Source organism: Equus caballus, chromosome 27, assembly GCF_041296265.1.
Source record: "Equus caballus isolate H_3958 breed thoroughbred chromosome 27, TB-T2T, whole genome shotgun sequence".
NCBI lineage: Eukaryota > Metazoa > Chordata > Mammalia > Perissodactyla > Equidae > Equus > Equus caballus.
In genome coordinates this window covers 14,684,173-14,751,175 of record NC_091710.1, presented here as the reverse complement: position 1 = coordinate 14,751,175, position 67,003 = coordinate 14,684,173, and the positions used below count along the sequence as shown (strand labels likewise).

The following is a 67,003-nucleotide window of genomic DNA, read 5'->3' as shown; positions in this document are numbered from 1 at the left end:
ATGTGGTTCTGGTACGTTTGGAAGATGGTTCTGATGTGTCCGTTAGGTGCTTCTGGCATGTGTGGGAGTTGGTTCTGGTGTGTCAGAGTCATGTTTCCGGTGTGTCCGGCAGGTGTTTCCAGGTGTGTCTGGTGGGTGCTTCTGGTGTGTCTGGCAGGTCGTTCTGGCATGTCTGTGGGGTGGTTAAAGAGTGTGCAGAGGCTGGTTCCAGCATGGCTGTTGGGTTTTTCCAGCGTCTAAGGGGCCTGGTTCTAGTGTATCTGGCAGGTGATTTTGGCATGTCTCGCAGGTGGCTCTGGTGAGTCAAGCAGGTGGTTCTGGTGTGTTCGGCAGGTGGTTCAGGTCTGTCCAGAAAGTGGTTCCATCATGTCTGGCACGTGTTTCTGGCATATCTGAGAGGTGGTTCTGGCATGCCCTGCATGTGATTCCCAAGTGTCCGTCAAGAGGTTCTGGCATATTCGGCAGGTGATTTCGGCGTGTGATCAGGTGGTTCTGGCCTCTCCTGCAGGTGCTTCCGGCGCGTTCTGGACCTGATTCTCACGACTGTGGTGAGTGGTTACAGAGTGTCCAGATGATGGTTCCAACATGTCCAACAGTTGGTTACAGCATGTCAGGCACATGGGTCACACTTGTGCGGCGGGTGGTTCAGGCTTGCACACAGATTGTTCCAGCGCACCCAGAAGGTGGTTTCGGCATGTCCGGCAGATGGTTGAGTCTTGTCCGGGAGGTGAATCAGTCGTGTGGGGCACCTGGTTCCGGCATGTACTGCACCTGTTTCTGGTGTATCTGGCAGGTGGTTCCGTTATGTCTAGCACATGGTTCCAGGGTATCATGCAGGTGATTTTGACGTGTCCTGTGGGTTGTCCAGGCGTGTCTGACACCTGGTTCTGGTGTGTCTGGCAGGTACTTTCAGTGAATCAGGCACCTGGTTCCAGCATATCCAAGAGGTGGTCCTGGCATGTCTGGTAGATGATTCCGACGTTTGTGTCACAAGGTTCTGTCATATCCAGCAGGGGATTTTGAGGTGTCTGGCAGGTGGTTCCAGTGTGTCTGGCACCTGGTTCTGGCATGTCTTGCAGGTGGTCAGTCATGTCCATCACCAGGTTTCGGTGTGTGCGACACCTGTATCTGCTGTATCCGGCAGGTGGTTCTCACAAGCCTTGTAGGTGGTTCAGACGTGTCCAGAAGGTGGTTCTGGCGTGTGGGGCACCTGGTTCCGGTGTGCCTGGCATGTGGTTCAGGATTCTCCATCTAGTGGTTCAGGCTGGTCTAACAGCTGGTTCAGGTGTGTCCGGCAGCTGTTTCAGGTGTTTCTGGAACCTGGTTCTGGCCTGTGCTGGACCTGTTTCTGGTGTATCCATCATATGGATCTGGTATGTCCAGCACAGCTTTTGGGCGTGTTCAGCAGGTGGCTTCAGCGTACTGGGTGCCTGGTTCCATCCTATCTGACCATTGGTTCTGTGGTGTCTGGCAGGTAGTTCCTGTGTGTCTGGCATATGGTTCCAGTATGTTCTGAAGGTGGTTCTGGCATGTCCGGCTGGTGGCTACCGTGTGTCCGGACCCTGAATCCTTCGTGTGCGGTTGGTGCGTTCAGTGTGTCCAGGTGTTGGTTCCGGCGTGTTTGACAGTTGGTTCCCGCATGCCTGGCAGGGGATTCCAGGCTGCCTGGCAGGTTGTTCTGGCCTTTCCTGGAAATTAGTTCTGGCATATCCAGGACCTGGTTCCAGTTTATCTGGCAGGTGATTTTGGCATGTCCGGCAGGTTGTGCTGGCGTGTTAGGCTGGTGGTTCTGGCTTGTCTGGCAGGTGTTTGTGGCATGGCCAGCACCTGGTTCTGGTGTATTCGGGAGGTGGTTTCAGTGTATCTGGTACCTTGTCTCGGCATATCCAACAGGTGGTTGCAAAGTGTCTGGCAGGTGGTTCCTGTGTGTCTAGCATGTGGTTCTGGTATGTTCGGAAGATGGTTCCAGCATGTCCTTTGGGTGCTTCTGGCATGTCTGCAAGGTTGTTCTGGCATGTCAGTGTCATGGTTACAGTGTGTCCGGTGGGTGGTTCCAGGTGGTTCTGGCGTGTCTGGTGGGTGCTTCTGGTGTGTATGGTGGGTCATTCAGGCATGTCTGTATCGTGGTTTCAGAGTGTGCGGCAGGTGCTTCTGGCATGTCTGTTGGCTTTTTCCGGCTTCTAAGGGGCCTGGTTCCAGTGTATCCAGCAGGTGATTTTGGCTTGTCCAGAAGGTGGTTCTGGTGAGTGAAGCAGATGGTTCAGGCGTGTCCAGCAGGTGGTTCATGTCTGTCAGTGATGTGGTTCCGGCGTTTCCAGCACATGGTTCTGGCACTCCGAGAGATGGTTCTTTCATGCGCGTCATGTGATTCTGGAGTGTCCATCAAGTGGTTCTTGTGTATCTGGCAGGTGATTTTGGCGTTTGAGTCAGGTGGTTCTGGTGTGTCCTGCAGGTGCTCTGGCACATTTTGGACCTGATTCTCACATCTGCGGTGGGTGGTTCCACTGTTTCCAGATGATGCTTCTGAAGTGTCCAGCAGTTGGTTCCAGCATTTAAGGCAGGTGGGTCACACGAGACCTACCCAAATCATTCGGCTGAGGCATGAATGATTGTCCTTCCACATGCTTAGGAGGAGAGAGACGATAGTATTTTAACCAACCACTCTTTGGAAGTTAAGAAAAACTCGCTTTCCACAGTGCTCTTACAGCATACCGGCAACCTCTCATGCCGCCCTTGTGCATGGGTGGAGAGAGTGTTCAGAAATCAGCTATGGAAGAAAGGCCAAGTTTGCTCAGCAGAGTCCTACATTGCCCTAAAACTGCAAGGCACAAAACACTGCCTCCAACCCTCAAGGGGAGATGAGCAATAATCCATCTTGCTTCCAGCTCTTTAGGAAGCTGAGAAAGAACTCACTTTCCACACTGTTCTTATAGTGTACCTTGAACATCTCATACAAAGGCACCTGAAATGCTGTTTATTTGGAGCCCTTAACTCATTGCTTTAGAACTTCTGCTTTTGGGGCATTTCAATCTTGCCAACCCGGCTCAGACAAAATGCCTACATCTTCTCCTTAAGCAAAGAGGCTGAGTCCCGAATGATTGTGCTTCCACATGCTTAGGAGGAGAGAGACAATAGGCTTTTAACCAACCGCCCTTGTGCACTGGAGGAGAGAGTTTCAGAAAGCACCTATGGAAGAAAAACCCCTTTGCTCTCAGCCGTGCCCTACATTGCTCTAGAGGTGGAATGCACAAAGCACTGCCTCCATCCCTCAAGGGGAGACAAGACACGAACCATCTTGCTTCCAGCTCTTTAGGAAGCTGAGAAAGAAGTCGCTTTCCACAGTGCTCTTACAGCATACTGGGAACCTCTCATACACAGGCAGTTGAACGCCATTTCCTCCCAGCCCTTAACTCGCTACTTTAGAACTTCTGCTTCTGCCACATTTCCCTCTTGCCAACCCGGCTCAGGGGTAATGGCTACATCTTCCCCTTAAGCAATGGGGCCAAGGCCCATATGATTGTGATTCCACAAGCTTAGGAGGATAGAGACAAGAGACTTTTAACCAACCGCCCTTGTGCACTCGTGGAGAGAGTGTCAGAAAGACCCTATGTCAGAAAGGCCCATTTGCTCTCAACCATGCCCTATATTGCTTGAGAGGTGGACTGCAAAAAGCACTGCCTCCATCCCTCAAGGGGAGACAAGCCACAAACTGTCTTGCTTCCAGCTCCTTAGGAAGCTGAGAAAGAACTCACCTGCTGGATATGCTCGAACCAGGCACCTTAGATGCTGGAAAAACCCGTCAGGCATGCCAAAAGCACCCGCCGAACACTCTGGAACCACCACACAGACATCCCATAATGACCCACCAGACTCACCGTAAGCACCCACCGGACACACTGGAAACATGAGTCTGACACGCCAGAACCAACTTCCAGACATGCTGGAAGCACCTAACGGACAGGCTGGAACCATCTTCCGAACCTACCAGAACCACATGCCAGACACACAGGAACCACCTGCCACACACTTTGGAACCACCTGTTGGATATCCCAGAACCAAGTACCAGATACACTGAAACCACCTCCCAAATATGCCAGAACCAGGTGCTGGACATGCCACAAACACCTGCCACACAAGCTGGAACCACCATCCTAACACGCCAGAACAACCTGCCGGACGCACCAAAATCACCTGCCGGATACACCGGAACCAGGTCCTGGATACGCCAGTACCAATTTCTGGAAAAGGCTGGAAAATCTGCCAGACACGCCAGAATCACCCACTGGACATGCAGGAACTAATTGCAAGACATGCCGGAAACAAAGCCAGGACACTCTGAAAGCATCAACCGGACAGGATGGAATCAGGTCCCAGACACACTGTTGCAACCTGCTGGACATGCCAGAACCACCTTTCGAATGTACCAGAACCATATGCCAGACACACAGGAACCACCTGCCAGACACCATGGAACCAACTGTCAGATACACCGGAACCGGGCTCCAGTTTCCTGCATTTATCAGTTCTAATAGGTGTGTAGAAGTATCTCATTGAGGTTTTATATGAAATTCCCGAATGACCTGTGGCGGTGGTCATCTGTCCTCAGGCTCGTTTGCCATCTGTATGTCTTCTTTGGTGAGGGATATATTCAGGTCTTTTGCCCATTTTTCAATAAGGTTGTTTATTTTTTTGTTATGGTTGACTTTTAAGAATTCTTTACATATATCTTGGACATAGTTTCTTTATCATATATCTGTTTTGCGAATATCGTCTGCCAGTCTGTAATTTGTCTTTTGACTCATCGATTTTGCCTTCCACAAAGCAGGAGTTTTTAATTTAATAAAGTCTAACTTGGGGCCGGCCCACTGGCACAGTGGTGAAGTTCACGCACTCCACTTCGGCAGCCTGGGGTTCACAGGTTCGGATCCTGGGTGTAGACCTACACACAGCTTGTCAAGCCATGCCGTGACAGCATCCCACAGGCCAAATAGAGGAAAATCGGCACAGATGTTAGATCAGGGTCGACCTTCCTTACCAAAATAATAAATAAAGTCTAACATCAGTTTTTTTTCATAGATTATATTTTCAGTTTGTATCTTAATAACATAATTCCAGATTCGAGTCCACTTAGAGTTTGTTGCATAATCTTTTTAGAAGTTGCATTGTTTTGCATTACATTTAGGTCTCTGTTCCATTTACTAAAAGTTTGTGAAAGTGTAAATTCTATATCTAGGTTCATTTTTGTAAGAGCTTTAATGAGGTGCAATTGATAGAGAAAGAACCTGACATATCTAATATGTACTATCTGATGACTTCCCCCACATACCAACTGACATATATGTATAAATTTCTCCTTTAGCCTATGACAGGGTGGATCACATTGATTTAATTTTGGAATGCTGATACAACCTTGCATACCTGAAAAAATTTCCTCTTTGTCCTGGTGTATGATTGTTTTACATTGTTGGCTTCAGTTTTCTAATATTTCGTAGAAAACGGTAACTGCTCATTTCTGAGACTTGTTGTTCTCAAGTTTTCCCTACTTTTAAACTCTAGTTTTGCTTTTAGGGTACTGCTGGCCTCATAAGATGAGTTGGAAAGTGTTGTCTCTGGTGATATTTTCTGGAACAGATTGTTGGGAGCACTAGGTTTCTGGAGGGAGACCTGGCTGAGGCCCTAAAAGCTGCATCCCACAGCTTTCCCCTTGGATAGACAACAAGCAGGAAATGGTATTCGGCGTCAGGGACCAGAAGCCCAGGGGGATCCAGTCTAGGTCAGAGGTGACCAGGGAGCCCCTAGTGGGCCCGAGAAGGCAGAGTCCTGCCTGCCCATGGTCCATGTCCACAGGACCTTCCTCTGGCCTCGTCCTCTCTATGTGCACGTTTTGAGCTTTTGATGGTATTTTCCCCACTTAGAGCTGAAGCCATTCTGGAGACTGAATCAGAAAACAAGGTCCTAATCTGTGTGCAAGAGAAACCGGGAAAATGTTCCCTCTTCCGGCAGGGTGTCGAAAGGCAGCCACTGTCCTGGGCAGGACGTGTGCTAGGGACAGGCACGTGCTAGTTTGACAGACACGCCCAGCTTAGTGCTTGTGGCTCTGGCTGAGAAAATGCCTCCAACCGCTTAGTCCCAAGAGGTCGGAGGGGCCATCTCTGCTCCTGGACAGGGTGAACCACACTGCAATGATCCTGTCCTCGGCGGGAGGGGGACTTGGGCATGTCCTTCAGTAGCCAGGGAGGGGACTGGCACTTCTCCCTTCTCCACATAAACTGAGCTGCTCACTCTGGGAGATTTCTAAATTCGAGGAGGAATGTGAGTTTCTGGATCTGGTTTCCATGAGTGCTGCGAGCGAAAGACTCACACCTCCACTCCCAGGATTAGAAAGAAGCAACAATTTAATATAATACTCAAACGGAGCATTTACCATTGACAACAAAATATGGCCCCGCCAAATAGGGAAATAGGTGCTGGGCAAAAGGGGGGAGGGAGAAGAGGGGTTGGTGCCTTCCCTCGTGGCCAACAGGGGACCCCAAGAAATGGATCACAAAGTTCTCCTCATCAGAATCAGGGGAGGTGGCCCTGTGCACCCTGAGTGTCAATGCTGTGTCCCCGCTGTAGCTCAGCTGGTCTCAGGAGGGTCATCGACCACCACCACTGGGCCCTTGGTTGGGGGTCTGGTGTCTGGAGAAAGAGAGGCATTTCCTGAGTGGCCTGCCCTGGAACCACAGTGCACACCCCATCCCGGCCCCCACTGCTCTCTGTGCTCCAGCCCTGTGCTCAGTGCTCAGTCAGCCAACAGCACCCCATCTGTCCCTGACACAGGGGCTGATATTTAGCGTCACCCATTTCACAGAGGAGGAAACCAATCCCAGGAACGTGAGTGCAACCGCCCAGGACAGGACTGCTCAGCAGTGGAGCTGGAACCCAGGGCCAGCTGTCTGCCTCCCCAGGCCCACACTCAGCCTGAATGTTTCCTGAGCCCGTGGATTCAGCCACTGCCGGTCTAGACACTCACTCTGCCCTGAGCGGTTCTTCTTGTGTTTGAAGAAGAGTCGAATCTTTCTGACCCAGTGGTATCGGGGCTCCAGCTGGCAGGACAGGCTGTAGCTACGGGACAGAGCAGAGCTGGGAGCTCTCAGGAGCCACACATCACATGTGCATCCTGGAGCCTGCCAGCAGCTGGAGTCGAAGGGCCCCAGGGGTCGCCATGCAACCAGATCTGAGGCTGACCATGGAGCCATGGCCATGGGTTCTGGAGCTGGTCAGCAGAGAGAGTCTGCCCTGCCCTCCCCCAACTCCTGACCCGACTCACCTCTCCTCCTTGCTCAGGGGCTCCACGGCCTGGAACCAGGCCCCAAAGTGCTCGTCGGGCTGCACGGTGTACAGATTTGCAGCCTCCTGGAGCAGCTCGATCTCCTCCATCAGTTTGAATTGCTAGGACAGAGCAAGCACAGGATGCCTACAGGGCCTGAGTGGGGGACCCTGAAGGGCTCGTGGAGGGGTGAGGAAGGGGGCAAGGGGCCAGTCTGGGGCCTTTGCCCACTTGGGAACCCTCCCTCCCTGCGATTCCAGTCAGGACTTGCCTGCTCTCACACTTGGCTCAAAATAGCTCCTCCTCCAGGAAGGAGTCTTTGATGCCAGCCCTTCCCCCACCCACCAATGCCATAGGATCCCTAGCTCTGTATATCGAACTGTGCAAATAAATGTTCCACCCTGGGGATTGGGCCAGAGGGGGTCCTGCCCACTGTGGGGTGTCTCTGATTTCCAACCCCCACCCTCCCCACCGGGAGGCCACAGCCGCTTACTTCATTCCATTTCCGACAGTTGAGCACATTGCCCTGGAAAGCAGACAGCCGCAGTCCATCAGAAACAGCCCCCTTGGCCAGCACTAGCCCCCGTCCACACCTCTTGCAATGCTGCACTACTGCCAGTGGGCAGGCCCATCCAGAGCCCAGACTTGGACCTGGGCCAGTCTCTGGGCTCCAGAGCAGGGGGCACAGAGCAACTGAGGCAAGAGACCTTGTAACCCAAACCTCTCTGATGACACGTGGGGAGACTCAGGCCTCAGGCAGGAAGGGACAGCTCAGCCACTGATGTGCTTCCTGACTGGGAGGGGCCCGACTTCTCTTCCCTCACTGGCAGGGCCAGAGGGAGAGGCTGAGTCCAGCTCAGACACCACCTCCTGCGGCCACACAGTCAGGCAGCTCTGAGCCTCAGCAGCCCAGGGAACCTGGATGGTGGCTTATGCAGAGCCTGCATCACCCACTGGGGAGATGGGCCTGACACCCCAACTCCCACAGGAGGCTGGAGGCCCTGCTGAGAGGACCTTTGCCAAATGCAGAGAGCTCAGGGCTCAGGACAGGACTCTCTCCTCCCCACCCTCAGGAGCCTGAGCCCCTGGACCCACCTCCGGGCTCACTCACCTCCACATAATCCTCCATCGTACCGTCCAGCAGCTCCAGGGAACGGAAGAACGTCACCAGGGAGGGGACGACACCCTGTGCCGCCATCAGGATGGGCATGGTGATGAGCTCCCGCTCTCAGGTGCCCCCATGAACCTTCCCCTGAAACCCTTCAGCCCAGCCTCCTGCCCACCCCATGCCCCCACACAGAGCAGCCTAGGATCCTCGGGACACCCCAACACACACAATTCCCTCCCCCGCTCCCCTCTAGGAACACCAAACTCCATCAGTCAAGTCCCAGGGATGGCTGTTGGTGCCTCCCAGGGGCAGTGGCCCCTGCCCTTCCCCACCCCAAATCTGCCCTGCTGCCAGCCCTTCCAGGCCCCCTCCTGCTCACTGCCACTGCAGGCCCGTCATGCTTGGCAGCCACAGCAGATTCGCCTGAGGAGGAAGGCCCCTCTCCCGAGGGAGGCCTCCAGCTGGGAGGAGGCGCCCCCTCTCCTCTGACTCCTACGCCCCTCCCCCACAGTCACCCTCACCTGCTGCCGCTGCCTCTCCTGGGCTCCCTGGCGGGCCCTCTCTGCAGTCTTTAACACGGAGGTCGCCTCCTGTTGGGGCCAAAGACAGGGTCCGTGTGCCCACACTCCCCTCCACATGTCCCCCCAAGGCCCCTGATCTCAGACCCTGGCCATCGGATCCAGTCGCCTGCTGCCTCTGCTGCTGCAAACTGCAGGGTGCTCTGATTCTAGACCAGTCCCAGCTCCAGGACTCAGTCCTGTGTGACCTTGGGCCTGCCCAGGCCTCCCTGGCCCTCTTTCCTCAGCTGAAAAGTGTGAGGAGAATGTCACCTGCTTCCAGGAGTCTCCTGAGGACTCAGAGTCATCTGCGTGTCATCACTGCTCTCCCCTCACCTCTCGAGGAGGAGCCGGCACAAATCTCCTCCCGTTCCTGTCCTCCCTTGGATGGTAGCAGCCCCCTGGGAGGCCTGCACCGCTGATCATTTCCCTCCACTTCCCAGAGGAGGAGACGGAGGCCCCCAGAGGGGCAGTGACTGGCTCAGGGACCCACTGGGAGAGGCTGCTCCCCATGCCAGCTACAGGCCCTGTCCCCGCTACCTTCACCCCACCCCTGGCTCCAAATCTGACCAAGGCCCCGACCTCTGGACTCCAGGGGTGCGTCCAGACCCCAGCTGAACAGACAGGGAGGGGGAGGGCAGGGTGTCTTGGGGGACCTGGCCGAATGGCCCCAGCCTGCCCCACCCTCACAGGGCTCTCTGACCCCCAGCCTGGGCCGAGACTTGCCATAGCCTCACCTCCTAGGATACCCTCAGGATGTTCCCCTCCCCTCTCCTTCTGGCCTCCTTCCAGATCTCCAGCCTCCAGGTTACCTGCACTAGCAGCTCCCTGCTCATGCGTTTCTCTCTCCTGACCCACTTCTTCCAGGTTCGAGAACTCTCCCTGCGGGGTGGGGAAAGAGAGAAAGAAAGAAAGAAAGAAAGAAAGAAAGAAAGAAAGAAAGAAAGAAAGAAAGAAAGAAAGAAAGAAAGAAAGAAAGAAAGAAAGAAGAGAGAGAGAGAGAGAGAGAGAGAGAGAGAGAGAGAGAGAGAGAGAGAGAAAAGAAAGAAAGAAAGAAAGAAAGAAAGAAAGAAAAACTGTGGGATGCTTGAAGGCAAGTCCCATTTGTTTGAGAACCCAGCAGATCCAAACTGCCTGGGGCCTGGATGAGGGATTTCGCTGGGGTGCTCTGAGCTCTAAGGTCCCCATGGGACTGTGGAGGGGCCTCTCCTCTTGTCCCTTGGGACCTCCATTCCCAGATGTCCCAAACAGATCTCCTTGGAACAGTGTTGGTTTCAGCTGCATAGAGGCTTCTGTTGCTGCAAAGGAAACACCTGACAATCTCCACCTGGGCTCAAGCCAGGATCTTGTCTGGAAGGAAATGGATCCCTGGGATGGAACTGCTGGCCTAAGGGCACTGAGAGACTCAGAGACCCAGCACCCAGGTCAGTCCCTGTGCCTGGTGTTCTCTGTCTCCCAGGTGGTCTCAGCTGACTTTGGGGGACATGCCGGCCCAAATGAGGTTGCCTGGGCCACCTCACCCTCATGGTGCTTGGCTGGAGAGCAGACTACCCACTACCCACCTGGAAACTTGTCCCCAGGTGTCTTGGAGACAGGCAATGGCAGGGCTCTGCAGGGCAGAAAGGATTGTGTGGAGGGAACAGAAGTTCCCGAGGCCTCGGCACTCCTGGGGAAGCAAAGAGATGGAGCCGTGAGGTGGAGCTGAAGCTCTGCTGCCTCTGGTTTCTGTCCCCTCACGGACTTCTCCTGTCCTGGAGGAGACACATGCCCAGGGAAGCCAGGGAGGGCACACCTGCCACACGATGAGTAACACTGCTCACAAGGAATTGAGCTTGTCCCCACTGGGACCTCAAGTCAAGGTCAACGTGGCCCTGGCATGAGGGTCAAGGGACAGTCCAGGGACTAAGACCCCAGACTTCAACCCTGAGAGCTGAGAAACAAGAGGCAATTCCCATGCATCCAGACAGGGCGTGCCAATGCTTACCTCAGCCACCCTGATCCACAGCTCAACCACCCTGGCCCTGTCCTGTGCTGTCATGCTCGCATCCCCAAGGCAGGTGACGAGGATGCAATTGGCCACGGTGTTGTAGTGCATCACAGTGTCACGGACGGTGGGTGCCAGGGACTCGCGTTCCCTGTTGTCGCACTCAGACCAGATGGAGCCGAGGCAGTGGGCGGGCACCAACGTCTTGAACAGCTCCTGCAGAAGATGCGGAGTGTCACCCGGTCCTGCCACACCCCAGCTCAGCGTCCACAGTCCCCCATAGGCCCAGGCAGGGTGAGATCAGAACTGGAGCTCAGGAAGCAGAGCATCTGGCCTGAGGCTTATGGGAGTCCCAGGGTTTTGTCTGTGTCCACTGAATGCACCCAGTCCAGGATGACCCCGGACTCAGGACTGTGGGGAAGGGAGGGGACATTTGCTCCCAGCCCTGTCTCACTTCCTCCAAGCTCCAGAAGGCAGCCCACACATGCCCACCAGAAGGGCCATCATCCACCCATCCCAGTGACCCTCGGGTCCCACTCCCCATTCCCATGCACATTCCCCCTGAGGCAGGGACAACCCCCAGCTTTGTTTGACTGTCTCCACTAGACTCAATACACATCACCTTCCTGATAAGTGCTGAGGCTGTCCGGGACACCTGCGCAGATGGGGGATCCCCCCAAGGACCTGGCAGCACTTCAGTGAGTGCCCATCCCCCACCAAAGGGCCAGACTCTGCCCACCTTCCACTCTCTCCCACCTCATTCATCGGCACAGCCACCCTATACAGCAGGTGCTGAGTGTCCGTCTCTACTGTCCCCTGTTCTCTAGGGGACAGCGAAGGCTTGGGGAGAAAGAAATCTGCCCAGGTCACAGTGTTGATAAGGGAGGGAGCAGGGATTTGGACCCAGATCATCGGAATCCCGAGCAGGGAATGGCAGGTGTGGGGTGGCTCATGGCACCGGGAAGGCAGGGGCCACCCGCCCCGCGAGCTCCTCTGCTCACCGCAGCCATCCTCGTCATCTGCTCTGCCACCAGCTGGGGAGGGAAGTCCAAGATGTTCGGCTTCTCCTCCCGCAGCTGGTCCTCGGTGGTCACGGCCCAGGGGCAGCTGGGCTCTGGGGCTGCCTTTACTGGTGGCCCTTGCTCTGGTCCTGGAGTGGCCGACTCAGGGGCTGCTGGCTCCAGCTCTACCACACGTGGTGAGACTGGAGGTGCAGCTGGCTCCAGCCCGGGGGCTGGCACTGGCTCTGGCTCTGGAAGTGGCAGGAGCTTTGGAGCTGGCTCTGGAGCAGGATAAAGAGAAAGTTTCACGCACACACCTGACAGTTTCTATGCCTTTCCAAAGATAGAAAGGACTCCACTGCCTCTAAGGGAACGCTAGCCCGTGAACCTCAACACAGACAGTCTTCCCAGACTCCAGTCCCCTCACCTTTCCATTCGGCCTCAATGGCCTTGAGATGCTCCAGGTGGCCTGGCAGAAGGTAGGCATGGCCCTCCACGTGGGAGCCACCAAAGCTGACGTGCAGAGTGGCCAGCTGCAGGGTCCAACAGGGAAACCGCAGGGGCTCCCTGCAATCCTGCCCTTGGCCCAGCCAGGTTCCCAGCAGGAAATAGATAGCACTGCGGGGAGGCTGATGGGCCAGAGAGTCAGTGGCCCGGCCTTTCCTTAAACACCGGCCTCCCAAGGCACTCTTGTTAGCATCTGCGCCCCTGTGCCAGACCCTCCCCCTCCAGAGGAGGGCCCCATCCCAGCCCTGAGCCCTGGCTGGCTGACCTGGCTGTGGCAGGCCTGCTCATCCAGCAGGCTGAACACAGAGTCTGTGAGAGTCTCTTGTTCCCACCGACACTCTCCTCCCCAAGGGTCTGGACACAGCCCACTCAAGCCCTCCATGTATGTGGGCCACTGGAATGAAGACTCCAGCAGATTTGGGAGCAGCTTGCTCACACACCTCCTACTATGGACCTGGCGGTGGTGCTCACAAGGTGTGGATGTGGAGAAAGGGAGGCAGGAGGAGCTGGGACTCTGCTGGGAGTGGGTCTCTAGGGGACAACGCAGCCCAGCCTCCCTTCCAATTCTCAAGGGGCCTGGGACCCATGCACAGCTCTCTTTGAGTCCAGTCCTGCTGGAGTGGAAGCCACCAGAACTGAGCCCTCCCATGGGAATCACAAGATGGGTGAGATGCAGGGTTCTCCCAGGCCTGACGCAGCCACAGCCTCCATCCTCGCCCCGCACCCTGTTTGCTAGAGACAGGAGGCCCTTCTTCTCGACCCAAAGACCGCTCACTTTGGGAGGTGGTCCTGTCCTCCAGCGTCCCGCATGCAATGGGCCAAGCTGCCTCCATGTGTCCCAAAGGGGATGAGGGCATCACCCGGGATGGAGGGTAGATGGGACCTGTGAATGATGTCAAGTGTGACTGTCTGACTCTCAAAATAGATGGGAGGACCAGGGAGGCTGTCTGCTTCATTCACTGAGTGACCCTTAGTGTCCAGAAGTCCTGCTCAGAGTAGGTCCTTCATAGACATTGTTGAATGACCTCCAACCAGAACCATCCCAGGTGTCTGAGTGGGCCTGTGGCCCCTCTGTGACCCTAGAGATCCCTAAGTGGATACACCAAGGACAAGCACCAGGACCAGCTGGATGGCATCTCAAACTCTTTGACAGGGTGCTCTCCAGGTGCTTTTCCAAACTCAAAAAGCCACAAGCCAGTGAAGGGAGAGGTGAATTGAAGACTACTTTCCATGGGGGACAGAGAAATAATCACCACCAGCAACCACAGCATGGCCCACCACCCTCTCTGCAGAGCCGGGCACCAGGGAAGCACCTGGACGGCTGATCCCATTCATCCCTGGGAGAAGCCTAGCAAGTTCATCCTCTCTCACCCCACATTTCAGAGGAGCCAACTCAGGCTCAGAGAGATGTGGTGACATTCCCAAGGCAAGACACACAGCTGGCAGTGGGCAGAGTCACCACTGTGCTGAGGAGGAGGCAGGCAGTCACCTGGGAAACAGCTGGTCCAGGACCTGGTGGGAAGTGCTGGAGCCTGAGTAGCTGTAGAGGGAGGTGATGACACTGCAGAGGACTCTGCTGGGGAAGGCTGGCAGCACAGACTCTGAGAGCCTCTGCATCATGCCTGCCTGGAGGGCACGCATACTGCAGGCCTCAGTTACAGACAGAGTGGACTCATCTTCACTCTTGGTGGGATGAGGAGGACACAGGGTCAGGGCCACCACTGCGAACCACCAGCATTATCGAGGTCTGCAGCTGACCCAGGAACACCTAGCCCCTCCCAGACATGTGCGACAGGAGACACAGGAGCTCCCACACTCAGCAAGGTTCTGGGCTCTCACAGTACAATCTGACTTTGGGCGTGCGAAGGATTCCACATTGATCTCCCTCGAGGCCATTTGCTCGCTGAGGGACAACAGACCTCCCTCTGTGAAGAGCACCAGCCCAGTGAGTCCTCAACAGACACCCCCTCTCTAGAGAGGAGAACAGAGGCTTAGGTATGCCAGGTGGCTTCTCTAGGTCCTGTGGGTCAGAACTGAGAGCCGCCCAAAGTGAGGGCTGAGGGCCAGCCCCTCTAACTGCCTGAGGCTTCATTGGGCCCCAACCTGGAGGGAAATGTTATGTGGCCACCCCACCCCGCCCCAGTCTGGAAACAGTGTACAAGGCAGTGACACACTCGGAGAATCCCTTTGACTTCCAAAACACGCTGATGGTTATTTCTCTTACATTAAAGGGAGTTTGGAGACCCTCGTTTTCGAGGTTGCATGTTCCAAAAAAGGCAAAATTCAAAGATACTCAGGGTCTAGTGGGAAGTGACAACGTTTTCTCTAATCTTCCTAGGAAAATGCAAAGAGTGCCCTCCTATCCTCCTATGCAGCTGGTGGGGAGGAGCAGAAGTCCAGATTCCTTTGGGACTGTGGGACACTCAGGGTGGACAGCCCTGTTAGGCTCCCAGGAGATGAGCAGTTTGAGGCTGGATTCTGGGCCTACCCTGGTCATCTCAGGGGCCTGGGTGGGAAGACCCCTCCGTGCCCACTCTCACCTCAGAGCAGCCCTGGTTATTTATGATGGTGCGGTGCAGTTGGCCCCTGTCCAGGGAGATGGAGTACCCGAAGCCATTTGCCAGATCTTTGACCACCTCCTGCGTGCAGCTCTGCAAAGACAGTGCCCGAGAGCCGGGCCGGGATGTCTCAGGCACCTGCCTCGACTTGGCCACAGGAGGAAACCCCAGCAGGGATCAGGTACCCGGCAGTGTCTGTGTAGAACTCCAGCCAGGGAGGGAATGAGATGACACCCGGATGGCTCGGGACTAACCTATGGGTAGAGGAGCTTGGTCCCCAGCACCCACTCTCCCATCCTGCTAGCCAACACCTAGGCTGGGAACACGACGCACTGCCAGGCTTCCAACACCCAGCAAAGGGCTCCTGCCTAGGATGAGTGCCCCCTCAGCCCCGCCGTCCCTCATTCCACTCCCCCCGGACACACAAGGAGGCTCAGAGGGGTGTGGGGTTGGGATCCCATTGTGGCCTAAGGCGGTTGGCCTGCCCTGTGTTACCTGAGGGATCCTCCTGCCAAATGGCCAGAGGTGGTGCAGGTGAGGGCCAAGCCAATGTTTGTAGCAACTGAAAAGTCTCTGTTTCTTGGCTTTCCTGAAGCCACAGCCTCGCCAAGTCGGGAGACAACAGCAGAGCATCCTGCTCTCTTGAGTGTCTCTACTCAAGTGAGCTCAATAGGAGGCTATGTCTAGAATGTGGGCGCCTGGAGACCAGTGTGCTAAGTTCTGTTAGGGTCTGTCACCAAGGAAGTGAGGTCACTTCCTCAAGCTTCCATTACCCGGGCCTCTTCTTTCACTCACACCAACCCAAAACCCCTCTGGGATCTTGGCTACTCACCCTCCTTGCCCATGTCATCACCAGAACTGTACACAAATAGCCAGCACAGAGCCTCACACAGGACCTTGAGATGGAACCAGGTTTCCAGCTTGAGGAAGCTGAGTTCAGCTGAGTTCACGCCTCTCTTTCCCTAGAAGCTCTGTGTCCTGGAAACACCATTGTGCCTCGCAAGGCCTCCTCAATCCTTCAACCTGCACGATAGGGACGAGGCCAGAAATAGCTCCCTCAGGACATCCTCAGCTGCAGAAGAGACAGTAGTGACAACACCTGGTGTCTGGTTTCACTTGTGTCTGATGCACACACTTAGAGATGAAAGAATGACAAGAAGGGGTGGGCTATCGTGTGGAATACCTCTTAAAACAGGCCTGTGTCACAGCTCTTGGGCCTTGAGCAAGTCCCTGCCCCTCTGGGCCTCATTTACACATCTGCAGCTTTAACGGGTTGAAATTAGAGGAAATTCAGAGATTGCCAGTCACTGGCATGAATGATTCCACGGTCTCCTGTTTCCCTTAGAGTCAGAACCAAGTGCCTCATGTTGGCCTATGTGGAGGGCAGCCTCCACCACGGCTCCCGGTGCTCACTGTCTCCTGCTGTGCACATCCTTGTGGAACCGCACAGTCATTAGGAAGTGACTTCTGAATAGAATGCAGCCAAGGTGTTGGGATGGTACACAACCCAGGGTTAAGAACAAAAAGCCTGGCCCTTCCTTCTTACTCATTGTCTTTAGCCCCCTCCTTCTTTCCCTCCTCCTGTTTCCATCTCTCTCTCTCTCTCTGCCTCTTATATCTCTGGAACTGGGGGAGCAAGTGCATATGTGTTCAATTTCCCTATGTAGAGGCTCCATAGGAGAGAATGGAGGAAATGATCGGCCAACAGACAGGCAGGAACTCAGGCTTTCCGTCCAAACAAACCCTGTCAACATGCATGTGAGTGAACTTGGGAGCACATGCTCCCCGAGTCGAGCCGCAATAGAGATGCAGCCCAAGCTTCACAGAGACCTTGAGGCAGAAGCACCCAGCTAAGCCGTGCCCCATTCCTGGCACACACACTTTGTGAGAGCTTAAGGATTTGTACTTTCTAGGGGCACGGTCTTAGAGCAACGTCGTCAGAGAGTGACAGGAAAAAGCAGTCTGCCAGTCCTGCCACCCGTCCCTGCCGTACCCCCATCTCCCCTCCTCTCTCTTCTCAGGATCCTTCCAGCCACACCGCCACCTTTCTGACCTTCTCTGCTCAGACTCCTTTCTTCCTGTGAGTCTCTGCACCAGCAGTGGCTTCTCCCTGACACTCAAACCGTTCCCAGACACAGGCAGGCATGCCTCACATCTGTCACTCTGCTCACAGCAAATGTTACTCCTCTGAGGCCTTTCAGGGCCTCCCAGGCACAGTCTCCAACGTCACAGATCTCACATCTGCACGGTCATCTCATGATTTTCTCCTTCTTGGTCTCTTTTGGATAAAGTGAGTCCATGAAGCAGGGCATTCTGCTTGGCAGACGCAGAGGCAGCTTCTTCCGGTGCCCTCAGGAACATGACTGTCTCTTCTGGGTTGAATGTTTCCCCTCACAAGTCCATTCTGAATGGAAACTGTCATTTCACCTCTTTCCTGGGTCTGGTTTCTTCTAAGAACACAGGGAGCCATCCCTTCTCCCTGGAATGTGGCACCAGCCCCTACACCCACAGCCAGAAAATTAGCGCCCAGCTTCAAACACCACCAATCCTGAAGTCAGTTCCTGCTGAGGCCTCCCATCCATTCTGTAATTCCATGGTAATGGCTGAGGTCACCTTTCCCCTGAGCCTCAGCTCCCAGCCTTCCATTGGCTTCTTCGAGGAACAGTGGGATTTCCCAGAAGCACTCCCAGCCTGGGCAAGAAAGGCTTTGAAATTTTCTCTATGTATTTTCCAGGACATGGGACATGAGGAGAAGTCATTTTGGTGTGTATGTGCAACAGTTTTGATGCAAAAAGTATCTTTTTCAGACAGAGATCAAAGAATGGGGCTACGGGGTGTAACAAGAAAATGGATATGCTGAGCCATCGTCTTCATGGTGTGAAGTCTTAGAGAGCAAAGAACATGCTTAAGAGCAGAGAATATGAAGACAATATCTTATGTTCAAATTCCAGCTCAATCACTTCCTAGATATGGTAGCGGGCAAGTTACTCACCTCATCAGTGCCTCAGTTTCCTCATCTGGTGTCGGCAAGAATGATAAGTGTACCTAATTTGTAAGGACATGGAGAGTATTAAAGGAGTTAATGTTTGAAAACTGCTTGCAACACCTAGCACCTTACAAGCACTGTACCTATCCATTATAAATGAAATGGAAACATTCTTCTGATGCTATCTTTTTACTCCAGAAGGGAGACTAGTGCCTGGATGGATGTAGACAGAACTCCCTGAGACAGGATGAATCGAAGAATGAACAACACTGTTGAAGGCATTTCCAATGGCACATCCGCCTCCTTATGGACATTCCCTAGCAGAATCACACCCAAGCATCCCTCCTCTCTCCTGCATCATATTCTGGGATTCTATCCAGAAATCATGGGGCTTCTTGCACCCCGGCACCCACACCCACTACAGGTTCTCTTCTCTCTAGCAGCAAACCTTAGGCCTTGTCCTGATGGCTGCAGCCCACAGGCTCTGCACTCTGATCCTTTTCTTCACTTGAGGGAGAAGTGCCATCCCCAGAACTGGGCACACACAGTGTGAGCCTTGGAGTGAATGTCTCCCTGGCCGGTTGTAGGTGGAAGAGCACCGTGACAGAATGGGACTTAGGGAGAGTCTTCCAGGTGTGCTCAGAAGGGGCCCAGCCAGGGCATTGGTCAGCAAGGTCTGGTCTGGTTGGTGGACCTTGGTGGCAAATGAGTGGCAGGGGCAGCATGTTTTAGAGGTCCTGGCAGGAGACAATTCATAGGATGGTCATGAAGTCAGAATCAGCCTAATAAGCTCCAACTTAATCCACTGTCATCTGTTCCCTGACTGGCTGACTAATCCAGGAGTGATTTAGAAGAGTGATATTCGTGTTCTATCATCTTTTCATTGGTTGGCTACAGCTATTATTCTTTACATAACTTGTATATGTCTACAAAGGAAAGGAAAGATTAGTTTTGTTACAACCCTTCTAGCAAAATTCTCCCTAACATATTGAATCACTAACAGAATCCACCGCTGGGAACCTCATATAAGATGCTGACATTTACTCTCTGGTTTCATATCTTCTTGTTTGGTAAATTCTCTTGACTTCTGGCTTCTTTCCTGAGGTTCGTCCACTCAGGACAATGTAGGAGTGCAATCTCTTGCTACTTCAGAAGTAGTGGGGCAACTCTATGATGATGTTGCTTTTGTTTTGTGACTGTGTGTGTGTGTGTGTGTGTGTGTGTGTGTGTGTGTGTGTGTGTGATGAGACTGTGTTCTGCATCTTGCTGCGTGGGTTGGATTGACTCCTTTCCTTGGAAAAATTGTCCCTTACCACTTTCTCTGGGCTTTATTTTCATGGCTTGAACAGTGTTGTGCAACAGTAGAATTGACACTCTATCTTATGGAATTTAAACTTCTTTTATTAGCCACATTTCAGAAAGTAAAAATAAACATGTGAAACTAATTTTAATAGTATATTTAAACCCATTACAACCAAGATATTATCATCTGGCCAGGCAATCTATATAAAAATTATGATAGAGATAGTTGAATTTTTTTTATGATTGGGATCTAAAAATCCATTTACAGCACAGTCTTCATTTGCAAATTGAAATTTTCTACATATTCAGTTTCTGTGTCCCCCAAATCAGAACATTGGCTGACTTGTTAGAAAGGAAATAAAGCAGAACAGGCATAAGTAACGATCACTGTCAATCCAGCTCAGCATGAACACTCACCACTGACAAAAAGGCTGTCCCTGAGCAGGGAGTAGAGGCCCCTCGGGGTGACACGGTGAGTCAGCTGGTTAAGCTTCCAGGAATGCTGCTGTCACCTGGTGTCTCTGTCATACTCTCCATCACGAGCCATGGGGTCAGGGTGGTAGGTGCAGACAGTTTCCATGCTGGTGGCTGCCCCATCGTCCGCAGGCCTGGGGAGAGAGGAATGTGGGGACTCTAGAGAGATGTCCTGAATCCTCTGATAATGGGGGCCAGAGGGAGGGAGGAGCAAATTGGGAGTCAGATGGAAGAGTGAAAACTGGGGTGGTCTCTGAAAGCGTTTGTGACTCTCAATGCTCAGAAAAGGGACTTCCCTGAGGGAGATCACTCTGCAACCCAAGGACAAGGGGCCTAGGCTGCTCTTCTTGAACAAGGATCCAAGCAGGGGAGGAGGCAGGAGGAGGAGGAGCTGGAGAGACAGCAGGTGGGGAGCGGCTGGCTGGGACTCATCCCACCAGGAGCTGCGGGCACCAGGGTCTCATCCAGTGTTTCAGGACTCTCTCAGTGGAGTTAAATGTCGCTGAGCCCTTGCTCACGTCTGTTGAATATTGGAGGTTGGAGATGCTGAACTTCAGTGTGAGGGCCTTCAGCTCGTGCACCATAGCTTGCAAGAAGAGATGGGGAGAGATGGCCATCACTGACAGCTGGCCTGAGACCAGATCAGAGTCCTGAACTCATTATCATCTGTTGCCTTTGCTCCCAGTGGAACCACCACCCACCGCTGTGCTCATCCAAGTTGAAGCCAGTATATCACTCATGTCTTCCTTCCTCCCCTGCCAGTAACACCCACTGCACTTGAGGATCGCTCCTCAAAACACACCCTATTTCCCTATATAATGCCTACTCCTTCTTAAAGACCCCACCTGGGCAAAACTTCCTCCACAAAGCTCTTCCCATCCAAACAATGCCAGTGCTCCTCCTCAAAACATCCCACCTTCGATTAGAATGTTCTGTGAATTTCATAAGACCAGGGGCTCTCTGAGAGCTGCATCAGATTCGATTATTGGTATAATCTTTGTGATAGGCATGATTGCCCGAAAACCAGAATTGCACACCTCGGCTTTCCAGCTCCCAAGTGATAATTTGGCAGTGTAGGTGTGGGGCTGCAGAGCTACTCTGGGGAAGGAAGAGGGGTCCCCTAGGTCTGTGGTGGCTTCTGGTTGCTCAAGTGATGAGGAAGTAGGCAGGAACTTGCTTCCTGGCTCAGGAGCTGTGGAAAGGGCTCTTGTTAGGGTGGGATAGAGCCCCCATACAGTGGGTGAAGCCCCACAGGCTCATCTGCACTCAGTAGTGGCTGTCCCAGGACAACCACTCACAGGTGAGCCATAAATGTGAGTGGCAGAAGGAGGGATTGTGTGAGTAGAGGTAAGAGCAAGCTTGTGAAGGAGATGAACCCAAAAGAGTGAGTGTGGTTGAAGAGAGAGACGGAACAAAGAGAGAGGTAGAGGCACAGACAGAGGGGATACCTGGATGGACAGAGGAAGAGTGGACAAATGGAGGGTCAAAAGGAAAGCAGGAAGAATACACACAAGGAAGAGAAGTTGGAGAGATGGGAGGAAAGAGGATGGAAGGAGAGAAGAAGGAAAAACAGGTGAACAGGCAGGAGGACAGTTGGACAGATTGATATCTGGACAGATGCTTGGATGGATAGATGGAAGGAAGGAAGGAATGGAGGGAGGGAGTGTGGAAGGAAGGATAGAAGGAAAAAAGGAAGGAAGGAGGGAGCCTGAGAGGAGGGAGAACTGGGAAAATCACCTGCTCAAGTTCACAGGGTGTTTTAAAGGGAGGTTAAGGCTGAGAATACAGGACCCTTAACTCCCAGGCTTGTGTCCACCTGTCCCAATGCTGCCTGTTATTACTCATAGAGATGAGCATGTGGACGTAAAAGAAACCTTGAGCCCTACCCTCACAATACACAAAACTCAATTCCTGGACAGTTTGACCTAAAGGAGAAAGGTAAAATAATGAAACTTCTAGAAGACAACATAAGAAAACATCTTCAGGATGGCAGGGTAGCAAAAACTTCTTAAAGAAGACACACAAATGCACACATACACACACTCTCCATAAAAGAAAAGATTGGTAAACTTGGATTCATTAAAATTTAGACTTTCAGTTCATCATGAGACATATTACAAGAGGGAATTGGCAAGTCACAGGATGCGAAGAGATTGTTCCAATTCGAATATTCAACAAAGGATTCTCATGCAGAATACAGAAAATCTTCAGCATCACAGTAAGAAAGGAGCCAAACAAACCAATTGCTTAAAACTGGTCAAAAGACTTCAACAGGCACTTCACAACACAAAGTGTCCCAGCAGCCAACAAGCACATGCAAATGTGCTAAAATCAGCAGGGACAAGGGAAATGACAATTCAACCACACTGAGATCTTCTATACAACCAGAGAATGGTTAAAAACAGTTTTGAAATGCTGAGCTGAGGGCAGCAAGTGGAGGGGAGGCTGCAGAGCAACTGGAAGGCTCACACACTGCAGGTAGGAGTAGGAATTCATGCAGCCACTTGGGAAAGCTTTTTGGCAGGATCTATCTGTTAAAGCTGGAGACACACATACAACATGACCAGCAATTCTACTCTTAGATGTGTCCTCAACTAAAATCTAAACATTTCAACCAAGAGGAAGGAGCAAGAATGATTAGAGCATCATTCTCCTTATTCCTCCAAAGTAGAAAGTACTCAAATATCCATCTACAATAGAATGGATAAATCAATTCTGCTATCTAGTTCATGGTGGTTTTAAAAATTGGCCACAAATTCTTTGAGACACATCCTATGAATATGTGAGGTTCAGGTTCCCTCCCCTTGAATCTAGGCAGGCGTGAACCTACTTCAATCAACAGAGTAGAAGCGTTGCTCTGTGGAAGTGGTGTGATGTGACTTCCAAGGACATGCCACTCTCAGGAAGCTTGCTTAGTGAAGCCAGCCAACAAGCTGTGAAGAGCTAAGGCTTCATGGAGAATCTGCAACCAGGGCACAGACACCTTCATAGCAACTGCTACGCTGGCGATCAGGTGATAAGACTTCGTTCCCAAACAGAAGATGAACCATATGCACTGAAGAAAATAGACCACCAACACAAGCCCTGACGCACACCATGTCCATTTATACTTGGTATCTCAAGACCAGGGGCCAAGATGAGGAGGCAGGAGTTCATCCCCAAATGCTTGAGATTTTATCCAATACCAGACAGACTGTGCTCACCAAGCATTTCCTAAACCTCCTCCCTTCCTCAAAGGAATCTCTGCATCTGGATACCGACATTAAGTTTCCTCTGGTCATATATGATCACCAGCCCCTGTACAGCGTTTGTATCAGCAATAGGTGAACACTATCTGAACAGGTCACCTGGGTCCCAAAAGTGGAAAAGAAGTAGAGCAACTTTCAAGTAGAAGTTTCCATCTCCACTGAAATTGTATTTTAGATGTACCATTGGAAAAATAAAACTGCCACTTTTCAAAACAGGAAATGTAGGTGCCCTTGTGAACGATCCCAGAGGATTTTGGTCTTCAAGACATCCCAGCCAAGGTACCATCCATGTGAGTGAAAGAGCCTCTAAATGATTCTAGACCCCAACCATCAGAGAGCACAGCAATTTCTCCCTACCAAATTCCTAACCCACAGAATCCGACTAATACAATGGTTGTTGTTTCACTCCACTAAGTTTGGATTGGCATGTTATGCAGCTATCAATAATCAAAACTAATGCATTATGCAATAATAATCAGATCTAAAGAGCTTTATAGAAACCAACCAATTACCTGTAACAACATGAATGAATCTCAGACAGGATGTTTAATAAAAGGAGCCTGGTAGAAAGGAGTACATAGAGTATAATTCCATCTACCTGAGCTCAAAAACTGGCAAAACTAAGCTACAGCGATAGAAGTCAGAGTAGTGGTTACCTTGGGTGGGAGCAAATTCTACAAAGGGTCACGATAGAGGCTTCTGGAGAGCCAGAATAGTGAATGTCTTGATTTGGGGGGTTGTTATGATAGTGTGTTTAGATTGTTAAAAAAAAATCATTGAGGTAGATACTCAAGACTCGTGTACTTTTCCCACTAAGTATGCTACAATTTAAAACGATATTTTGTCAGTAAAACGTGGTTCACCCAATAGATGTGAGAGTGTGAAGGACAAATAAAAGATGACTCCAAGTTTTCAGGCATAATAGACTAGGTAGTGCCATTAACTGAAGAGTTGAACCATGGAGGAAATTAAAACAGGAGCAGAGGCAGGGACCATGTCCTGCTCATTATGTATTCAGGTGTCTACCATAATCCTGAATACACAGTCAGTCCAGCTTCCAGGATACTCCTCTCCTTTTCACCATAAACTATGGCTCACCCCTTCTTGGTGTCTTCTATTGCCTCCTTTTTCCCAGCTGCTTTTTTTTTAATTGAGTTTATGATAGTTTACAATCTTGTGAAATTTCAGTTGGACATTATTGTTTGTCAGTCATGTTGTAGGTGCACCCCTTTACCTTTTGTACCCCCAAGCCCCCTTTCCCCTGGTAGCCACTAATCTGTTCTCTTTGTCCACGTTTAAATTCCTCATATGAGTGGAGTCATACAGAAATTGTCCTTCTCTATCTGGCTTATTTCACTTAACATAATTCCCTCAAGGTTCATCCACGCTGTTTTGAATGGAACAACTTTATCCTTTCTTAAGGCTGAGTAGTACTCCACTATATATATACACATACATACATACATACACACACACACACACACACACATATATATATACACACACACATAGAGTGTATACATACATATATACACCATATCTTCTTTATCCAATCATCAGTTGATGGGCACTTAGGTTACTTCCACGTCTTGGCTATTGTAAATAATGCTGCAATGAACATAGGGGTGCATGGGACTTTTGGAATTGCTGACTTCAAGTTCTTTGGATAGATACCCAGTAGTGGGATGGCTGGGTCATATTGTATTTCTATTTTTAATTTTTTGAGGAATCTCCATACTGTTTTCCATAGTGGCTGCACCAGTTTGCATTCCCTCCAGCAGTGTAGGAGGGGTCCTTTTTCTCCACAACCTCTCCAACATTTGGTACTTTTTGTTTTGGTTATTTTTGCCATTCTAATGGGTGTAACGTGATATCTTAGTGCAGTTTTGATTTGCATTTCCCTGATGATCAGTGATGATGAACATCTTTTCATGGTGCCTATTGGCCATCGGTATATCTCCTTGGAGAAATGTCTGTTCATGTCTCCAGTCCATTTTTTGATTGGGTTTTTTTGTTGTTGTTGAGTTGTGTGAGTTCTTTATATATTATGGAGATTAATCATTTGTTGGATATATGACTTGCAAATATTTTTTCCCAATTAGTGGCTTGTTTTTTTGTTTCAATCCTGTTTTCTCTTGCCTTGAAGAAGCTCTTTACTCTGATGAAGTCCCATTTCTTTATTCTTTCTATAGTTTCCCCTGTCGAGAAGCCATGGTGTCCGAAAAGATCCTTTTAATACTGACGTCAAAGAGTGTACTGCCTACATTTTGTTCTAGAAGTCTTATGGCTTCAGGTCTTACCTTTGGGTCTTTGATCCATTTAGAGTTTATTTTTGTGAATGATGAAAAATAATGGTCAATTTTTATTCTTTTACATGTGACTTGCCATTTTACCCAACACCATTTGTTGAAAAGACTTTCTTTTCTCCATTGTATGCCCTTAGATCCTGTGTCAAAGATTAGCTGTCCATAAATGTGTGGTTTTATTTCTGGGCTTTCAATGCTGTTCCATTAATCTGTGCACCTGTTTTTCTACCAGTACCATGCCGGTTTGATTCCTGTAGCTTTGTAGCATGTTTGAAGTCAGGGATTGTGATGCCTCCCGTTTTGTACTTTTTTCTCAGGATTGCTTTAGCAACTTGGGGTCTTTTGTTGCCACATGTGTATTTTAGGATTCTTCATCCTATTTCTGTGAAGAATGTCATTGAGATTCTGATTGGGATGGCGTTGAATCTGTAGATTGCTTTAGGTAGAATGGACATTTTAACTATGTTTATTCTTCCAATCCATGTACATGGAATGTCTTCCCATCTCCTTATGTCGTCATCCAATTCTCTCAGAAAGGTCTTGAATTTTCATTGTATAGGTCTTTCACTTCCTTGGTTAAATTCACTCTGAGCTATTTTATTCTTTTTGCAGCAATTGTGGATGGTATTGTGTTCTTGAGTTCCTTTTCTATTAATTGATTATTAGAATATAGAAATGCTATTGATTTATGCAAATTGATTTTATACGCAGCAACTTTGCTGTAGTTGTTCATTACTTCTAAGAGTTTTCCAATGGGTTCTTTGGGGTTTTCTATATATAAGATCATGTCGTCTCCAAACAGCGAGACTTTCACTTCTTCCCTCCCTATTTGGATTCCTTTTATTCCATTTTCTTGCCTGATTGCTCTGGCCAGGACCTCCTGTACTATGATAAATAAGAGTGGTGATAGAGGGCATCCTTGTCACATTCCTGATTTTAGGGGGATGGCGTTCAGTTTTTGCCCATTGAGTATGATGTTGGCTGTAGGTTTATCATAGATGGCCTTCATTATGTCGAGGTCATTCCCTTCTATGCCCATTTTGTTCAGAGTTTTTATCATAAATGGCTGTTGGATCTTGTCAAATGCTTTCTCTGCATCTATTGAGATGATCATGTGGTTTTTATTCCTCAGTTTGTTGATGTGGTGTATGACGTTGATTGATTTGCAGATGTTGAACCATCCCTGTGTCCCTGGTATGAATCCCACTTGCTCATGATGTATGATCCTTTTGATGAATTGCTAAATTCTGCTTGCCAAAATTTTGTTGAGAATTTTTGCATCTTTGTTTATCAGCGATATTGGCCTGTAGTTATCTTTTTTCGTGATGTCCTTGTCTGGCTTTGGTTTCAGTGTGATGTTGGCCTTGTAGAATGTATAAGGAAGTGTTCCATCCTCCCTAACTCTTTGAAATAGATTGAAAAGGATAAGTATTAAATCCTCTCTGAAAGTTTGGTAGAATTCCCCAGGAAAGCCATCTGGTCCTGGGGTTTTATTCTTTGGGATGTTTTTGATTGCTGTTTCAATCTCTTTCCTAGTGATTGGTGTGTTCAAATTGTCTGCTTCTTCTTGACTGAGCTTTGGGATATTGTAGGAGTCCAAGAATTTATCCATTTTCTCTAGGTTATCCATTTTGTTGGCATATACTTTTTTGTAGTATTCTCTTATAATCCATTGTACTTCTGCGGAGTCTGTTGTTATTTCTCCTCTTTCATTTCTAATTTTGTTTATTGGAGCTTTCTCCCTTTTTTTCTTTGTAAGTCTGGCTATGGGTTTGCCAATTTTATTTATCTTCTCAAAGAACAAGCTCTTTGTTTCATTGATCCTTTCTACTGCCTTTTTCATTTCAATAGCTTTTATTTCTGCTCTGATTTTTATTATTTCTGTCCTGCTGACTTTGGGCTTTGTTGGTTCTTCTTTCTCTAATTCAGTTAGGTGTAGTTTAAGATTGCTTATTTGGGATTTTTCTTGTTTGTTAAGATGTGCCTGTATGGTGATGAATTTTCCTCTTAATACAGCTTTTGGTGTATCCCATGTGAGCTGGTATGGCATGTTATCATTTTCATTTGTTTCCAGGTATTTTTTTAATTTCTTCTTTAATTTCTTCAATGATCCATTGCTTGTTCAGTAGCGTATTGTTTAGTCTCCACATTCTTGTGCCTTTCTCAGCTTTTTTCTTGTAATTAATTTCTAGCCTTATAGCATTATTATTGCGGAAGTTGCTTCTTAGTATTTCAATTTTTTAAAATTTATACAGGCTTGCCTTGTTTCACAGCATATAGTCTATCCTTCAAAATGTTCTGTGTGCACTTGAGAAGAATGTATATTCTGCTGTTTTTGGATGGAGTGTTCTATATAGGTCTATTAAGTCCAACTGTTTTAGCTTTTTGTTTAATTCCACCATTTCCTTGTTGATTTTCTGTCTGGATGATCTGTCCATGGTTGTGAGTGGGGTGTTGAGGTCGCCTACTATTATGGTGTTATTTTTGATATCCTATTTTAGGTTTGTTAATAGTTGCTTTATGAACTTTGGTGCTCCTGTGTTGGGTGCATAGATATTTATAAGCGTTATTTATTCTTGATGAAGTGTCCCTTTGATCATTATATATTGTCCCTCTGCATCTCTCTTTTCCTGCATTATTTTGAAATCCGTTTTGCCTGATATAAGTATTGCAACACCTGCTTTCTTTTGCTTGCTATTAGCTTGAAGTATTGTCTTCCACCCCTTCACTCTGAGCCTGTGTTTGTCTTTGGGGCTGAGGTGTGTTTCCTGGAGGCAACAAATTGTTGGAGGTTATTCTTTAATCCATCTTGCCACTCTGTATCTTTTTATTGGAGAGTTCAATCCGGTTACATTTAGGGTGATTATTGATGCATGCGGGCTTAATGCTCTCATTCTCTCACTCATTATCTGGCTTCCCTGCATTACCTTTGTTTCTCGTCCTGTGTGTTTTAGCCTACCAATTGACTTCTGCAATTTCTTATGCTGGGTTTCTTAGATTTTTCCTTATTTACGTTTTGTGGCTCTGTTCTGTTTGTTTTAGTGGCTACCCTGAAATTTGTATTTAGAAGCTCATCTATAATACAGTCTATTCTCTGGTGGTCTCTTACTAACTTGGCCTAGACTGATTTAGTCCCTTTGCTCTTCCCCTCCTAAATTATTATTTTCACCTCTTATTCCAACTCGTGTTATGAATTTGTAGTTAGAGTGATAAGATCGTCTTTGCTTTGGTTGTTTCCTTACCTTTATCCTAATGCTATAGTCCAATATTTGCTATCCTATTTTGGTTCTATCTATCTGTCTCCCTACTCTGTGGTTTGTGACCCCTTTCTGCCTTTTTCTTTTTTCAGGTATGAGAGCCTTCTTGAGGATTTCTTGTAGTGGAGGACTTTTGGTTACCAATTCCCTTAACTTTGGTTTGTCTGGAAAAGATTTAATTTCTCCCTCATATCTGAAGCATATTCTTGCTGCATAGAGTATTCTTTGCTGAAGATTTTTATCTTTTAAAGCTTTGAATACATCGCTCCATTCTCTCCTAGCTTGTAAGGTTTCTGTAGAGAAATCTGCTGAAAGTCTGATAGGAGTTCCTTTGTAGGTTATTTTCTTCTGTCTTGGTGCCCTGAGTATTCTTTCTTTGTCTTTCATGTTTGTCATTTTTACTACTATATGCCGTGCACTAGGTCTCTTTACATTGGCAAATCTAGGAGATCTGAAAACTTCCTCCACACACATTTCTCCCTCAACCCCTAGATTTGGGAAGTTCTATTCTATAATTTCATTAAGCACACTTTCTGCTCTATTTTCCTTTTCCACGTTCTCAGGAATTCCAATGATTCTTAAATTCATTATCCTCATTGAATCTGCTATTTCTCTGATATTTTCCTGCTTCTTTTAAATCCTTAGTTTTTTCTCTGTCTGGAGCCATTCAGCCTGTCTATCTTTGAGCATGCTAATTTTCTCCTCTATGGTGTCTCCACAGGCATTCAGAGAATCCGTATACTGTTTTATCTGGTCCATTGTATTTTTCATGTCTAGTATTTCTGATTGATTCTTCTTTAGAGTTTCAATCTCTTTTGTGATGTAACTCCAGAACTTGTTGACTTGTTTCTCTATCTTTCCCTCAACCTCATTGAGTTTTTTGATGATAGCTACTCTGAACTCATTTTCACTTAGTTAATGTATTCCCAAGTCCTCAGGACTTAATTCTGTGTTTTTGTTGTTTTCCTTTTGGTCTGGAGCTTTTATAAATTGCTGGATGATAGAGGAGTGGTTTTTTCTCATGATGGTAGTATTCGGTTGCACTTACAGCCTGTCACCACTAGACGGTGGTCGAAAGTCCTGCGTTCTGAGCTCTCCACCTTCAGGGAAGATGGCAGCGCCCAGCACGGGTTCGGAGAGGAGGGGCACTTTCTTTCGTGTGCCGATCTGGCTTCCCATCTGCTCTCGTTCTGTGGTCTCCCGGGGCCCTGCCTTCATGGGGTCCCCATGCACGGAAGCTTTCCCCCATCAGCAGGTTTCCACTGAACTGGCGGCGGTAGTCCTGGTTCATCCCCTGGTCATGCAGCCCCTCTCCCACTCCTTCCTTCACCCACAGCAGACATCCTAGTCTCTAGAGGAGGGAGTGAAGTTCTCTCCTACCCTGTTCCAGGTCCTCCGAGGGTGGTGCCAGCCTCTCCATCCTCCGTCATATTGTTGCTATAGTTTTCTGTTTGTCATTAGGATTATTGGTTGAAATTCAGTTTTTCCAATTCTTTGGTTGTAGTTTGGAGCGGAGAGAGAAATCTGCTGAAAGTCTGATAGGAGTTCCTTTGTAGGTTAGTTTATTCTGCCTTGCTGCACTGAGTATTCTTTCTTTCTCACTCACTTTTGCCAGTTTTACTACTATATGCCTTGCAGTAGGTCTTTTTACATTGACAAATCTAGGAGATCTGAAACTTCCTCCACACACATTTCTCTCTCATTTCCTAGATTTGGGAAGTTCTCTGCTATTATTTCTTTGAGCATGCTTTCTGCTACATTCTCCTTTTCTTCACCCTTGGGGATACCAATAATTCTTATATTGCATTTCCTCATTGAGTTGGTTATTTCTCGGAGGTTTTCTTCATTCCTTTTTAGACTTAGGTCTCTGTCTTCCTCTATCTGGAGCCCTTCAACCTATCTTCAGTTACGCTGATTTGCTCCTCTATGGTGTCCACACGGGCATTCAGGGAATCCATATTATGTTTTATTTCTTCTGTTGTATTTCTCATCTTTAGTACTTCTGAGTGATTCTTCTTTATAGTTTCAATCTCTTTTGTGGAGTAACTCCAGAACTCTTTGACTTCTCTATATTTTCCTTTACCTCATTGGGTTTTTTCATGATAGCTATTCTGAATTCATTGTCATTTAGTTTACTTATTTCTGAGTCATCAGGACATAATTCTGGGTGCTTGTTTTCCCTTTGGTCTGGAGATTTGATGACTTGACAGATGCTGGAAGATGGACAGGTCCTCCCCATTGTGATATAATTTGGTTGCAGTTACAGCCTGTCACCGCTAGATGGGGGTTGAGAGCCATGTATTCTGAGCCCTCAACCTTCAGCCAAGATGGCATGTCATAGCACAAGTTGGGGGTCGGGGGGCACCTACTTTTGCATGCAGACCCAGGTTTCCCAATCAGATCTATCTGTTCTCCTGGGGTCTTGGCATAATGAGGTCACCGAACGAGAAATCTTTCACCCAGTTAGAGGGCTTCTGTCTGGGCTGCAAGGGCACTAGGGAGTCCTGAGTGATCCTGCTGATGCACAGCCCCTCCCCCAGTCCTTCCCTCATGGAGCCTCCCATGGCAGCGATCCCAGATTTTAGGGGAGGGAGCGAAGTTCTCTCTTACCCTGTTCCAGCTCCTCTGAGGACGGGTACAACAACATTGACCTCCCTCATTTGACTGCCCTCGGTCTCTGAGGATTCCTGTGCCATCAGGATGTTTTTCATTGGGCTGTGGTTTTTCTTTTTTGTTGTATGTTGGAGGGGAGAGAGTCCTGGGCAAGCTCACTCCACCATGATGCTGACATCACTCCTTCTCCCAGCTGCCTCTTAATATTGGGATTCCTCAGGCTTCCATCCTCAGTCCTCCTTTCATGCATGCACACATGCATGCATGTACACAAACTCCTTTCTCCTGTATTTTCAATCTCAGCTGATGGCATAATCACCTACTTGTTCTTTTAAGCTAGAAACCTTAGAGTCAACCAAAATCAGGATTGTACTTAAACCCAATCAAAAGAAATATAACAGGATAAACATAAATTCCCAGGCTTAGCCCCAAAACTAATGCATAAAAACTGGATGAATGTATAGTTAGACAGATCTAGTTCTTTTCTTTTTTCTTTAACTCAGTGTATGATGTGGTCATCACTGTATGATGTGCCCATCAAAAGGATAGAGTTGTAATCATATACAGTATGCAGAAGAAGAAAGGGAATACTCTTACCTAAACTAATAGAAGAAAATTGCTCTAATATGAGACATGAGTCTTTTGCTAATCAAGCCATGCCTAGAGTAGTGCATTTCCTTCCAAATTCTACAGCTTAACAATGAATTAAAAACAAAGAAACCACCAATGTGGTGACCTGACATGAAGTCATGTTTTGTAAGGGATGGCTGACGAACTGGAGGTGTTTCAACTCAAAAAGACTGAGAAGACTTGATGACCATCTTTGCATATTTCTAAGGATATCCCGTGGAACTGGGATTCAGCCTGTACTATGTGTCTCCAAAACACAGGATGGGTAGGAGAAATAAGAAAGTACACTTCCACTCAATGCAAGAAAGAACTTACTAAGAAACAAAAGTGTATGAAAAACAGGACAGGGTGCAGGAAAGGGATGGAAACGGCTTAGGCTAATGGAGAAAAGAGGCTGTCAGAAAATGGACTATCTCACCTATGAGATGTTTTATATGTAACAGTAACCACTAAACAAAATATCAGAGCAGAGCCACAATTCATAAATAAAAAGAAAACTGACAAAGTCACCACAGAAAACTTCCCAAGTGAAGTAGCAGTCAGACATACAAGGGAAGGGAAACAGTGAACACATAGAACAACTGGAAAACAACAGATAAAATTGAAGTATTATGCCCTAAAATATCAATAATAACTCTAAATGTAAATGGATGGAATTCTCCAATCAAAAGACACAGAGTAGCTGGGTGGATTCAAAAAGAAGACCCAACAATATGCTGCCTCCAGGAAACACATCTCAGCTGAAAGACAAACACATGCTTAGTGTGAAGGGATGGAAGACGATACTCCAAGACAACGGCAAATAAAGTAAGCAATTGTTGCCATATTTATATCAGACAAAGCAGACTTCAAGATAAAAAAGACAAGGAGAGACAAAGAGGGGCAGGAGACAATGATAAAAGGGATTTTCTGCCAAGAGGAGATACTATTAGTGAATACATACACACCTAATGCAAGAGCTCCAATGTACATAAAGCTACTATGAACAGACCTTAAGGGAGAAATTCACAGAAACACAATCATGGTAGGGGACATCAATACCCCACTTACATCAAGAGATAGATCATCCACACAGAAACTCAACAAGGAAATAGCGAATTTAAGTGAACCACTTGAGCAGATGGACTTAATAGATATATCTAGAACATCCCATCCTCAAACAGCAGAATACACATTCTTCTCAAGTGCACATGGAACGTTCTCAAAGATAGAGTATATGCTGGGAGAAATGGCAAGCCTCCGTAAATTTAAGAAGACTGAAATAATAAAAAGCCACTTTTCTGACCACAATGCTTTGAAACTAAAAATCAACTACAAGACAAAAAGCTGGGAAAATCACAAATATGTGGAGACTAAACAACTTGCTAGTGAAGAACAATTGGATCTAAATAAACCAAATGAAAGGATTTTTAAAACCTGGATAAATATGCACAGGAAAACACATCATCCCAACTCTTACGGAAAGCAGCAAAAGTAGTTCTAACAGGGAAATTCATAGCAATACAGGCCCAACTCAAGAAAAACAAGAAAAATCTCAAGATGACACCCACCAGAACTTGAAAAAGAAGAATAAACAAAGCTCAAGGTCAGCAGAAAGAGAGAAGTAATGAAAATTTGTGCAGAAATAAATGAAAAACAGGCTAAAAACTCAGTAGAAAGGATCAATGAAACTAAGCGCAAGTTCTTGAAGAAGAGAAACAAAATTGAACAAACCCTTAGCCAGACAAACTAAGAGAAAGAGAAGGCTTAAATAAAGTTAGAAATGAAAGAGGAGAAATTTCAATGAATATCATAGACATACAAAGGACTATATGACAATTCTATGAAAAACTATATGCCAGCCACCAAATTGGATAACCTAATAGAAATAGCAAATTCTTGGAATCATACGAAGTCCCAAAACACCCACAGACAACATTATATTTAATGGTGAAAAACTGAAAGCCATCCCTCCAAGAACAGGAACAAGATAAGGGTGCCCACTCTTGCCACTCGTATTCTACATAGATATGGATGCCCACTTTTGCCACTCCTATTCAACATAGGTGTGGAGGTTTTGACTACAGCAATTTTCCAAGAAAAAGAAGTAAAATGTATCCAAATTGGAAAGGAAGAAGTGAAACTTTCACTGTTTGCAGATGACATGATTCTACATATAGAAAACCCTAAGGAATTCATCTGAAAACTATTAGAAAGAATCCACAACTACAGAAAAGTTTCACAGTAAAAAAATCAACTTACGAAAATCAGTTGCATTTCTATACACTAAAAACAAACTGGCAGAAAGACAAGTCAAGAATAGAATCTCATTTACAATTGCAACAAAAGAATTAAATACCTAGGACTAAATCTTACCAAAGAGGTGAAAGACCTATACACTGAGAACTATAAGATATTACACAAAGAGACTGAAGAAGATATAAAGAAATGGAAAGATATTCCATGCGCATGGATTGGAACAATAAAAAGTTAAAATATTCATATTACCTAAAGCAATCTACAGATTCAATGGAATCTCAATCAGAATCCCAGTGACATTCTTCACAGAAATAGAACAAAGAATCCTAAGTATATATGGAGCAGCAAAAGACCCAGAATAGACGAAACAATCCTGAGAAAAAAGAACGAAGCTGGAGACTTCACAATCCCTGACTTCAAAATATACTACAAAGCTCTAGGAATCAGAACAGCATGGTACTGGCACAAAAACAGACACCCAAATCCATGGAACAGAACTGAAAGCCCAGGCATAAAACCACACATCTGTGGACAGCTAATCTTTGACAAAGGAGGCAAGAGCATACAATGGAGAAAGGAAAGTCTTTTCAAAAAACAGTGTTGGCAAAACTGGACACCCACAAGCAAAAGAATGAAAATAGACCCTTACCTTACACTGTACACAAAAATTACCTCAAAATGGATTAAACACTTGAAGGTAAGACCTGAAATCATAAAACTCCTAGAAGAAAACATTTCCAGTACACTGTTTGACATTGGTCTGGGAAACATCTTTTTGAATACCATGCCAGCACAGGCATGGGAAATGAAAGAACAAATAAACACGTGGGACTACATCAAACTAAAAATCTTCTGCAAGGCAAAGGAAACCATGAACAACACAAAAAAACAGCCCAACAACTGGGAGAAAATATCTGAAAATCATATATATGACAAGGTGTTAATTTCCAAAATATAAAAAGAACTCAACGACAAAACAGAAACAACCAGATTGGAAAATGGGCACAGGATATGAAAGGACGTTTTTCCAAGGAAGATATACAGAAGGCCAGCAGGCACATGAAAAGATGCACGACATTGCTAATTATGAGGGAAATGCAAGTCAAAAATACAATGAGCTATCTCCTGACACCTGTCAGAGTGGCTATAATGATGAAGACAAAAAATAACAAATGTTGGAGAGGATGTGGAGAAAAGGGAACCCTACTAGACTGCCAGTGGCAATGTAAACTGGTGCAGCCACAATAGAAAACAGGTGGAGATTTCTCGAAAAATTAAAATCTGAAATACTATACCATCCAGCTATCCCACTACTGGGTACATATTCAAAGAAATGGAAAACAACAACTCAAAGAGATTTACACACCCCTGTGTTCATTGCAGCATTCTTCACGATAGTCAATATGTGGAAGCAACCCACTGTGCTTCAACTGAGGAATGGCTAAAGAAGATATGGTACATATATAAAACAGAATACTACTCAGCCATTAAAAAAGACAAAATTGTCCCACTTTAAACAATATGGATGGAGTGTGAGGGTGTGACGTTAAGTGAAAATAAGACAGAAAGAGAAAGACAAATATCCCAAGGTTTCATCCATATGTGGAAGATAAACAGATGGGTAAAGCGAACAGATTAGTGATTACCAGAAGGGAATGGGGTTAGGGGGTGAGCATAAGGTGTAAAGGGGCACATATATATGGTGATGGATAAAAATTAGACTGTTGCGGGCGAGCACGATGCAGTCTCCAGGGAAACTGAGAAGCAATCATGTACACTTGAAATTACACGATGTTATAACCCATGATGACCTCATTTTTAAAAAAAGAAACAAAGAGGATATGCTGTCTCTAGAGCAGTGGTTCTCAATTGTGGATGATTTTGTCCCCCTAGCCAAGTTTGGTGCTAAACATCATTCAATTCAGAGAACAACCCTCCACCACAATGAACGACCTATCTCAAATGTCATTACTCCCATGGTTGAAAAACACTGTTCTAGAGTTGCTGAGTTTCCTGTCACTGGAGGCATGCATGGTAGACCAGACCAGACAGTGTGATGACATCTAATACCTGGCTTTTGAGATCAGTGGGAAATGAGTTGAAAAATGTTTTTTGTTTCAGATCACTCTCCAGAGAAAAACACCTTAAGGGATGCTCAAGTGGTGAGGATGGCAAACATTTGTTGAACACGGACTGTGGGCCACACATTATAGCAAGTGATTCATGTACACATCTCAGAGTCAATTCTGACAACCCTACCATAAAACAGGTAGGATTGAACCTCGATTGGATGGTAAAATCAGGTTGCCCTAATGTCACAGAGCAGTCAATACTGCAACTCAGATCTACCTGACTCCACTGACATATGTCACTGTCAAAAGCACAAACAGGAAATTACTTTCAAACTTCTGTGCTCTAGAAAACAAATGAAGTGTCACATATTCCAGAAGTGTTGGCACAAAGTCTGAACAGGTTTTTTCTCACTGCAAACCTAGCTGGCCAGGAGAAAGGGGAAAGGATTCTTTGAAGCCATCCTGTGATGAAGGAGAGAACAGTATTTGGATTGTCCCCAAGTGCCTTCTTCTATAAGAGCCACACAAAATATTCATCTATTCATATATTCATGGAATCTCAGTCAGAAGCTGAGCCAGATAATGACATCCCTTTAGCATGAAAGTTCAGTATGGCAGACTTTTGGACATCCCTGACTGGGAATCCTGCACTTCACAAAGACAGTAAGTGCTGACCCATGCTTTCTAGGCTGCTTACACTGACGCCCATTGGTCAGGATGCCATGGCCCCGCTTACACGTTGGTCAAGCAGTCACTAGGGCACAGTAGCCAAACGATGATAGTTTGAAATGAACAGAGCAGGTTGCATAGCACTGTAAGAGCTTGCTCTTCTGCACATAAAAACCCCACAAATTCTGTGGTGATACTGAATGGCAGCAAACACAAGTGAAGTATTCTTGATCAATCTCCACATTCAGTGGAAAATAATTCTAGACTGAAAGGGAAGAATTAGCCCAAGGAAGTCAAATCAAACAGAAAAGGCACTTTGAAGACAAAGAAGTGGTTGCACTAAAGGTTTCCACACCACCAGTCTTTCATTAACATGCATCATGGGAATCTCTTAGGCAGTAAAATCCTTTGCTCAGCAAGTCATCATTGTTTTTTTTTTGGAAAAACAAGATGTTATGCTTTTCTATGTTCTAAATAAAGAAGCAGAAATGCTTTGATATGTAGTAGTTTGTCTGACATTAAATAAATTATATTTCGTAGTGGTCTTAAAAAAAGGACAGAAGCCTAAAATATATCTAAGATCAACTTCTAAATGCACAAAAAAAAGCAGAAGCCAAATCGGATTCCCACAGATGAATTGGAAAAAAGCATAATTTTCTCCAAGTAAGAAACCAAGAAATGAAGTGGGCTCTAAGAAAAGAGGAACTGAGTACTTTTAGTCACAAATTAAGAAGTTAGGGCTCGAGGGCTGTCACATGTCACATCCCGCTGACTATAAGCGAAGTGTTCGTATACTATTGTAGGTTCCTATTCTAGCCTTGAAGATCTTCTGGATCACTGGCAGGAAGTACACGATGTCCTCACTGACTGGAAATGCTTCCCTCAGAATAAAACCCCGAATGCTGCAATTAGAGCCATGTGTCCCTGTCGGCTCCTCAGTGATTTGGAAGGACCCTGTTCCTCACCATTCTCTGTATAGTTCTTCACATACAAGTATCAGCACATGCTGATTAAATCAAAATAAAGAAAAGCGATCTGTTAACTTTTCCTTGTTGGGCCAATTCATGAACTCTGTGTGTTCTTCTCATTTCAGTTGCTTACCTCTTAGACAGTTTAGAGAAGAAACGTCAACCACATCAGCAATAAGCCAACAAAGGACTCTTCTTCTGACATGTACAACTTACTAAAAGCAGTGTTCCTAGCTTCAAAGTCCAGCAGAGTCCTCAGTGTCCATCACCAAAGTCATGACAAAGATCTGAAATCTACCATTATCCCTCCAGGAAAGCCCAGGTACTTCAGATCCTGAAGGGACACCACTCTTTTAGCTTTTGGGAAGACAGCTGTAACACAAAGCACTAAATCAACATAAGGGTCAAGGTTATACCTTGTTCTTTCTACCAACCCATCGCTGCCATACGTGATCCTAAGACAACGTTCCTTCAAGACCATTTCTCCAATAGCTTTTTCCTGCTCAAGAACTTCCACTGAAACTCATTAGCAATTCTACAACCTAGCCAGCAGTTTTCTATCCTCATGAACCACTTATCCTTCCTTTCCTTCCCTCCTCCTCATCACACACATGACTCCCTGAAACAGCCAGTTCGGACCTATCTTCTCTACCACCTGTCTTGTCTCATGTTATTCTCTGGAACGTTTTCCCCTTCTTCTCAAATGCACACATGCTCTCTTCAAGACTCGAGCCATGTCCTACCTTCCCAAGTCTGCATTCATTTTCATACCTAAATGCTCACTCGTTTCCTCCCATCTTCATTTTGGAATGCTGTTTGCAGTGTAAGCCAACTGGTTTTGAATGAAGACAAAAAAGATGATCCAATGAATCCATTTAACATTAATTTTTGCAGAAGACATGAGGTTTACACCTTGGTTTTCTTGTTTTCTTTTCCTTTTGCCTACAGATGTCCAACTCTTCCAAAACCATGTAGAAAACAACAGTTGCACTCCTGGGCATTTACACTAAAAAAATGAAAACATAGATTCACGCAAAAGCTGTACATGAGTGTTCAGAGCAGCTTTATTTGTAATAGTCAAAAACTAGAAACAACCCACATGCCCTTCAATGGGTGAATGGTTCAATAAAATGTGGTAGAGCCATACAAAGGACAAGCACAACACAGTGATCTAAACCAGGAAATAGACACGGATAAAGCATTAGTCATTCAACTACTTAGTAGAATTTCAGTTTGGACTGAAATTCCCTAGATGTGTGTAGAGTTCTATGATGTTTTCTCATGCATAAAAATCCTTGTAACCATGAGAACAATCAGGACACAGAACTGTTCTATTACCCCAGAGAAATTCCCTCAGGCAACCCCTTTAGAGCCACACCCCCTCCACCCCCAGTTGTGACCGTAGAAAAATGGATCTCTTCTCAATTTCTATAATGTTGCCATTTTGAGAATGCTGTGTACATCGAATCAATCACACAGCCTTTGCAGATTGGCTTTTTTCACTCAGTACAATGCCTTAAGCTCCATCCAAATCATTGCCTATGTCAACAGTTTGTTCCTTTTTCTTATGACATTTTATAACTAGATATAATCTGTACGTTGATAGCTCTGTGGCCACGTTACATAGTACACTGCCAGGAGAAGTCAAAAAAAGCAACACTGCCTGTTGAAACCATAAAAGTTTCTGTTTCTGGGTCTCCCAGATGTAGCCTATGAAGACTAAAGGTTTAAGGGCACTTTCTAACACTTGGTATTGTGAAATGTGCTCACAACACATTCATATACAGAATCACCCAACGGTGGCAATTGTTCAGCTGTTCCTTGAGAAACAGCAATTAACCAGAAACAAAGCTGTAGTGACCTTAGCTACAAGACTTCTAACTTTATGACTTCGTGGAAAATTTCAGATACAGTTCACAGTTAGATAGAGAATGGAGTCTCTTTTGGTTCTGAAAGAAGGAGCTAGGTCCGGAGCAGAATATCTGCCCTACAAGCCAACGGCAGCTAGACAGACAGTTTGTAAAGAGAAAATGACATAAATGCATAGGAAAGTATGAGAAAGCCCCCAAAAGTGTGGGATGGTGCTTCCCTGGATCCTAATGACTTTCCAGTTGTCATTTAGCTCCTTGCAGGACCAACTATCTTGTTCCAGATACTGACCTCCATAAGACAAATGTGTCTTTCCAACAAAGTCTGCTATTTGCTTAAAAAGTATACAACAGAACATTCTGAAGTCTCAAACTAAGAACCTTGTCATTTAATTATATGATTCCACCTAGTACATCCTCCCACTTTATGTATCTGGCTTTTTTGATAAACATTTTCCTGTGTGTACATGTTTAATATTCACCCTCAATATCTACCAGCACGAACAATGTCTAACTTAATTTTCAGACCCTGCCGTACTCGTTCCCATGCTATGAGCCAGGGAGCCAGGGAAGGACAGGAGTTCTGGCAAAGAATCATCAAAGCCCACGTACCTACATGAAGACGAAATCAAGAATATGATTCACAATAGATGTTTCCAAGATGACAAAGACGCTGTGGCTAAGTATATTCTTAACAAATTTACTGAAGAAGATTAATGAAAAGTAGAATAGTTTCCTGTCGTTAGTATTTATTGAATATTAAACATCTAATTCCTATTGGGGGAAAGCACACACCTCCTACCTCTCTAGGCTCTCTAGAGAGCTTTTCTTTTTCAAAGGGCTGTCCTTATGTCATCCAGAACAACAACAGTAAGGAGAATGTGCTTGAGCTGGAGTGCAAAGATTTAACTCAACCTTGGGAGAGATGGAGCAGGAATCACTGGAAAAGTGCTAAAATGAGGGCAAAACAGCAACCTTCAAATGTCAGGTCCTTAACTATCATTCAGGAGCCAAGGGGAAACAATCCAAGGGCATGGCCCTTTTTGCATCTTTATAATGGCAAGTGGGAACATCCTGCCAGGAACTGTGGTCAAAAGGGCCAGAGACATCCTAGGGCACAAACACATCATGTTACACCACCTAGCCACATGCTTTGCCAGGATTCTATCAGCTTTCTAATTAATCTTGCATCCTTACCAAAAATTCCATATTGTCTTCAAACATGCCCTACACATTTATTGACCTCTTGTGTGCTGGATGCTAGATAACTGCAGTCAAAAAGAATGATGTCTATTAGTTTAAAACCATGACAACTTGCTTCCAAAAAACACTACAGTAGCAAGAACAGACTCTGCTCCCAGCACAGTCCCCGACATTGAGCAGGCCCCTAACATCTGGGGCACAAATCAGACCACTTCTGCTCACGCGGAATAATAACCTCACCCGGCATGTCTGAAACCTACTCTCCAGACCTATACAGGTACCAACCCATTCTCAAAACCCATCAACACCAATGTCATGAGAGCCTCCTCCACACACACACAGAGGCAGCATTTATTCTTGTTAGGTTTGCTGCCTCAGGTATCGGGACAGAAGCGCCGGCACTTTGGCAGGAATCCAGGACTCATTCTTCATTGTACAGAAGGTCCACTTAAAAGCTTTGCTTCATTTCCAGGAAGCTTTATTTTTCAAGTCAAAATTCTATTCAAAGTACATTATACTTTATTAAAGACGAGTTTAAGGAAAAATATATAGTTGTCAACATAAAAATCTTATTTTTTATTTTTCAGATATCGGGGACATTCATATAATAATAATAATTGTAATTATTTCACAGTAGTTCTCAAACACAAAAAAAGCTGCCCTATTTAAGAATTTAATTTTAGGGACTCCCAACATTTTGAAAGCATTACTGCGACTTTTAAAATACACACTGCATCTTGCTAGACAACTTAGCACAAGCTTTCTGTATGATCATCTCCTGGGCACTTTCTCACTTGCTATCTGCTAGGTTCTACGCTTGACACATCCCTGCATCATCTCATTGGTTTAACAACTTTTGCAGCACTGAACACAACAGGAGGTCGTTACACTATAAAAATTCGTGTAGATTATTAATATAGATATTAGCGCTAAAATGACAGCAACGCTTAACACAGTTTACTGTTATTGAGGTTGTGTTGCTGTGTTAACTCAGAATCTGATCAGCACTGTCCCAAGGCACAGAGAACACCATCTGTGGCCCGTTCAGCAGAGAAAGCCATTAAGCGACCTTCCCTTCTACAGGGAGCAGATGAACATCACCTTATCTACTCAGAAGTTTAATGCCAATCACTACACGCCAGTTGGGACAGCATAAACAGGCGCAGAACAAAATGATTCTATGAAACACTCTTGCTTCCCTCTGAAATTGCTTTACGATTGTAGATCAAATTCTTCCCCAAAGAATCCTGCTCTGCATGTCATAAAAAGTAAGGTGCCTATGTCCTGCTTTGAACTCTTAAAAATACATACTGTCCTGCATTTTCTTTGATGCTTGCAAATTTCAGACTCAACAGACAGGCAATCCCAGTAAGAAAGGGAAGAAGAACAAGAACTCAGGAGGCTTTTCCACAGTCCCCAAACCCAGTGCACTCCCACAGCAAACCGGTAGGTCCATGTTGTTCCAGGAAAGGGAGATGGGGAGAGACAGGAGGTGTCCACACCAGGCGAGACAAAACCAGGTGAGTCCAGAAGAGGCAGGTAGAGAACCAGGCGGACTCCCAGGAGCCAAGGGTGGCCTCCCCCCTCCCTCCGGACCAGGACGAGGCCTGCTGTCCCTCCCCCTCCCTCCGGTTGTCCCTCTCCCGCATCCCTGAGAGCGGGGAGTGGAGACACACGCGGTGTGCACAGCAGGCAGCCTCTCTGAGCCTGAGACAGCTGCCTGGACTGTCTTCCATCGCTGGGGAGCGGGGACGGAGGGGACGGAGGGACCGAGGAGCCCTGTGCAGCCCGCGAGCCCCGCGCCCCGGCCCTCGAGGACAGAGCCCCGCAGGCCTCAGCGGACACGGCGGGCCAGGGCCGCGCCGCCGCCCGGAAGGCTGTCCGGGACCCGTGCCCGGGCTCAGGGCGCGTCTCCCCTCGGAGCGGCCCTCCCGCCCCGCTGCGGCCCTGCCCGCCGTCCTCCGAGGGCCTCCTCGTCTCCGCGGAGCCCCATCAAAGCGCTCCCGCCCGGGCTCCCCGCGGAAGCGACGCCCGGACGCCTGGGCCTCGCGGGCCAGGGCGGCACAAACCGACCTCCGCCAGCGGAGCGCCCGACGCGGCGCGCGGTGGACCGGCCGCCCCCGCCCAGGAGGGACGAGGCCTGGCCGGGACAGCCCCGCGGGGCACTGGGCTCAGGGGGACAGCTTTGGAGGGGATGGCCGCGCCCTCTCTACCGCTTGCCTCAGGCGCATGGCTGTGCAACAGGCAGGAACTTCCCGCCACATTCGCCTACTCCAAGCTGAGGCGGCATTGCCCCGCCTGACCCGGAAGTCTGCGGCCTCCCCATTGGCTCAGGAAGAGCTGGAGTTGGGGGGCAAGCGGGTGGGCGAGTGAGTGAGGAGGCGGAGCCAGGGGAGGGCGGGGCGAGCTGGAGGGGAGGGGCGAGTGGGGAGGCTGGCGAGAGTGGAGGCGTTGGCAGCAGGGAGTTGGGGCGCCAGAGGAGCTGGGGCAGTCACGTGCCACTGCACTGCATGTGGGCAGGCAGGGCGAGCTGGGAGGCGTGGCAAACGGGATCAACCAGCAGGAGGTGGAGACTGTACTGGTCAACTGCCAGCCAAGGAAAATCAGGAGCCATGCTCCTCCCACCCGCTGCCTGATGGGAAATGGATGAAAAGTAAGAGGCCAGTCTCCCTGCCTCCTGCCCTTTGGGAAACGTAGTCCACAGCCTCTAAGTCTTACCTTCTGATCTGATGCTTCAGCTCTCAGTGCCATAAAAGCCAAAGAAACATGGCGAAATTCACATTGAGGTTGAATGTTACTCCACAAAATTGAGTTTCAGCACCAAAGGTAACATTAATATTTTCTTCTTCATTTTTTTTTGAGGAAGATTAGCCCTGAGCTAACCTCTGCCACCAAACTTCCTCTTTTTGCTGAGGAAGAGTGGCCCTGAGCTAACATCTGTGCCCAGCTTCCTCTACTTTATGTGTGGGACGCCTGCCACAGAATGGCTTGACAAGCAGTGCGTAGGTCTGCACCCGGGATTGAAACTGGCAAACCCTGGACAGCAGAAGCAGAACATGTGAGCTTCACTGCCAGCCCCACTGGGCTGGCCCCAATATTTTCTGTATTATTCCTACAGAAACCAAAAAACACTTGTTTGGGGAGGTTTTCCAGGTTTTGCTTGTAAATCAAGATGAGGCAGTAGGGATCTCATCAAGATGGCAGCATAGGCAGACTCTGAACTCACCTCCTCCCACAAACAGAACTGGGTTACAACTGTTCTTGGAAAAATTACCCTGGAGAGAAAACTGGAAACTGGATGAAAAGAACCGCCACAATAAGGGACAGTCCTGACTGAGGCAGAAGAGGCAGAAATTCCTTCTGGAGAGAAAAAGCCACCTTCACAAACCACAGACCTTCACAGCCAGTGGGGCAGGAGCCACCGTAAGGTACACAGCCCTCCCTGGAGAAGTGGGGACCTGAGCAGGGGCCTGTTACTGCCATAAGCATGCTTCAGACTCAGCACAACTGAGATGAGTGCCCTACTATTTGGCTCGGCTGCCTATTAACTGCAATGGGGTAATACCCCTAGAAAAGCTATCAGATGAAAGCAGGAAAACACCGGGTCTTAAAGGGCCCAGGCACAAATTCAGCCATATCAGAGAGAAACCTAAAATCACCAAAAAGAAAGCTGCGCAGTCCTTTGGTGAAAAGAGACTCACCTGGTAGGCTCTGGGTGTGTCTCTGTGAGAGGTGAGACATCTCCAGAGACAGACATTGGTGGTGGCCATTCTTGTGACCTAGTACAGGCATGCTGACAGGTGCTGGCAGACAGCATTGAAGTTCTTCCCCTGCCCGACAGCCCGGGGGTCGGCCAAACCAACTAGAGCACAGAAATAATCCAGATCAGCCAGGACAGGCAGCCTGCCCTAGGGAACTGCCCTACACAAGAGCAAGCCCTCAGGCTACTTGTCAGCCTGCATAGACTGGGTGCTTTGATCCTCTGCAGGTAGGAGAGTGTGTCCACCTCTATGGGGCAGGGACTGTGTGAGGAACAGGTGAACTGTGGGGGGTACTGTTGGAGAGGTGGGGACCTCTGCAGTGGGGTGACAGGTACATCCCAGGGAGTCAGGAAGTGTGCACGAAACAGGGCTTTGTGATGGGGGGCACAGAGGAGCTAACGCCAGCGACCTCGTGACCCAACCCTCTCTGATGACACACAGGGAGACGGAGACCTCAGGCAGGAAGGAAAATCTCAGAAAGTGATGTGCTTCCTGACTCAGAGGGGCCCAACTTCTCTCTCCACATCAGCAGGGCTAGAGGGAGGGACTGAGTCCAGCTCAGACACAACCTCCTGCAGCTCAGGGCCTCAACAGCCCAGGGAACATGGACGGTGACTTACGCGGAGCCTGCATCACTCATCACTGTGTTGGGCCTGATGCCTCGGCTGCCACAGGAGGCTGGAGGCACTGCTGAGAGGATCTTTGCCAAATGCAGACAGCTCAGGGCTCAGGGAAGGACTCTCTCCTCCCCACCCTCAGGAGCCTGAACCCCTGGACCCACCTCCGGGCTCACTCACTGCCACATAATCCTCCATCGTAGCGTCCAGCAGCTCAAGGGAACTGAAGAATGTCACCAGGGAGGGGACGACACCCTGTGCCGCCATCGGGATGGGCATGGTGATGAGCTCCCAATCTCAGGTACCCCCATGAACCCCCCTCTGAAACCCCTCACCTGAGCCTCCTGCCCACCCCACACTCCCATACACAGCAGCCTAGGATCCTCGGGACACCCCAAAATCCACAATCCCCTCCTGCCCTCCCCTCCAGGAGCACCAAACCCCACCAGTCATGTCCCAGGGCTGGCTGTTGGTCAACGCCAGGGGGTGTAGCCCCTGCCCCTCCCCACCCCAAATCTGTCCTGCTGCCAGCCCTTCCAGGCCTCCCCCTGCTCACTGCCAATGCAGGCACTTCAGGATCTGTGGCTATAGGAGACGCCCTGGAGGAGGAAGGCCCCTCTCCTGAGGGAGGCCTCCAGCTGGGAGGGGGAGCCACCTCTCCTCTGACTCCTGGGCACCTCCACCACAGGCACCCTCACCTGCTGCCGCCACCTCTCCTGGGCTCCATGGCGGGCCCTCTGTGCAGTGGCCAACACGGAGGTCGCCTCCTGTCAGTGCTAAGGACAGGGTCAGAGAGGTCCTTCTCCCTTCCACATGTTCCCCAAGGCCCCTGACCTCAGACCCTGGCCATCAGGTTCCAGTCCCCTGCTGCCTATGCTGTTTCCACCTCCAGAGTGCTCTGATTCTAGACCAGTCCTGGCTCCAGGACTCACTCTTGTGTGACCTTGGGCCTGCCCAGGCCTCCCTGAGCCTCTTTCCTCATCAGGAAAGAGTGAGGAGAACTCCACCTGCCTCCAGCGCTCTCCTAGGACTTCCTGTCATCTGACTGTCATCACTGCTCTCCCCTCAGCTCTCGAGGAGGAGCCAGCACAAATCTCCTCCCATTCCTGTCATCCCTTGGACGGTATCACCCCACCGTGAGGCCTGCACCACGTCATCTCCCTCCATTTCCCAGAGGAGGAGACCGAGGCCCACAGAGGGGCAGAGACTTGCTCAAGGAGCCACTGAGGAGAGGCCACTCTCCGTCCCAGCCAGAGTCCCTGTCCCCGCTGCCTTCACCCCTCGCCCTGCCCCACCACTGACCACGGGCCTGACCTCTGCACTCCCAGAGTGTGTCCCAACAATAGCCAAACTGAGACATGGAGGGAGAGGGCAGAGGGTGTTGGTGGTGGCCGTGCGGCATCTCCTTCCTGCCCCACCGACAGGGGTCTCTGAACCCCAGGATGGCCTTACCATAGCCTCAGTTCCTAGGATGCCCTCAGGATGTTCCCGGCCCCCTCGCACACCCCTCCTCCCAGATCTCCAGCCCCAGGTTACCTTCAGGAACAGTTTCTTGCTCACGTGCTGCTCTCCCCTGCACCACTTCTTAAAGATGTAGGATCTCTCCCTGGGGGAGTGGGGAAAGAAAGAAAGAAAGACTATGGGATGGTTGAAGGGAAAATCCCATTTGTTTTAGATCCCAGAAGACCCAAACAGCCTGGGGCCTGGATGAGGGATTTCACTGGGTTGCTCTGAGCCCCGAGGTCCCCATGGGACTGGGGAGGGGCCTCTCCTGTTGTCACCTGGGGCCTCCATTCCCATATCTACCACACAGATCTGTTTTGAACACTCTTGGTTTCAGTTGGATGGAGATTTCTGTTGCTGCAAAGGAAACACTTGAGAATCTCCAACTGGGCTCAAGTCAGGATCTGATATTGAAGGAAATGAGTTCCTGGGCAGAACCACTGGCCTAAGGGCCCTGAGAGGCTCAGAGACCCAGGAACTGGATCAGTCCGTGTCCCAGGCATTCACTGTCTCCCAGGTGGTCTCAGCTGACTGCGGGGGCCATGGCGACCCAATGCCGGCTGCCAGGTCCACCTCCCCCTCGTGGTGCTTGGATGGAGAGCAGCCTACCCACCTGGATACTTGTCCCCAGGTGTCTTTGAGACGCTTAATGGCAGGGCTCTGAGAGCAGAAAGGATCATGTGGAACGATGAGAAATTTCTGAGGCCTAGGCACCCCTGGGGAAGGGAAGAGATTGAGCTGTGAGTGGGGGCTGGAGCTCTCCAGCTCTGGATTCTGTCCCCTCATGGACTTCTCCTGTCCTGGATGAGACAGATGCCCAGGAAACCCAGGGAGGGCACACCTGGGACCTGAGGAGTAACACTGCCAGGCACAAGGATTTTTAGCTGAACACAAGGAAGGAGCACAGGAAGGAAGTGAGCTTGCCACCACCAGGACCTCAAGTCAAGGTCAGTGTGGCCCTGGCAGGAGTGTCTAGGACCAGTGCAGGGATTCAGACCACAGACTTCAATATCGACAGCTGAGAAACAAGAGGCAATTCCCATGATTCCAGACAGGGCCTCCATGGGCCTCCCATGACTTACCTCGGCCACATGAATCCACAGCTCCACCACCCTGGCCCTGTCCTGCACTGTCATGCCCAGGGCCCCGAGGCACGTAGCGATGACACTGTTGGCCAAGGTGTTCATGTGTGCCACAGTGTCACGGATGGTGGGTGCCAGGTACTTGTGGTCCCTGCTGTCTTGCTGGGACCAGATGGAGCCCAGGCAGTGGGCAGGCACCAAATTCTTGAACAGCTCCTGAGGAAGATTCAGAGTGTTGCCAGCACTGCCTCACCCCAGCTCGGCATCCATGGTCCCCCACAGTCCCAGGCGGGTTGAGGACAGAGCAGGAGCTCAGGAAGCAGAGGATGTGATCTCTGAGGTGTGTGGGATTCCCTGGGTTTTGTCTGTGTCCACTGAAGGTGTCAGCACAAGATGACCCGGGACACAGTGCTGTGCAGAAGGGAGGACATTTGTTCCCAGCCCCATCTCACTTCCTCCAAGCTCCGGAACACAGCCCTCACCGGCCCACCCCAAGGGACATCTTCCACCCATCGCAGTCCCCTTCGGGTCCCACTCCCCATTCCCATGCACATTCCCCCGAGGCAGGGAGAAGCACCGGCTTTATGTGATTGTCTCCGCTGGAGTCAGTACACATCACATGCCTGATGTGTGCTGAGGATTTGAAGGCCCCCTGGGCACAAGCGTGATCGGCCCAAGGACCTGGCAGCACTTCTGTGAGCTCCCTCCTGCACCAAAGGGCCAGACCCTGCCCAACTTCCTCTCTGTTCCACCTCGTTCATCGGCACAGCCACCCCGTGCAGCAGGTGCCCTTAGTGTCCGGCTCTGCTGTGCACGTGGGGACAGCGAGCGCTTGGGGTTAAGAAAGTGCCCAAGTCGCAGTGTTGGTAAGGGGCAGGGGCAGGAATGTGGACCCAGATCATCATATTTTGGATCAGGGAATGGCAGGTGTGGGGCAGCTCATGGCACAGGAAGGCAGGGCCCCCCTTCCCTGCAAGCCCCGCTGCTCACCGCCTCCATGCTTGTCAGCTGCTCTGCCACCAGCCAGGGAGGGAAGTCCAAGATGTTCGACTTCTCCTCCCTCAGCTGGTTTTCGGTGGTCACAGCCCAGGGTCCAGTGGACTCTAGTTCAGGAGCTGGCACTGGGGCTGAAGTTAATGGTGCCCCTTCCTCCAGCCCTGTAGGGTCCGATGCAGGTGATGCTGGCTCCAGCTCTGCCACGGGTGGTGGGGCTGGAGCTGGAGATGGCTCTAGCCCAGGAGCTGGTTCTGGCTCTGGCTCTGGCTCTGGATGTGGCAGGAGCTTTCGAGCTGGCTTTGCAGCAGGATAAGGAGAAAGTTTCACCCACACACCTGACAGTTTCTGTGCCTTTCCAAAGACAGGAAGGACTCCACTGCCTTTAAGGGAACTCTAGCCCATGAACCTCAACACAGACAGTCTTCCCAGACTCCAGTCCCCTCACCTTTCTGTTTGGCCTCAGTGGCCTTGAGGTGCTCCAGGTGGCCTGGCAGAAGGTAGGCATGGCCCTCCACATGTGAGCCATCAAAGCTGACGTGCAGAGTGGCCAGCTGCAGGGTCCAACAGGGAAACCGCAGGGGCTCCCTGCAATCCTGCCCTTGGCCCAGCCAGGTTCCCAGCAGGAAATAGATAGCACTGCGGGGAGGCAGATGGGCCAGAGAGTCAGTGGCCCGGCCTTTCCTTAAACACTGCCCACCCAAGGCACTCTTGTTAGCATCTGGGCCCCTGTGCCATCCCCTCCCCCTCCAGAGGAGGGGCCCATCCCAGCCCTGAGCCCCGGCTGGCTGTCCTGGCAGTGGCAGGCCTGCTCACCCAGCAGGCTGAACACAGAGTCTGTGAGAGTCTCTTGTTCCCACCGACACTCTCCTCCCCAAGGGTCTGGACACAGCCCACCCAAGCCCTCCATGTATGTGGGCCACTGGAATGAAGACTCCAGCAGATCTGTGAGCAGCTTGCTCACGCACCTCCTACTATGGACCTGCTGGTGGCGCTCACAAGGGGTGGATGTGGAGAAAGGGAGGCACAAGGAGCTGGGACTCTGCTGGGATTGGGTCTCTAGGAGGCAACTCAGCCCGGCCTCCCAACCGGTTCTCAGGGGGCCTGGGACCCATAGATAGCTCTCTTTGAGTCCAGTCCTGCTGGAGTGGAAGCCACCAGAACTCAGCCTTCCCATGGGAATCACAAGATGGGTGAGATGCAGAGTTCTCCCAGGCCTGCGCCAGCCACAGCCTCCATCCTCTCCCCTCACCCTGTTTGCTAGAGAAAGGAGGCCCTCCGTCTGCACTCAAAGACCACTCACTTTGGGAGGTGGTGCTGTCCTCCAGCATCCCGCACACAATGGGCCAAGCTGCCTCCATGTGTCCAAAAGGGGATGAGGGCATCGCCCAGGATGGTGGGTAGATGGGACCTAGGAATGATGTCAAGTGTGACTGACTCAGATTAGAGGGGAGGCCCAGGGAGGCTGTCTGCTTCATTTATTGAGTGACACTTAGTGTATCCAGATGCCCTGCACACAGTATGTCCTTCATAGACATTGTTAAATGAACTCCAACCAGATCCACCCCAGGTGTCTGAGTAGGCCTGGGGCCCCTCTGGGGCCCCAGAAATCCCTAAATGGCTACACCAAGGACAAGCACCAGGACCAGCTGGATGGCATCTCAAACTCCTTGACAGGGTGCTCTCCAGGTGTTTTTCCAAACTCAAAAAGCCACAAGCCAGTGAAGGGAGAGGAAGACTACTTTTCATAGGGAGCAGAGAAATAATCAACACCAGCAACCACAGCATGACCCAGGGCCCTCTCTGCAGAGCCGGGCACCAGGGCAGCACCTGGATGGCTGAGCCCATTCATCCCTGGGAGAAGCCTAGCAAGTTCATCCTCTCCCACTCCACGTTTCAGAGGAGCCAACTCAGGCTCAGAGAGATGTGGTGAAATTCCCAAGGCAAGACACACAGCTGGCAGTGGGCAGAGTCACCACCGTGCTGAGGAGGAGGCGGGCAGTCACCTGGGAAACAGCTGGTCCAGCACCTGGTGGGCTGTGCTGGAGCCTGAGTAGCTGTAGAGGGAGGTGATGACACTGCAGAGGACTCTGCTGGGGAAGGCTGGCAGCACAGACTCTGAGAGCCTCTGCATCATGCCTGCCTGGAGGGCACGCATCCTGCAGGCCTCAGTTACAGACAGAGTGGACTCATCTTCACTCTGGGTGGGATGAGGAGGACAGAGGGTCAGGGCCACCACTGCAAACCACCAGCATTATCAAGGTCTGCAGCTGACCCAGGAACTCCTAGCCCCTCCCAGACGTGTGCGACAGGAGAGACAGGGGTTCCCACACTCAGCAAGGCTCTGGGCTTTCAAAGTACAATCGGAATTTGGGCGGGTGAAGGATTAAACATTGATCTCCCTCAAGGCCATTTGCTAGCTGAGGGACAACAGACCTCCTTCTGTGAAGAGCACCAGCCCAGTGAATCCTCAACAGACACGCCCTCTCTAGAGAGGAGAACAGAGGCTTAGGCATGCCAAGTGGCTTCTCTAGGTCCTGTGGGTCAGAACTGAGAACCGCCCAAACTGGGGGCTGAGGGACATCCCCTCTAACTTCCTGAGGCTTCATCGGACCCTGACCCGGAGGGAAATGTTATGTGGCCACCTCACCCATCCCAGGTCTGGAAACAGTGTACAGGGCAGTGACAAGTTCTGAGAATCCCTTTGACTTCCAAAACACGCTGATGGTTATCTCTCTTACATTAAAGGAAGTTTGGAGACCCTCATTATCGAGGTTCCATTTTCCAAAAAAGGCAAAATTCAAAGATACTCAGGGCCTATTGGGAAGTGACAATGACATCAACGTTTTCTCTAATCTTCCTAGGAAAATGCAACGAGTGCCCTCCTATCCTCCTATGCAGCTGGTGGGGAGAAGCGGAAGTCCAGATTCCTTTGGGAATGGGACTGTGGGACACTCATGGGGGACAGCTCTTTTAGGGTCCCAGGAGAACGGCAGTTTGAGGTTGGATTCTGGGCCTGCCCTGGTCATCTCAGGGGCCTGGGTGGGAAGACCCCTCCGTGCCCACTCTCACCTCAGAGCAGCCCTGGTTATTGATGATGATGCGGTGCAGCTGGTCCCTGTTCAGGGAGATGGAGTACCCGAAGCCATCTGACAGCTCTTCGACCACCTCCTGTGTGCAGCTCTGCAAATACAGTGCCCAAGAGGCGGACCGGGAGGTCTCAGGGGCCTGCCTCGACTTGGCCACAGGAGTAAACCCCAGCACAGATCAGGTACCGAGCAGCATTTGCATAGACCTCCAGCCAGGGAGGGAATGAGATGACACCCGGATGGCTCGGGACTAACCTATGGGTAGAGGAGCTTGGTTCCCAGCACCCACTCTCCCATCCTGCTAGCCACCACCTAGGCTGGGAACATGACACACTGCCAGGCTTCCAACACTGAGCAAACAGCTCCTACCCAGGGTGCTCCCCACTCAGCCCCACCGTCCCTCACTCACTCCCCTCCGACACACAAGTAGGCTCAAAGGGGTGTGGGGGTGGCATCCAGTTTTGACCTAACCCCGATAGCCGGCCCTGTGTTACCTCAGAGCTCATCTTGACAAATGACCAGACGCGGTGCAGTTGAGGGGCAAGCCAGTGTCTATAGTGACTGAAAAGGCTCTTTGTCTTGGCTTTCCTGAAGCCAGAGCCTCCACAACTCGGGAGACAACAGGAAAACATGCTGTTCTCTTGAACGTCTCCACTCAAGTGAGCTCGATAGGATGCTATGTCTAGAATGTGGGCGCCTGGAGACCAGTGTGCTAAGTTCTGTTGGGGTCTGTCTCCAAGGAAGTGAGGTCACTTCCTCTGAGTTCCCATACCTTGGCCCCTTCTTCAATCACACTCACCAAAAACCCCTCTGGGATCTTGGCTGCTCACCCTCCTTGCCCATGTCATCTCCATGACTGCACACAAATACCCATCACAGTGCCCCACACAGGACCTTGAGATGGAACCAGGGTTCCAGCTTGAGGACATGCAGCTGAGTTCCAACCTCTTTTTTCCTACAAGCTCTGTGTCCTGGAAACGCCATTGTGCCTCCCAGGGGCTCCTCAATCACCCAACCTGCACGATGGGGACGATGCCGGAAATAGCTCCCTCAGGACGTCCTCAGGTGTAGAAGAGACAATAGCGACAACACCTGTGGTCTGGTTTGCCTGTGTCTGATGCACACACAGATGAAAGAATGACAAGAAGGGATGGGATGTAGTGTGGAGTACCCCTCAAAACAGGCCTGGGTTCCAGCTGTGTGACCTTGAGAAAGTCACTGCCCCTCTGGGCCTCTTTTCCAGGTCTGCACAGAGGGAATGATCGGCCAACAGACAGGCAGGATCTGAGATTTTCAGCCCCTGCTTCAGAGAGACGTTGAGGCAGAAGCACCCAGCCAAGCTGTGCCCCCTTCCTGGCACACAGAATTTGTGAGATGTTAAGGATTTGTACTTTTTGGGCGCAAGCTCTTGGAGCAATGTCGTCAGAGAGCGATGGCAAAAAGCACAGCCTACCAGTTCCCACCACCCGTCCCTGCCGTGCCCCCATCTGCCCTCTGCTCCCTTCTCAGGCTCCTTCTCGCCACACCCCCACCTTTCTGCCCTTCTCTGGTCACACTCACTTCTTCCTGTGAGTCTCTGCACCAGTGGTGCCTTCTCCCTGACACTCAAACTGTTCCCAGACACAGGCAGGCATGCCTCTCATCTTTCACTCTGCTCACAGCAAATGTCACCTCATTTCCAGCTCTGCACCTTTAAGAGGTGGAAATTAGGGGAAATTCAGATATTTCCATTCACTGGCATGAAACTTTGCATGGCCTCCTGTTTGACTTAGAATCAGACCCAAGTGCCTCGTGTCGGCCTATGTGGTGGGCAGCCTCCACCATGGCTCCCAGTGCTCACTGCCTTCTGCTGTGCACGTCCTTGTGGAACCACAAGTGGTCAGGAACTGCCTTCTGAATAGAATGCAGCCAAGGTGATGGGCTGGCCTGCAACCCAGGGTTAAGAACAAAAAGCCTGGCCCTTCCTTCTTACTCATTGGCTTTAGTCCCCTCCCTCTTTCTCTCCTTCTGTTTCCATCTCTCTCTCTCTCCAGTTCTTATATCTCTGGAACTGGGGGAGCAAGTGTGCGTGTTTTCAGTTGTCCTATGAAGATGCTCCATAGGAGAGAATGGAGGGAATGATCGGCCAACAGACAGGCAGGAACTCAGACTTTCAGTCCAAACAAACCCCGTCAACATGCATGTGAGTGAACTTGGGAGCAAACCTTCCACGAGTCGAGCCGTAATAGAGCCGCAGCCCCTGCTTCACAGAGACATTGAGGCAGAGGCACCCAGCTAAGCTGTGCCCCATTCCTGGCACACAGAATTTGTGCGATGTTAAGGATTTGTATTTTCTAGGTGCAATGTCTTAGAGCAGTGTCATCAGAGAGCGATGGGAAAAGCACAGTCTGCCAGTTCCTGCCCTCTGGCCCTGCCTGTCCCCGTCTACCCTCCTCTCTCTTCTCAGGCTCCTTCCAGCTACACTGCCATCTTTCTGACATTGTCTGGTCAGACCCACTTCTTCCTGTGAGCCTCTGCGCCAGTGGTGCCTTCTCCCTGACGCTCAAACTGTTCCCAGACACAGGCAGGCGTGCCTCTCATCTGGCACCCTGCTCACAGCAAATGTCACCCCTATGATGCCTTTCAGAGCCTCCCAGGCACAGGCTCCACTGTCACAGGTCTCCCACCTGCAAGGGCATCTCATGATGTCCTCCTTCTTGGTCTCATCTGGATAAAGTGAGTCCATGAAGGAGGGCTTTCTGATTGGTGGATGAGGAGGTAGATTCTTCCGGTTTCATCAGGATCATGGCTGTCTCTTCTGGGCTGAATGTTTCCCCTCCCAAGTCCATTGTGAAAGGAAACTCTCATTCCCTTGCTTTCAAGGGTCTGGTTTCCCCAAGAACACAGGAAGACTCCCATCTCCCTGGAATGCGGCACCAGCCCCTACAAACAAAGCCTGAAAATTAGCACCCAGCTTGAAACACCACCAGATCCTGAAGTCAATTCCTGCTGAGGCCCCCCATCCATTTTGTAACCCCATAGTAACTCCTGAGCTCACCTTTCCCCTGAGACACAGCTCCCAGCCTGCCCTTGGCTTCTTACAGGAACAGTGGGATTTCCCAGAAGCACTCCCAGCCTGGGCAAGAAATGTTTTGAAATGTTCTCTATGTATTTTCCAGGACATGGGATATGGGGAGAAGTCATTTTGGTTGTGTATGTGCAAGAGTTTTGATGCAAATAGCATCTTTTTCAGACAGAGATCAAATAGTGGGGCTACTGGGTGTAACAAGAAAATGGATACGCTGAGCCATCGTCTTCATGGTGTGAAGTCTTAGAGAGCAAAGAACATGATTAAGAGAAGGGAATATGGAGCCAACATCTTATGTTCAAATTCCAGCTCAATCACTTCCTAGATATTGGTAAAGGGCAAAGTACTTACCTCATTGGTGCCTCAGTTTCTTCATCTGTTGTTGGCAAGAAGGATAAGCGTACCTAATTTGTGAGGATATGGAGAGTGCTAAAGGAGTTAATGTTTCAAAACACTTGCAACATCCAGCACATTGCATGCCCTGTACGCATACATTATAAATGAAATGTAAATGTTCCTCTGACGCTATCTGTTTGCTCCAGACAGGAGACTAGGGGCTGGAAGGATGTAGACAGCACTCCCTGAGACAGGATGAATCGATGAATGAACAACACTGTTGAAGGCATTACCAATGGCACATCCGCCTCCCTATGGACATTCCCAAGCACAATCACACCCAAGCATCCCTCCTCTGTCCTGCATCATCTTCTGGGATTGTATCCAGGAATCACGGGGGCTTCTTGAACCCTGGGACCCACACCCACCGCAGGTTCTCTTCTCTCTGGCAGCAAACCCCAGGCCTTGTCCTAATGGCTGCAGCCCACAGGCTCTGAACTCAGATCTTTTTCTTCACTTGAGGGAGACGTGTCATTCCCAGAGCTGGGCACACAGAGTGTCAGCCTTGGAGGAAATGCCACCCTGGCCAGTGGCTGGTGGAAGAGCGCCGTGACGGAGTAGGATTTGGGGAGAGTCCTCCAGGTGTGGTCAGAAGGGGCCCAGCCAGGGCATTTGTCAGCAAGGTCTGGTTGGTGGACCTTGGTGGCAAAAGAGTGGTGGGGGCAGCATGTTTTAGAGGTCCTGGCATGAGACAATCCACAGGATGGTCATGAAGTCAGAATCAGCCTAATGAGGTCCAGTTCAATCCACTGTCATCTGTTCCCTGACTGGCTCACTAATCCAGGAGTGATTTACAAGGGGGATATTTGTGTTCTACCATCTTTTCGTTGATTGGAAGGAGCTAGTATTCTTTACAAAACTTGTGTGTTTTTACATAGGAAAGGATAGGTGAGTTCTGTAACAACCCTTCTTGCAAAGTTCTCACTAACGTATTGAGTCTCTAACAGAATCCACCGCTGGGAACTTCACAAAAGATCCTGACCTTTACTCTCTGGTTTTAGATCTTCCTGATTGGTAAATTTTCTTGACTCCTGAATCCTTTCCTGAGGTTCGTCCACTTAGAACAATGTAGGACTGCAACCTCTTGCTACTTGAGAAGTAGTGGTTCAACTCTATGATGATATTGGTCTTACTTTCTAAGTGTGTGTGTATGTATGTGTGTGTGAGACTGTTTTCTGCATCTTGCCACGTGGGTCAGATTGACTCCTTTCCTTGGAAAAGTTGTCCCTAACTACTTTCTCTGGGCTTTATTTTCATGTCTTGAACAGTGCTGTCCAACAGTAGAATTTCACACTCTATCTTATGAAATTTAACTTTTTTAAAATACTCACAATTAAAAAAGTAAAAATAAACAGGTGAAACGAATTTTAATGGTATATTTAAACCCATTATAACCAAGATATTACCATTTGTCCAGGCAATCTATATAAAAATTAATAGTGAGATAGTTCACATTTTTTTATTGGGATCTAAAAATCCATTTACAGCACAGTCTTCATTTGCAAATTGAAATTTTCTACATATTCAGTTTCTGTGTCCCCCAAATCAGAACATTGGCTGACTTGTTAGAAAGGAAATAAAGCAGAACAGGCATAAGTAACGATCACTGTCAATCCAGCTCAGCATGAACACTCACCACTGACAAAAAGGCTGTCCCTGAGCAGGGAGTAGAGGCCCCTCGGGGTGACACGGTGAGTCAGCTGGTTAAGCTCCCAGGAATGCTGCTGTCACCTGGTGTCTCTGTCATACTCTCCATCACGAGCCATGGGGTCAGGGTGGTAGGTGCAGACAGCTTCCACGCTGGTGGCTGCCCCATCGTCCGCAGGCCTGGGGAGAGAGGAATGTGGGGACTCTAGAGAGATGTCCTGAATCCTCTGATAATGGGGGCCAGAGGGAGGGAGGAGCAAATTGGCAGTCAGTGGGAAGAGTGAAAACTGGGGTGGTCACCAAAAGTGTTCATGACTCTCAAATGCTCAGAAAAGGGACTTCCCTGAGGGAGATCAGTCTACAACCCAAGACAAGGGGCCCAGGCTGCTCTTCTTGAACAAGGATCCAAGCAGGGGAGGAGGCAGGAGAGACAGCAGGTGGGGAGCGGCTGGCTGGGACTCATCCTACCAGGAGCTGCTGGCACCAGGGTCTCATCAGGTGCTGCAGGACTCTCTCAGTGGAGTTCAATGTGGCTGAGCCCTTGCTCATGTCTGTCAAATACTGGATGTTGGAGATGGTGGAATTGAGTGTGAGGGCCTTCAGGTCGTGCCCCTTGGCTGCAAGAAGAGAGGGAGAGAGACAGCCATCCATGAGAGCTGGCCTGAGACCAGATCAGAGTCCTGAACTCAGTATCATCTGTTGCCTTTGCTCCCAGTGGAACCACCACCCAATGCTGTGCTCATCCAAGTTGAAGCCAGCATATCTCTCAGCTCCTCCTCCCTCACCTGCCAGTAACACCAATTGCACTTACAGATTGCTCCTCAATGCATTCCTTCTGTTCATTCACGTCCCAGGTAGGTCTTATCTTTTCTCACCGGAACCAGCACCCTAACATGCTCACTGGATGCATTGTCTAAAGGATGTTCTCTGCCTTGAACATTAGAAGCATTTTTCTGAAATGAAGATCTCACTAGAACACTCCTGCTCTAGCATCACCCATGGCTCCCTAAGGCCTTCAGGGTTAAGTTCAAACTTCTTGACCTGGCACTCAAAGCCCTTGCACATCTGGCTCCTGCTGACTCTTCAGCCTCATTGATGCATTCACTCTGAGTTGGGCTTTGTGCTTCAGGCAAACCAAATTCCTGTCAATTCTCCCATACACTATGCTGTTTTTGCCTACAGGGCCATTGCTCATGCAATTTCCTCTCCCAGGAACACGCTCCACACCTTATTTCCCTATATAACTCCTACTCCTTCTTAAAGACCCCAATTGGGCAAAACTTCCTCCAGAGAGCCCTTCCCACCCAAAGGATGCCAGGTGCTTCTCCTCAAAACATCCCACCTTGTATTAGAATTTTCTGTGACTTTCACAAGACCAGGGGCTCTCTGAGGGCTGCATCAGATTGAAATATTGGTACAATCCTTGTGATCAGCATGCTTTCCCTCAAAGCAGAATTGCACACCTCGGCTTCCCAGCTGCCCAGTAAGAATTGGTCAGTTGAGGTGTGGGGTTGGAGAGCTCCTCTGGGGAAGGAAGAGGGGCCCCCTAGGCCTGTGGTGGCTTCTGGTTGCTCAAGCAATGAGGAAGTAGGCAGGAACATGCTGCCCAGCTCAGGAGCTGTGGAAAGGGCTGTCGTCTGGGAGACACAGAGACCCCACACAGTGGGTGAAGCCCCACAGGCTCATCTGCACTCCAACAGTGGCTGTCCCAGGACAACCATTCACAGGTGAGCCATAAATGTGAGTGACAGAAGGAGGGATTGTGTGAGTAGAGGGATGTTCGAGCCTGTGAGTGAGATGAACCCAAGAGAGACAGTGTGCTTGAAGAAGAGAGATGCAACAAAGAGATAGGTAGAGGCACAGATAGAGGGGATACCTGGATGGACAGAGGAAGAGTGGACAAATGGATGGTCACAGGGAAAGCAGGAAGAACAAAGACAAGGAAGAGAAGTTGGAGAGATGGGAGGAAAGAGGATGGAAGGAGAGAAGAAGGACAAACAGGCGAACAGGCAGGAGGACAGTTGGACAGATTGATACCTGGACAGATGCTCGGGTGGATAGATGGAAAGAAGGAAGGCAGGAAAGAATGGAGGGAGGGAGGGAGGAATGAAGGATAGAAGGAAGAAAGGAAGGAAGGAGTCTGAGAGGAGGGAGAACTGGGAAAGTCACCTGCCCAAGTTCAGAGGGTGCTTTAAAGGGAGGGTAAGTCTGAGAATACAGGACCCCTAACTCCCAGGCTTGTGTCCGCCTCTCCCAGTGCTACCTGTTATTACTCGTAGAGATGAGCATATGGATGTAAAAGAAACCTTGAGCCCTACCCTCACAATACACAAAACTCAATTCCTGGACACTTTGACCTAAAGGGGAAACTTCTAGAAGACAACATAAGAAAACATCCTCGGGACCACAGGGTAGAAAAAACTTCTCAAAGAAGACACGCACACACACACACACACACACACTCCATAAAAGAAATATCAGTAAACTGGGATTCATTAAAATTTAGGTTTTCGGTTCATCATCGGACACATTACAAGAGGGAATTTGCAAGTCACAGGATGCGAAGAGATTGTCCCAGTTCCAATATTCAACAAAGGATTCACATGCAGAACACAGAAAATCTTCAGCATATTTATTAGATAAAATGCAGTGAAAGAGATACATATTAATGCTGGTTATTTTAATGAGCCACATTTATTTTACAAGGACAGTGAACAAAGCAATCTGAAAAGCAGGGGGTGAAAAACGAACAGTAGATAAACAGAATCCCAGGAGGGTTTGGAAAAAGCAATAGAAGCCCCTTACATAACAGTTCATTGGCCTTAGAAAAGGAAAGTACTACTGGATTCTGTTAGGAAGTCAGAAAGATTGAAATATCTAGTGGCTTCAGTGGAAAAATAAGACAGGAAAAAATAACTATGATAGTTATTTGATTTTCCTCCAAATGACTTTATCCCTTAGAGAGCAAGGCACTTTCCTTTTCAATCATCAACACATCAAAGTTTAATTTCCCTCCATTTAGCCTTTTTCGTGGCCATAGGTTAGAAGCAGCAAAGGGGCTTAGCAGGCTGAACCAGTCTGCAGACATACTCTCTCCTGTTCCACACTGGCTCACACACGTGCAAAGTGGGCGCTTCTCACAGGGGAAAAGCCTGCAGGGCTGAGGGGCAGCCACCCCTTGGACCCTGTTTGTTTGCACCATTGGAAATTTCTCCTGAGTCCCTACTCAAAAAGGAAGTGGGTGGGGGGTAGAATAAGAAGGCCATATATTTGAAGGAAATAGAAGAAAATATTTCATTGAGAGTAATAAATATTGCTTTTCAGAAGTCATGTGTATGTTGAAAGTCTACGTCTTAAGGTACCACAATGAAACAATGTACACCTCACCTTCTCCCTCTTTTATCTGAGCATAAGGTTAAAATCCATGAAATTCCTAAGCTTAAAAAAACACACAAAAATCACAAGGAAAGTTTTGGAGGTCATGGATGTGTTCAGCACTTGGTTGTGGTGACGATATGATGGGTGTATGCATATGTCCAAACTAATCAATACACATATAGAAAACGTGTGCATTTTTTGTCTATTACTCATACCTCAACAGAGATAAAAATTAAAATAAATTCCTAAGTTTACTTTTTGAGGATGTATAAAAATAAAAATTTCTAATAAAATTCAGATTGTTAATTTCTGAACATAAATAGCATTCCTGCTTTGATGGGTGACCCCACAACTCTCAAAAAAAATCAAGAGCAGTTGCTACTGTCAATCTCAGTGGAAGTTATTTTCAACACCTCACCCCCTTCTTTACACCTCATTATTTAAAAACCAAGGAAATAGTCTTCAGCTTTTAAAATGAAGGAGTAAATGAGTCAGCTTGACATTATACTTTATTCAAGATTTAATGTTAAGTAAAGGAAATAACTGAGCATGAGCAGAATCCCTGCCATAACTCATCTTTTCTCCTATGCTGATAATAAAAATGACACTCTACTGAAACATAGTTTGCATGATATATTCTCAAGTAAATATACTTCACTGCTGGAGATTTGATTTCTTTTTTTTCTTTTTTTAATTAATAATTTAACACAAAAAAATCAATTTAGGAGATAAAACGTATTGCTATTTAGAATTACTTCCTGATTGTAAATTACTAGAAGTGTAACATGAAGTCAACGTTAAGGACGTTTTAAGTCCTTTAATTCATTTTGCCAAATTTCTTTTTTAGAAAATAATGTTAATATAGGACTTTAAGATTGAGAAACCTGTTTCATGACACCCTAATCTGTTGAAGGATAATTTTGAGATTCTTATTCAATTTCTTCCTATTCATCTATAAAACTTATTTGGCGTCTTTCATCTTTTTAACATTTTCATCTTTTTAACTTTCGAAGGTTTAACTTTCCAAGAGACGATTTTTTAATGACGAGCTAACTGATGAATTTGTGCACCGACTGTTATTTTGAGACTGAATATACAAATGGACAAAGGCCAGATCACATATGACAGTATAACTCTGACCCCCAACGTGGGGAGCAAACATCCCAAGAAGCCAAGTCACAGGCCCTGCAGCATTCAGCACAGAACAGTCAGCACTTGGTCAGTAATTGCCAGTTTCCAAAACTTTCGTTCTGCTTTCAACACAGGACCGCCAGAGAAAGCCACATATGCTCCCTAAACCATCGCATAGGATGCCTGCCTTCTACTTAGTGACCTCCTGCTTCCCCATGTCAACAACTTCCAATCAGGCCACCCCTCCCCCACTCCCCTGACCTCTGCCACCCTCTCCCCTCCCTTTCCCTTCTCTCCTCTTCTTGTACTTGCAACAATACTCTCCTGTTGCATTAGAGTCTCTGCAATATTTTTAATGTGTGATAGAGTAGTTCCTCCCTCATAGTTCTTCCTGGTCCATATTTTCCTAGCTTAGCTTATGCGTTTATTTTTTCCATGTAGGATCATTTATGTAACTCAACAGAAAAGCTCGTTAAAATTTTTATTGGCATTATATTCAATTTATAAAGTAATGGGACTGACCATTTAATGAAACTTCCTAACTTAGAACATAGACTGACTTTCCATTTGCCAACTATTTTTAATTGAAATTTATAGTGAGATCATTGTAGATTCCACACTGTTGTAAGGAATAACTCCAAAAGTTTACCCAGTTCCTTACAATGATAACATTCTGCAAAACTATAGGACGATACCACAGCCAGCTTGTTGGCATTGATACAATCCACTATCTTATTCAGATTTCTCCAGTTTTACTTGTACTAATTTGCCCCTGTGTATTTAGTTCTGTACAATTTTATCAGATGTGCAAGTTTGTGTATCCATCACAGCTAAAATAATGACTAGTTTTATCACCACAAGGTATTCTTGTATTGCCTGTTAAAAAATAAACGGATGTTATTTTTTAGAGCAGTTTTACGTTTACAGTAAAATTTAATGAAATATACAGTGTTCTCATGTAGTCCCTGCCCCCGCATATGCATAACCTTTCTGTTGTCAATACCCCTCATCAGAGTAGTATACTTTTCACAATTGATGAACATACATAGGCACACCATTATCACTCAAAGTCCACAATTTACATTAAGGTTCACTCTTGGTGTCAGAGATCACTAGGGTATAACTCTGTGGCCCATTTCTGGATTCTCTACTCTATTCCATTGATTTATGTAGCTGTCCTACAATGAAAATGATGATGCAGTGATTACACTATCTACAAGGCAATACTAAATATTGTTAAAGTGTTTACTGCCTCATTATTATTCCTGTCATGATTGTTTTAGCTACTCTCAGCTATGTGCCTTTCTATATAAATTTTAGAAAAAGGTGTCTCTGTCTACAAACTGTGGTGGAATTTTTATTAGAATAAGATTAGTCCTTTAGATCAATTTGGGGATAATTGAGACCTGTACTCATTATTCTATCCAGTAACATGGTGAGGACTGCAGAATTCTCAGCACATAACAACTCCTTCCAAACCCCCTCACCAGGAGGAGACTCAACCAAACTCTGGCGTGGCTTCTAGCAGCATAAGGCTGTGTAACAGGAATAACTCCAGCCCACCATTAAAATGCCTTCCTGAGAGCTCAAAGCTGACAGAAAAATTTGCTATTTATTTTAGTCAACACCCAATTATAGGCCTCTGATCCCCCTTCTTAGAGTATTTACTAAAGAGGGCTTACAACTGTCGATATGTATCTCTCACAATTCTCTAAAGGACCCAAGAGCCACTCCTTTGAAATACGATCATTAAGACAGATAGAGACTCTTTCTCTCAACTTCTGAGTGAGGATAGAATCCTAACTTTGATAACTGCAAAGTAACAAACACAGTGGGTCTAATCACAGTTACACTGACCAACCTTTGTACTTTTTCACTTCTTTGACTCTACTGAGCCCCTGAACCCTGCTCCTTCATTCCCTCTTTAAAATTCTAAATTCACCTCCGTACAAATCTGAGCGCAGCTCAGCTTCTGTGAGCCGTTACTGAATAAAATCTGCTTTCACCACTTTAACTAATTTCTGCTGCATTTGTCTTTGACAATAGTAAGTCTCTCAATTTATTTGCATCTTCTTTAATTACCGTAATCGGTATTTTATAATTTTCAGCATCAGATCCTGTACACATGTTCTTGAATATATGCCTGAATATTTCATGTTCTTCCGAGTGGTTTTAAATAATACAGCATTTTCAAGTTTATCATCTGCAGGTTCATCATTAGTTGTAGAAATAAAATTGTCTTTTGTGTGTTGATCTTGTACTTGGTGAACTTTTTGTACTCATGTATTAGTTCTGATTTTTTTTTTTTGTAGATTCCCAGAGTTTTTTTACACAGACAACAATGAAACTAGGAATGGTTATATTTTTTCCTTTCTAAACTCTATGGCTTTTATTTCCTTTACTTCTGTTATTGCCAGAAGCTTCAGTATTTTGTTGAATAAGAATAGTGAAAGTGGTATTGCTTTCCTTGTTCCTTATTATGGGGAGAATCATTTAGTCTTCCCCTGTTAAGCATGATGTCAACTGTGCATTTTCTGTAGATGACCTTCAACAAGTGAAAGTAGTTTCCATCTATTTCAAACTTGCTAGAAAATTTTATGACAAACAGGAGTTGGATTTTATCAAATGTTTCCTCTACATCTCTTGCTTATTAACAAGTCTTGCCCTTAAACAAATAGACAGCCAGTTATTTCTCTGGCAAAAATTGGTTTATCTGGGATTAGCAAAGAATAGCCATTTGGAGTGAGCAACCATGGCAAGCCATGCAGGAGCACCCAGCAAGGAAGAGAGGAGAAGCTCTTTTATCTCAGAGTGGGGAAAACTGTGGGGGCTATTGGACACAGTCTTGAGGGCAGTGGCTTTTCATCGGCAGAGTTGTGACAGTCTGTCCTTGGCTTAGTTTCTGACTGGTCAGGAAGAGAAAGTCTTTATTCTTCCTGTTTCACTGCGCTTTTGACATAGGGCATGAGAACTCCCTCTATTAGCCTTCCAACACTATTTCAACTACGTTTCCGTTTATTAACTTTCACATGTCCCCATTTTGATTGCGATCTTTCTCTGAAAGCACTGTTGATCTGCAGTCAGATTTTTCCACTTTCAGTAGCCTCTCGTCCCTCGATGCCAGGAAGGACCTTCTCTGGGAGTCATGTCCCAGGTTGGAGGAAAAACACACAGATTGGAAACCTATTGTGGCCACATTTGAGGAACACGGAGTGAGAGGAGGGAGAACTCTCTGGCACTTTTTACCTGAAGTTTGCATGTTATCAAGATCATAGGCATTGGAGATGATCTGAAGTGTCATGTCATCCTCAAAGGTTTGGCAGACAAACTTCCAAGAGACCTGGTCCAGACACCTTGGAAACCTTCGCATCAGATACTGTCTGCTTCCATTTGGAGAAATCTTTATTTTTAAGTCACCAAATAATGTACAGTTCCCCCCAGGGTTTGTGCTTTCTTCAGGTGTGTTGCATGAATCCAAGTCTTGAGTTTTGTGGCAAAAAGCTTGGCTAGCAGCACCCGATCAAGGAAAATACCATCATCTTGGTTGAGTTTTGTTAGTTTGAAATTTTTGGTAAATTGTTCCTTGTTTTCAAGTTGTTAAATTTATGAGAATGGAGCTGTTTATGTTATTTTCAATGGCTGAAGAACCAGCAGTGATCTATCCCTCTAGTGTGTCTCAGGACTTTGAGGGTGAAGAGGCTTCCCCAAAACTTTTTGAGGCAGAACCCTGTTTGTTGTTGGCCCCTAACATCTTTAGTGCATCTGGGTTGGGGAGGAGACAGAGACTTCCAAGAACAAGTTGGCTCTTCTTGAAGGAATGCTGAAGATCCCCAAAGTATGGTACTTTGACATACAAATTATTTTGAGCCAAAAGCAATCGAGAGCCAGCAGATGCAGGAAAAACTCTTGATCTCCACCTTGACTGCTTTAAATGAAGGATAGACTTCCTCTTTGGAAAGGAAATTTATGTTTATAAAGGAAATTTCCATTAGTGAAAGCATCTGCACCAGAAAGAGAATGACTCTTAGAGACTTTTTTTTTGAGGAAGATTAGCCCTGAGCTAACATTCTCCACCAACCCTCCTCTTTTTGCTTAAAAAGATTGGCCCTGAGCTAACATCCATGCTCATCCTCCTCTACTTTATACGTGGGATGCCTGCCACAGCATGGCTCGATAAGTGTTGTGTAGGTCCGCACCTGGGATCTGAACTGGTGAACCTCAGGCCATCAAAGAAGAATGTGTGAATTTAACCCGTGTGCCACCAGGCCAGCCCCTAGAGATTTTTTTTTTTTGAGGAAGATTAGCCCTGAGCTAACTGCTGCCAATCCTCCTCTTTTTGCTGAGGAAGACTGGCCCTGAGCTAGCATCCACGCCCATCTTCCTCTGCTTTATATGTGGGACACCTGCCACAGCATGGCGTGCCAAGTAGTGCCCTGTCTGCACCTGGGATCAGAACTGGGGAACCCCATGCCACCGAAGTGGAACGTGCACACGTAACCAGTGAACCACCAGGCCAACCCCTAGAGAATTTTTTTAACTGAGAGATTTTTCTGCACAACAAGGCAAGCTTTATTTATTATACATTTTCTCCCCTCATCTTCCCATAATTTTTCTTCAGCCACTTCCTGCTGCTGTTCACCCAGATGGCTTCCTGCTTCCAAGCTCCCCCATGTGCACCCAGTGTGGACTGGACTTGCAACTGGCAGCTGGTGTGGAGATGCCTGCTCGAGGGCTGCAGAGCACCATCCTAAGTCTCATCCCCAGCATGACCTACCTGGCCAGCAATACTCAGGATCTGCCACCACTGCACAGGATTGGGGCATCTGCACTGATGATTCAGATTGTGGGCAGTACCCAGCCCAATTCCCACTCACTTTTGTTGACCACACGCCTGTGCTGTTTGCAGATGGTACGGATTTAAAAGATAAGTCATATCCTGTCGTTAAAGTGGAACTGTTGGGCTGCCTTGAGGAATTTTTCAACACCTGTAAAACTAAAGAGAAGCTAGGAGAATTATCAGAAGAGTTCTACAAAAATGAACTACTATTGATTGAAATGTTGAATATACATGTCCCTGCAGTTGCTAAATTGAGATGTCTTTTAGACAGTTCTCCTAGGGAAGATTTACTAGACATTCTGACATCACTTATCCAAACAAGCAACAAAAATGTTCCAAATTCTAGATACTGTGACTCTGGAGGAACTGTCCAAGATGATGATACCACTGCTGGTGAAACAAAAGCAAGAATTGAAATTGCTTTAAAAAAACAGAAAACTTGGGGCCAGCCTGGTGGCACAGTGGTTAGGTTTGCATGTTCTCCTTCAGTGGCCCAAGGTTCACCAGTTCAGATCCTGGGTGCAGACCTACGCACCACTCATCAAGCCATGCTGTGGCAGGAGTCCCACATATAAAGTAGAGGAAGATGGGCATGGATGTTAGCACAAGGCCAGTCATCCTCAGCGAAAAGAGGAGGATT

General features: G+C 48.0%; 1 protein-coding gene, 1 non-coding gene and 1 pseudogene across 2 annotated transcripts; 2 read left to right on the top strand and 1 right to left on the bottom strand.

Annotated features, from left to right (window-relative positions):
* Window positions 1–6,378: 6,378 nt before the first annotated feature.
* Window positions 6,379–38,797, bottom strand: LOC106781089 (ral guanine nucleotide dissociation stimulator). Its single transcript, XM_070253485.1, has 18 exons — window positions 38,563–38,797; window positions 19,734–20,376; window positions 18,021–18,073; window positions 15,861–16,051; window positions 15,011–15,121; window positions 13,960–14,153; window positions 13,246–13,353; window positions 12,391–12,581; window positions 11,964–12,244; window positions 10,963–11,178; window positions 10,541–10,644; window positions 9,791–9,860; window positions 8,943–9,011; window positions 8,425–8,499; window positions 7,807–7,839; window positions 7,314–7,435; window positions 7,017–7,108; window positions 6,379–6,682 (listed from the first exon to the last, which is right to left on the bottom strand). The coding sequence occupies exons 4-18, from the start codon at window positions 15,876–15,878 to the stop codon at window positions 6,621–6,623; spliced, it is 1,746 nt and encodes a 581-aa protein (XP_070109586.1). The 5' UTR covers window positions 15,879–16,051; window positions 18,021–18,073; window positions 19,734–20,376; window positions 38,563–38,797; the 3' UTR covers window positions 6,379–6,620.
* Window positions 14,914–15,022, top strand: MIR8931 (microRNA mir-8931). Its single transcript, NR_127918.2, has one exon. It is a non-coding gene; the product is annotated as a microRNA mir-8931 (primary transcript).
* Window positions 38,798–58,451: 19,654 nt separating the features above from the next.
* LOC138920975 (lon protease homolog 2, peroxisomal-like) overlaps window positions 58,452–67,003 on the top strand; it is a 10,681-nt pseudogene continuing 2,129 nt past the window's right edge.

Excerpts from the sequence above, each read along its gene's own strand:
- LOC106781089 (XM_070253485.1), bottom strand. Across the intron at positions 11,179-11,963 it reads AGATGACGAGGATGGCTGCG|GAGCTGTTCAAGACGTTGGT; the intron begins GTGAGCAGAGGA and ends CATCTTCTGCAG. Across the intron at positions 9,012-9,790 it reads GCAGGGAGCTGCTAGTGCAG|GAGGCGACCTCCGTGTTAAA; the intron begins GTAACCTGGAGG and ends TGGCCCCAACAG.